Raw genomic sequence first — 72,089 nt, forward strand, 5'->3', positions numbered from 1 at the left:
GTAGTGATTCTGCCAACGGTCTGAAAAACACACGTGTACGTACTATACCCACAACTTGATGCAGCGGTTATTGTACAGGGGCGTATCCAGGGGGGGCGCAACAGGCGCGCGCCCCCCCCTATTGGCCGTCACCAAAAAAAAAAAGTTTAGCAAAAAAAAAAAAAAAAAAAATTGATGACGACCTTTATGTGAGATGTCGGTGATCGCTCAACCCCCCCCCCCCCCTCCCGTATGCTTTATTTTTTGTTTGCCAAAAAAAGCTTCTGGCGAAGTTCGGCGGCATAATAGTTTTAGAAACATAGGTGGTAATTGTGTTTGTATTATCACTATAAACACTAAATGACATGCCAGCCATACTAAATTGTGCATTTTATGTCCATATTTACTGGAAATGTTGGTTATTATTAAGGTCGAAAAATGGATCACATATGGCCATGGGCGGCGATCCTGGGTGGAGGGGGGATATATCCCTCCATGAAAATGGGTGGAGGGGATGTAATGCACCATATCCCCCCCCCCCCACCAAATGCCAGGGATAAGAATATTTTCATGCCTACATTTATGCATCTTCGTTAATGTACGGCTCTTTTTTAGCTTCATTTCTCGCCTACCATAAACGCAGTGCGATTTTTTCAAATAAAGCGTCTTTATAAAGCAAAAATAGTTGACTGTAGGCTTCATTGGCCCTATAACAACAAAATGTATTATTGCGCCCACGGTATTGATATAGTACATATATGCACCCTCATAGTAATCATATAGACCCTATAGTAGGCCTACACACGTACATGTTCCCTCGAACAGCTGAGAATCTCATGTAACCAGGGTAATGCTTAATACACGTTTCACCTGGATGCCCTAGCAATCGGTACCTAGGAATGTAACTATGTGTAATTGTGTATTGCATGTGTATAGGCCTATAATAGCCTGCATGAGGCCATTTTCTTCATCGAATAATATAACAGAGCTCTCGAACATTCTTACGTTGCGCCTGAAACAAGATTGACAGGGGCAATTTTCCCAAAATAACAACCGAAATTTAAAAAAAAAGTATTTTGGATCCTGATTATGAGATATTTCGGACATGACATCCCTATTTTAAAGTTGGGTATATGCCGCTTGGAAACCTCGGGAAGTGCCGTTTCCGGCCATCTAGAGGGTTTGTTAATCCCAAAATTTTCTTGTACGCTCGCGCCAACTCATGGTGGCGCTACGCTTAGATAGTCAACAAGGTCATATCCCCCTCCCCCCACTCGGAAGTACGGATCGCCGCCGATGCATATGACACCATTTTGCATTTCAGCCCTTCTTTGAAAGCAAAAATTGTACACCCCTCCCCTTAGACCCATCCCCCAGGACGGCGATCATTCATGCCTGGCGCCCCCCCCCCCCCTATTGGAAAATCCTGGATACGCCCCTGTTGTATAACTTAACCGGAAATCTCGGGTCACCATCCAGTCCGCGACCGCTCACATTACATTTATCAAGAATGCAAGCGGTATTGAATAAACCCCAGAAAGGAGGATTATTCTTAAGACTGCACGCAGACTTTAATTATGAGCAGGGAGTTGTTATGACAACTCCCTGGTATGAGAACGGGGTGTTCACATTAAGGGAATTAATCGCCCTGGCGGACTTGGAAGTACGGGTGCGTTGTTAGGTGTGAACAAGGCCAAGTTGCTGTTAAAAAGGTGTTTAGACAGGAGTGTGAGCCCATCATTTTATGTAGTTTTAGACAATTGTTAACCTAACTCTTCACTGACACTTGTATAGACTGTGGTTAGATCATGTGAATGATGGTTTTTTGCTCAGAATATAAGACTGAATGTCCTCTACAAATTTGTAAAGAGTTACAGGAATGTGACAGTAAGTTTCACTGCCAAAAGAGTAGCCAACATAAATGATACTGTAACTAGCCGTCAAAATGGCTAATGACTACACAATGTTAATCATTTTTTTTGGTAAAATATTTATGCAGATAGCCAAAACAGTGTGAATTTAACCAAATGATATTGAGTGGATACAGTATTGTCTCCAAGTTATCATAAATGGCAGCAAAAGCAGCCATGGTTCCAATATCATGAATGTTATTAAAATATTATCAACATATCCTACTAATGTTTTCCATACTTTCCAAGGTAAGTTCTATGTGTTTTAGAATGAATCAAGCCTTCTGGTTGTGTAAACGTTAGCGTCACCTCCGAAACAAAAGAGACTGGATGTATACAATATGTTTTATGTGAGATAATCCTTTTAAATATGAGTGCTACAGTAAGAGAATTCAACCCAATGTTTACAACAATTGCTTTTTTAAATGCCAAAATTTGATTTACCTGATATTTACCTATCTTTTATAACATAAAACTATCGGATTCTGTATTGTGTATTCAGTCACTTGTTTCACTAGTTGTATGGGTCGTTGACGTACATTCTCTGCTACTTGGCATAAATGTTTTTATTTAGATCAGTGTTTGATTACAGATGTTATGAAAATATATTGAGTTTAAATGTTTACTTCTTTGTTATTAGCAAAACAACTTGTTAATATTTTTGTCACCTCCGATATACACGTAAAATGTTAACGTAACCTCCGAAACGCGTTAGTGGGAAAATTCAAACGTTTGCAAAAATGCATGGAATTTTGGGCAACTCGCACTGGATATTAACCCTCTTATTTAGGGTGTTTCACGTGACCTATTCTTTGTTTTAAATAGATGATATTTAGAAATAAGACAAAAATGCTTGATTTTCCAATAAATTGTTAATTAACATTTAACAATTGACAGTATTAACAACTTTTTGCAAAACCATTTTCATTTTTAAGTTACATATAATCATAGTTTACTTGAAACAGTACTGTTTTAAATTGTGTAAATATGGTTGCTTGAGAAAGACATCTTTTTGTTTAAATTCCTAGAATGCTACAGTCACCGAAAAATAACACCCATAAACGTACATGTTTAAGCTCTGAAAATATTAAAATTAGAAAAATGTTAACCCTTTTACATGTGATATTACTAAACATTTCAATATATATGGTTTTTGAAATTTTGGCCCTCAGTGTGCAAAAGTTACAGCACTGATTTTGAAAATGACCATATACATATAAACATGTGAAACATCCCAATATTGACTATACACCACTTTGCTTGACAGGTTTGTTTATCGACCTATACATTCACAAGTTCCTCCTTAAACTTATTTTGCAGGGTAAGTCTCAATGATCTTATATGATCATCATATTATGTGATATTCAAGAAATTACTATAAATGACCAAAATGATATAAAGCCAATAAATATCACTTGATACTATATACACCCCTGGAAGTTGCTGCTTCTTAAAAACCCGGTAAGATGGTCTCCAATAGGACAGAAGAAAGGTCTAAAATGTCCACCCTTGGTATGTTGGTAAGTCTATTCAGATCATTAAGAACCTGTCGGAGAAAATGGAGATTTGTAATATGATAAATGCATATTTTCAAAACGGTCGGTGTGTGGACAAGTTTTACAAGTAGTCTTTTTAAGCTACAATGGATATGATGTGGATATATTATTACACTACCATTCTATTTCAGGACACTCCATTTCCTAATACTAGTATCCAACTGAATGATTAGCGCTGCCGTGGATTCATTAAGTTGGAAAAGTGAGAGGCAGAGCCCCACACCAATGACCACCAACCAAAAAGTTGTTTCAATATGGAAGGCATGATCAGTCATTCCTAATTCCAGAGTTCTCTCAGTATAACAGAACCGTATTTGATGCATCTATGGTACCTTACTTCGCACAGAGCAATACCAGTGGAACTTTGGTGAGAGGCTTGAGAAATTATTTGATTACGAAAGGCATTTTAAATATAGTCTCAGAATTATTACACAAGCGAAGAGCAACGTTCTGTGATTTCGTTTTAGTACCGCTATTGAATTAGAGGATGTTTTCTCTTCATTCAAGGAGTAACACATTGGAATCCGCGAAGCAGAACTGTAAGATTCCGTCATAATCGGCACAGGTATCATCTTATTACAAACAGTTAATATCAAAAATGGAATTGGGCAGAGAGGTCTGTGCTCCCCTATCCCCATCCGGACAATAGTGGAAATGTGAAAGGAAATCTGGAAAGAAAACAGACTACTTCTCCAATGGTCTATCTCGACCACCGTAGCACCAACAATACCCCCACATTCGACCGGTATTCTACCTCTCCCCTTCCACCACGTTTTGACGCTCTTCCTTGACCACTGTCAACTTTGTTAAGTAACATATACTGTTAAAAAATAACTAATCGACCGTTTGTATGGAATAATTAAAATAAACACAACTACTTTGTTTCCTCGAAACATAATAAGTACCGGATGGGTTTGAAACAGGAGATACATCTTATAGCTCTTATATGTGTGTCTGCATTCAAGCAGGGCTCTTATTGCTAAATTTGCTCCTCCAACCCATGGAAACGGATCGACACATTTTATTCACTTCATGAGGGGACAGACAACCCACTCTCACTTGTTTTTGTTTATGGCGTTTTTAAAGCACCAGAGATCAATTATTGATCGATCAGATATACTGTTGACGGCAGTCCTGACGGTTCATCGAGAATTTACGAAATATATTAATTCTCTGTATGCGCATAACTGTTGACAGTAGTACTGGATTTACAGGCCTATAATGAACTGATCAAAAGAACGGAACGCCATATACTTCACAATATTAAAAGACAATATCAGTATATCATGTTAAATATCATCATGTTACAAGTTAATATCAGCATGCCAATATTAATCCAATATTTTATGTTTCAATATCAATAAATCCGAATAAATACCAACATTTTGTATGAACATGTCAAGAATAATGTTACTATTTTTGTCAACCTGCATGATGAGAAACGATTGAATTTTGGTTTGACCCTATCGGCGTTTATGAGCGGTGCCATTCGTTTCACAATTTCAGAACCTATGAACATGTTACGAAGAAATTTCAGGGTTTTACAATTAACCAGAGTCACTTGACTTAGTGACTTCTTGCCAATATGAGAAGAAACTTTAGATACAAGATTTTCTAATGAGCGGAATTGCTGAGCAGAAATGGCGAGTCTTACTGAATTGAGTAATGCGTACCTATGCAAAGGGGGTCGAAGGTCCAACAAACTTCACTTCTGCATAATTAGACTTATTCTGACTGTAACCAACAATTGACATTCAACGACCTTCGACCTCTATGAAAAACAATAGGGATCATTTGCTCACCAATGGATATCGACATACCAAGTTCAAAGTTCAAGCAACTTCTACTTCTTGAGATATCGTGTTTACATGGTTTCAGCCTTTGACCTCTGGTGACCCCAATGACCTTTGAACTCCATGAGAAACAATAGAGATCATCCGCTCAACCAGGTCTATCCAAGTGTTTCGACCGATTATATGATAATCGGTTATTGCCGATTACCGATTAGTTCATATGACAATCGGGCCGATGCCGACTACTTCGTTTTCGTGGAACTGGCCTGATATATGATTAAGTGTTATGCATGATTACCAACTTTTAGGGCAATACAATAAAAAATGTAAATGAACGACTTAACCTTTTACACTAAATCAAATAAAGAACACTGCAATACATACATGGGGCGCTGTACGTTTCTAACGATGAGTCGCAATATTGCAATCCTACTACAGCACAATAAATGACAATGCTGTACAGACTACAGAAGGGGAAATAGTAGCCAGCTTAAACATCTGGTATTATAACCATTATCAAGGGGGGCGGAAGCACTTTTAATCTGGGGGGGGCACCGACATCAAAGGGCACTTTGAAGAAATTCGATTGGACTGATGTAGCCTTATATTTAGTACCCTTTATAACTCTTATTGTACTATCTTATTTGAGTATACACATCGCTCCATCAGCGCTCCCACCCCCCCCCCCCCTTCAAGGTAAATATGCATAGGCCTACTAGCACTGCAATATCCAATGTGCAAATTGGGAAACAAAGAACAAGTTTTCTTTTGAGACAAAATGAGGTGAAATCATGCTAGTTGCTAATGTAGGAATCTTCCGAATTAGAGTTTATTTCTTGTTAATAACTTTAAAAAAAAATCCATTCGAAATAGCTTTGAGTTTAACCCACAGAAATTCATTAAAAGTCAGGGGGGTAGCCAGGATTTGAAAAGTTGTATGCACGAGTATCTGAGCGGAGCGCCACCATCGGTTGGCGCAGAGCGTACAAGAAAATTTTTGGTTTTACAAACCCCAGATGGCCGGAAACGGCCCTCCCCGAGTGTTCATTCTGGTTCCCTAGCCTCTTGCTAACTTGAGACACCTCAATTTTTATGTAGAAAATGGGCACATTTTTAACCTGAGAAAAGGTGGGGGGCACGTGCCCCCTGAGCCCCCCCCCGGTCCCGCCGCCCTTGACCATTATCAACTCCAACGTAAACAAACTGAAAAGTAGACCGAATGGAAATAAAATATCCGTTATTTTTTAATCTGATATCGGAATGTATAATCTGATATGAAAAATAAAACAATCCCGGACATTTGCTTCAAGTTTTCAATTATTACCATCTGCTGAGGGAAAACTTCCGATCGAACGTTGTTTCACTTGAAATGATTATACACAGTAAGTCAATGGAGCTTCTCTATTGACTTGACTACATGTGAGAGAAATCACACAGACTTTGTAGCGCGTGACGCTGGAAATCAGACTTGCTTTAGTCGGTTGCGGTCGTTCAGTTACTGAAAGGGTTATTTTAGCACGTATGGTACATACGGTCAGGGGAAAAAAATTGCTACGTGTTTTTCACACAAATATGCGTAAGTATGTTTCCCTGATCACAAAATAGTGTAATGCAGTAGAACTACTGAGGACTGTCGCCAAACATTTTTAGGGAATATCAGGAGTATATGGTGCTTTGATTTCATCATTTTATCGCAGTTGTAAAATCCTGAGCGCATTTGCAAACTGAACAGATGAGGCTCAACTGTTCTCTCGCCAGACTAGCCTAATGTACGTAGAACTCACAATGTTCATCATTCACAATGTTTTCATTTTTACTTTCCAGTTTTCACGTACGGTGAAACGGTCAAAGTGGCTAAAAAGTATATTGTTTCGGTTAATATTTAGTCAAGACAAAAAATCTTTCTTATAAATCGTTAACCATGGATAACAGGTTTTTTAGATGCAAGAAGCGAAATTGCGTTGTCCCCCTAAGCTTATCGCGGGTATATATACTGTATGATCTTAACTGCCAAAGCTGGATAGCATATCGACGAACATTAGTACAATCTCGCATGACAGACTTGCGATACTGTTACACTGTAGATTACCGCACCTTCACCGGCTTTGAATAGCGTTGAATCGAACGATCTATATGTTCCCCGTTGTCGTGAATCAGATGCGCTGACAAATACAATCCTTTACGTGGAACGTAATAACCGGTTCCGCATAATCGGTATCGCGATGGATCTTGCCGATGCTGATTATTTACCGATTGTCTGATAATCGGCCCGATGTCTAACCAATTATGGGTCGAACACTAGCGCCGGTCACTCTATCCACAGTTCAAGTTTAAAGTTCAAGCATATTTTACTACGTGAGATACCGTGTTTACAAGGTTCTCTGCCTATGACCTCTGGTGATCTCTCAGATGACCCTTGAACTCCACGAAAAAGAATAGAGATCATCTTCTCACTAAGGGGTACCCACTAGGCGCGGCGGAACGGAAAAATTATTGGGGGGGCTATTGTGTGGAGACTATCTAAGCGGAGCGCCACCATCGGTTGGCGCGGAGCGTACAAGAAAATTTTGGGTTTTTTCAAACCCCCAGATGGCCGGAAACGGCACTTCCCGAGTGTTTTATGCTGCGAATACCTAGCCCTAAAATATGGGTCTCAAGCCTGTAATTTCTCAGATTGCACGTAAAAGTCTGTAAAAACATTGTAATTTGTATATTCGATGGTGTTTTAAGAGAGTAGCTATTACCGGTACTCGTTGTGTACTCGCAAAGACGTTTTTGAGTGTAGTAAGGGCAGTGGCGGAGCTAGGGGTATTGGTCAGGGGGGGCAAGAATGGTCTGTAGGGGCGCTTTCGACACTATCTAAGCGGAGCGCCACCACAGGTTGGCGCGGAGCGTACAGAAAATTTTTGAGTAAAGATACTCCCTAGATTGCAGGAAATGACCCTTTCCGGGCCTTGCTAATTTGCAGATAAATGGAGAATAAATAGGTGTCGTCGCCATTTTGTCGGAAAATTACACCAACAGAATATGACAAATGTCAATAGGTATATGAGAGCGCAATAAAATAGTCAATAATTGCGAATAAGTAAAAAGTAGTGAAAAGCTGAAAAGGGCGCCAGCAGTCCATTTGAGTCCGTCAGGGGGGGGGGGCATCCGCCCCTGACTGCATATGGACGCTCCGCCACTAAGTAAAGGGATGTTGGAGAACTAGCTGAAATGAGGCAAGTCATTGGCCTAAGACGAAGTTGTGTTACGCTTACCGGTACTCACACTCACTGCTTCCACTTTTCACGGGGCGTGAAGACTCGGTTGGGGTGACAATGTGGTCTATAGCCAGGGGACGGGCCGAGGGTCCCCCAGCAATTACTAAAATTATTACACCTATATAGTATACGTGTGCATCGGACAGATCGACAAGTATGCATTGAAAAATGGGCAGATGCACGTATCGGAGCCTTGGTAAATATTGGGGGGGCTTATCATGCATTTGCCCCCTCAACTTTTTCATTGGGGGGCTGAGCCCCCCAAGCCCCCCCCCCCCGGTTCCGCCGCCACTGGTACCCACACACCAACTAAGGGGGATGACACATAAAAAGAACATTTATTTTGATGTATTCGGACATAAAGCTCTAATTCGATTATTCTTACGCGATAAAGGTAGGACGAAGCCAGTCAGTCTCCAAAGAGCGAGTTTATGAGCTCAGAGAGCAGTTTGCTTTAGCCCCGACACCAACATTTGGCCAGACGTATGAAATTTCGCGAAACTGCTTGAGACCTATACCACCGCTCTGGTTAAAAATGTTTGAATAATCCCGTGAACTTGATTTCGTTACAGAAGAAAAATGCACATTTTTGGTAAAATTGGCTAGTTAGGCTATGCTCTTTTCATTGATACCAAATTCGCCATTGTAAATGCACTAGTCTTGTCAATGATCAACGAATTAACCTACGGCTTCTCGGCCTTTTCGCTAAGATCATGTGTAGTATCTGTTCCCTTTCGATGGGAATGGTGATGCACACCTGACGATGATCACACAGTCAGTCTCGATGCAAAAAAACCCTAAAAGATATGGCATTGCTTGCATGTATTGTTATGTGTGGATGAACTAAATCGATGTATTGGCAGTGAGTATTTTATGATCTCCAGGCGTCCTATTTCACTAATCACTGCAGCCATGAATAGTTCCTCTAATTATCATTTGATGTAAGCATGGAGTTCCATGATATATCGGTACCGGTAAGCAATTCGATTCCATTAACTTTTATCACACATACTGTATATATTGTAGCATTTCGCGCAATGCGTATCAACGTGAAACGGGTCAGTCACCACTTTACTTGTATCCTGTATTCGTAAACCTGTATTCGTGTGCATATTTATTTGCCGTGAACTTGACTTCGTTACAAGATGATTTGAAGAAAAATGGGACACTAATTCGTGGAGTTTTTTCCGCCAATATACTATAGTTTTCAAAATTGGAAATGATGATATTCATGCCCCTCCCCCCAAAAAAAAATTCTAAACAGTTTGAGAGTGGTTTCATTTACGTTTGGAAAATACGGCCGAAATGACCTTTCCACATGTTTTTTGTGTATTTTGTCAAAAAAGATTGGATTAAACACCTATCTTTCATCAAATTCAGTTATTACCATTTCAATTGGTTAATGACTTAGAAATTGACCTTCGAAAAGGATAATACATGCCAGGGTCTTCAATGTCGCCCTTATTACCTCTCTGGGAACATTTCATATATAGTTTTGATTTCTCTTATACTTAATTGAGCAGAACACTGGTACCATTCGTTGCTATAACAAATTTACGTAAGCATGAAACAATTACGGAAGCGTAAAAGGGACATCACATTGGCAACTTACACATTGCAACACGGTACATATATGAAAATTACCACCTTGCATACTCACTAGTTTCTCTTCAAGACGTCAAAAAATCGTAGTGTGCAAAACACATGTTTTATATTAGTTTCAATCGATAAGTATATCTAGTAAAGACGGTAGTTTTCAAATGTTTGACATTTACTAAGATTGTTTCAAGTGATGATATCAAAACTATCGGCTAAAGAATGGTTCTTACTATACTGTCGGAGCGAGAAATCAACATCGTGACAATTAGAAATATTCGTATAATACTGTTCAATGTCCATTTGGTGCAGCGGCTAGTGTAATCATATTGCAGTATCGGGCAGGGAACAGAGGAGATGGTGGGGGGGGGGGGTGAAGGTAAGCTCACTGACAACCGTATACTTTCACAGTCTGTCAGAGAAAAATCACATAGTTAGCACGGTTACATTATGAGCTACGTTTCTGGATTCCGTAAATGAATGGCTGGTCGTATTGCCATTGGGTTTCTGTATCGTAGTAGCGGATATCTATTAACTTGTTATTACGATTAACTAAGCTTCTCGGCCAATGTAAATTAGCCACATGTAATGTTCCCAACTTCCATAATCATTTACAATTAATATGATGCCTGATGATACACCGTGCAAATCCTAAGAGCTTAAAGTGGATTTTTCGGTGTGTGGAACGTTGAGACTGTTCCTTGAATGCGCTTCCTCCTGCGGTCTCGTATAAAGGTAGACATCACACATATACGATTTACTAGGCACCCATCACCTATTTATTGCCAATGTCTTCTTCTTTGTTATGTGCAATGTGAAAAAATTGGTTGCGTAAATTGTCCGCGTCAAGTATAATAAATTGTCATATAAAACCTACGTTAGATTTATTTCAAGAACAGAACTAATAAGAACATAGACATGTGTTTTCAATTGACCCTATATCAAGCACATGCTTAAATTACAGGTTCAAAGAATTTCGCGTAGGGTGTGCCGCACTTTGCCTGACGAAACTTCAGTTTATGAGGTATGCAGCCTGAAGGAGTTAACTTTCAGACATCGGTTTTCCACTGCTTACCTGAGAGCATGCAGGAATAAGGATAGTCCAAAAGCGCGAAAATCGCAAAAGAGATCTGATAAAGAAATGCAATAGCATTATAGACGAAGTAAGTTGGTTGAGGGGAGGTACTGTATATCCAAGAGAAATACAATAGCATAAAATACGAACGTACGAACTAACTTGGTGGAGGGGAGGTATATACAAGAGAAATACAATAGCATACTATACGAACGAACGAACTAACTTGGTGGAGGGGAGGTATATCCAAAAGAAATACAATAGCATAATATACGAACGTACGAACTAACTTGGTGGAGGGGAGTTATATCAAAGAGAAATACAATAGCATACATATACGAACGTACGAACTAACTTGGTGGAGGGGAGGTGTATCCAAGAGTAATACAATAGCATAATATACGAACGTACGAACTAACTTGGTGGAGGGGAGGTATATACAAGAGTAATACAATAGCATAATATACGAACGTACGAACTATCTTGGTGGAGGGGAGGTATATACAAGAGTTATACAATAACATACTATACGAATGAACGAACTAACTTGATGGAGGGGAGGTATATACAAGAGTAATACAATAGCATACTATACGAACGTACGAACTAACTTGGTGGAGGGGAGGTGTATCCAAGAGTAATACAATAGCATAATATACGAACGTGCGAACTAACTTGGTGGAGGGGAGGTATATACAAGACTAATACAATAGCATAATATACGAACGTACGAACTAACTTGGTGGAGGGGAGGTATATTCAAGAGTAATACAATAGCATACTATACGAACGTACGAACTAACTTGGTGGAGGGGAGGTATATACAAGAGTAATACAATAGCATAATATACGAACGTACGAACTAACTTGGTGGAGGGGAGGTGTATCCAAGAGAAATACAATAGCATAAAATACGAACGTGCGAACTAACTTGGTGGAGGGGAGGTATATACAAGAGTAATACAATAGCATACTATACGAACGTACGAACTAACTTGGTGGAGGGGAGGTATATTCAAGAGTAATACAATAGCATACTATACGAACGTACGAACTAACTTGGTGGAGGGGAGGTATATACAAGAGTAATACAATAGCATAATATACGAACGTGCGAACTAACTTGGTGGAGGGGAGGTGTATCCAAGAGAAATACAATAGCATGTACTATACGAACGTACGAACTAACTTGGTGGAGGGCAGGTATATCCAAGAGTAATACAATAGCATAATATACGAACGTGCGAACTAACTTGGTGGAGGGGAGGTGTATACAAGAGAAATGCAATAGCATACTATACGAATGAACGAACTAACTTGGTGGAGGGGAGGTATATACAAGAGTTATACAATAACATACTATACGAACGTACGAACTAACTTGGTGGAGGGGAGGTATATACAAGAGTAATACAATAGCATAAAATACGAACGTACGAACTAACTTGGTGGAGAGGAGGTATATACAAGAGTTATACAATAACATACTATACGAACGTACGAACTAACTTGGTGGAGGGGAGGTATATACAAGAGTAATACAATAGCATACTATACGAACTTACGAACTAACTTGGTGGAGGGGAGGTGTATACAAGAGAAATGCAATAGCATACTATACGAATGAACGAACTAACTTGGTGGAGGGGAGGTGTATCCAAGAGAAATACAATAGCATAATATACGAACTTACAAACTAACTTGGTGGAGGGGAGGTGTATCCAAGAGAAATACAATAGCGTACTATACGAACTAACTTGGTGGAGGGGAGGTGTATCCAAGTGAAATGCAATAGCAAAGGAATATTTTCAATTCATTACATTAGGAAAATTATCATTTTTGTCCCGAGTAACAGAAACATTGCACAGAAGGTTTTCGTGCTACATTGGTAGACATTTAAAGTGCTTCTGAGCCGTGAACATCTTTTGACTGTTTGTTACGCTATATTATCGGTATGATCAATTATTTTAACTGTTGCGCGTGGTAAATCTGTCCTGTTTAGTCAGGGTGTCAATCATGGTGGGGGGGGGGGGGACACGTCACCCACTTTCTGCAGGATGGTTGACACAAAATCAACCCCACCCCCTCCCCAGGTTTATAGGATTCACTCGTGTAGGAGCTAGCCTATTAAGGTCATAATAACTCGTGTATCTCATAAAAAGGAGCTCAAACATTGTGCTATGAGATTAGTAGTTTTATTCTCACGTGCTAAACCCCCACCCCCCCCCCCTCCGATGAAGAGTTACGCATTTCATTTAAAGCGTAAGTTAAATAAAGAACAGCCCCAATACACCGCCGATGCTATATGCTTAGCCTAACTCCTTTCTAGTTTATTATTTTGTATATTTTATAGTATATTGTATCATCATGTACAAACAATATAACACTACATGTAAATTATTATGTGCATTGCTTGGTTAGCATGCCACTCATAGTTGTAAGTGGAGGGGGGATAATGACATATTTCATGGGAATTTTGAGACAGATACATATATGGTTAACCATGTGATTCATTTAACCTCAAGTTCTGGTTAGTAGTTATGTACATACTTCACAAAATATTAATTTGTGATGCCAATTACAGGGGTGTGCATTGGGGAGCTATCCAAATGAAATTTCCACGTCTTAAATGAAAGAAGGCCTACGATAATGCTATTGTCAGTTAGTATTAGCGAAATGATCATATCGTTTCTGCTGATTTCATTAGTCAGTGTGCTCACTCAAGGTTCTAAGCATACATTGTAGGAATGGCGTTCAAAAGAACACACAATTTACTTTTAAGAGGGGATGAAGTGGTGGGTTTTCATGTCTTAGAATGGTTTATCTACATTACTACAACACCATCCATTCACTACTTCCCGTAAATGCAGATGCAAAAGCCAGAAATTCGCTGTCAAAGTATTCCCTAGCGACCTCCCGAGCAGACTCTCGTGGAAAAAACTCAAAGCTTCCCACCGCAGTTCATATGACGTCAGTAAAGGGACCATTTCAGCCAAAGCCGACTCCATGATTTTTACTGTTACGGCGTCATTCAGTTTACTACGTACAGGTAACTACAACACACTCTCATCATCAACTGAAAGTTTTCTCCCGAGTCTACCAATTCCGAGGAAATGGGCCTGCACCTTTAAGAACATTCGTAAGCTTTGACGAAATTATTTTCTTGAGGAAGAAGAGGAGGAAATAATTTTCGAGGGTGATGAAGATAATATCGGTGTTTTTCCCTATCAATTGGGCCCCTTGCAGAAGAATTGTAAAACGATCCCGACGCATCGCCGCCGATCGAAGTCCCCGAGCAGAACGGTTGGACGATCCTGAACCGAGAATAAACAAAATAAAACCACCGTTATTAAGACCATAATATGATTTACATTATCTCGAATGTCGATGATCCTACAACCTAAGTTCGTAGCGAAGCTTCTAGAATTTTGTTACTTACAGTGCAAGCTAACGGAAAATGTGACATTCTGTGCAAGTGCAACCCTATAATACTAGTAGTGGTAACATGGGGTCTAGACTTAACTAATAGACGTTGTATAACAGGCTAGCCCGTGTAATTGTAACATCCAACTGTTACGTAAAATCATAACAAAACTCCAGTTTAACCATAATAGAACAATTGCAGATCTAGTATTGATTGTTCTAAAACCAACTGGGTTTAAGTTTTGTGCGAAATATTAGGTAACCAATAAATAAAAATTGTCATTTGGTGCATCTAGGCTGTGGTCTTAACAAGTAATTTGGCAATAGTATGGGCCACAGGCACTCGTAAAGTTGTGATGGGGTCGTGTTTGAATGAGTCGTGTCCAAATTCTTCGATTTCTATCACCTTTTGGAAAAGCGGGCATGCATGTGAAATCCGTCTTTACTTGTATTGGAGCAACCTGCAACCACACATCGGCTCGAGGATGCAAGCTTCGAAGCTAATTGGGTATCATTGGAAAGCTACGAGTGTATAGAAAACGATGATTCATATAAATTTTTCCGTTTCACCCCCTCTTTAACCATTCATTCCGTATATGCACGATCGCGGATGCGATTACTGAAAAAAAAATAACGTAGAGAGCTCCTAAGTTAGCATGCATTAACAGTATACAGTCTAATGTGAAACATACGATTCATAAATATATTTATTACGACTAGCCTATAGGCCTACAGAGAGTAGTATATGTGTCCGGTTTGCAATGAAATTATTTTCATACGGACAGAATATTATACAGAAATTCGGACAATAATGACAGCATCGTAAATACGATCTAACTTTGACAGTACTGTACTCCTTAAATCCCACGGTGGCCTAGGTGGTTACCGTAACTGGGTAACTTGGGGTTTACTCAAAAAAAAAAGTTTTGTACATGCTACGGCGGCCCAGATAAAACATTGGAAATTCTGTCCATTTATTCTTCACAATTGTAGTTTTCTCTCATATTTGGACCATCTTTTCACAATCTGGACATCTCTTGTGGGAAATCTCAAGAAGCAAAGAAATTGATCACCGTCTGGAAATTTTGTAGCTTACATCGAAACTTTAACGTAGGTGTATGCCTCAAAATTTTGACTATTCCATCTCAATATCTTAACTTCTTTTTACATAACGCTTTTCTTTTTCGATAAAAAAAGTCAAAATTGCCAGGGATTACTCCTCGAAATTGCGACGTTTTGTATTGAAGTTCTCCGAGAACTGCAACTTTTGTATCTCAAAATATCCACTTCACATGCTGATGAGTAAAGGGTAAACTTAGAGGTGTATTAACATGGTTAACGCTCAACCAACATTGAACCTGCTCTATTGGTCGTTCAATGCCCTCTTGCTTGCCCATAGCTTAGTAAAGTTAAACACAAGCTGTACTACAGTAGTAAATAGCGGCATACACTGGGTTCAAATGGGATAAAAACGCTCATTGGTCTTTCGTGATCGGATCTCGGGCGTGTCAACTGCAGAGTATGACTCGTGATATCATGTCATTTGCATCGGAAAACGAGACGGGTGTTAGAAACACAGGAAATTCCATTGCGAACTCTTACCAACTTTGTCACATAGAGGTAAGTGCACCTCAGGAAAACATGGTTATAAGAGAACCTTACCGATTTGCTCAACCTTTCCAGCAAAGGATTATCGTTAACGTGTTAATGCATGACTTAATTAAATAATATATATATGGTCTCTTGTTCTCTCCACTAACTCTCTAACTGGTGAAGATTTTTGTCAAATATTAGAGTTTATAATGGGCAAATAATCATAAGACCTAGTATTATGAGTAGCCTAGATCAATGTAGTACTAGCCACCGAAATTGATAGGGCCTATGCTCCGTTTTCCTGCAGGGAATTTGCCGATTCAGATGGCGCTCTTCTTGTTAGCGCTTCAACTCGAATCCTTGATATCACTAACTCGCAGGAAGCCACTAAATACTAACCCGCGTAGCGGTTCGGTTCATCGGTAAGGATCCCGAGCGAGAATGATCTCACCTGACGTCACAGTCTTGCATAACTACGTAGATGAACATGTTGTACATTTCACGTGTATAGTGCGGGTACGAGCTCGTGTAACACGTACGAATTGCCGGGCCAAGTCCCGCTCGCGATTAAGTAAAAGAGGGGAAAATAGGAGACACTTGAATACACAAATATCCAAACGTTTCACGGTTTATTCTTGACATTTTAAGCTAACAAATGTATATAAGAAAGCTGCAATAAAGTACTGTTGTATTTATCTTTATATCTCAAGTATAGCAGGTCTCACAAGTTATTACATAGAGTTAACTAACCTCCAAGACCTGGTTGTGTACATATATCATTTAAAAAACTGTGAGTACCGTTTCAAACCCATATATCTATCTTCATTTCAAATAACAGGTCTCACAGGTTATTACATAGAGTCAACTAACCTCCTACACCTGGTTGTGTACAAATATCAAATTTAAAAGCTGCAAAATTCACTTCAAACGTTTAGATCTATCTTCATTTCAAATAACAGGTCTCACAGGTTATTACATAGAGTCAACTAACCTCCTACACCTGGTTGTGTACAAATATCAAATTTAAAAGCTGCAAAATTCACTTCAAACGTTTAGATCTATCTTCATTTCAAATAACAGGTCTCACAAGTTATTACATAGAGTCAACTAACCTCCAAGACCTGGTTGTGTACATGTATCATTTTAAAAACTGCAAGTACCGTTTCAAACCGCTATTATATCTATCTTTATCTCTTAACAGGCCTCATAAGTTATTACATAGAGTCAACTAACCTCCAAGACCTGGTTGTGTGCATCATTTTTAAAACTGCAAGTACCGTTTAAAGCCGCTATTATATCTATCTTTATCTCTTAGCAGGCCTCACAAGTTATTACATAGAGTCAACTAACCCCCAAGACCTGGTTATTTACAAATATCATTTAAAAACTACAAGTACCGTTTCAAACCGCTATTATATCTATCTCTATCTCGAGTAGCAGGTCTCACAAGATATTACATAGAGTCAACTAACTTCCGAGACCTGGGCAAAATAACGTAATTCGGGAACCGAGAGCGCCGAGCACAGTTGCACCCGAAACCGAGTTCCGAGGGCACTCGAAATGGTCCGACCCGCTGTAGGGGTTAGTATTTAGTGGCTTCCTAACTTCGCATTCTTGATATCTCGAATTCAATTTAGGATACTTTGTATTCCCGATATCTCGAATTCAATTTTGGATATCTCTAATTCGAATTCTTGATATCTCTAATTCGAATTCTTGATATCTCGAAATAAATTTTGGATATCTCTAATCCAATTTCTAAATACATCGAATTCAAGTTTGGATATCTATAACTGTAATCCCGATATCTCTAATTCAATTTGGATATCTCTAATTCGAATACTTGATGTCTCTAATTCGAATTCTTGATATCTTGAAATATAATTCTAAAATATCTCGAATTCAATTTTGGATTTCTTTAATTGTATTCCCGATAACCAGAATTCAAGTTTTGATACCTTTAGCTCGAAATATTGATATCTCGAACTCAATTTTGGATATCTCAAAGTCGAACCCAGTGGCGGAGCGTCCATACAGTCAGGGGCGGATCCCCCCCCCCCACCCCTGACGGACTCAAATGGACATCTGGCGCCCTTTTCAGCTATTCACCACTTTTTACTTATTCGCGATTATTTACTTTTTTATTGCGCTCTCATCTACCTAATTATTGACATTTGTCACATTGTTGGCGATGACACCTATACCTAATGGTTATTTCCGGCGATATAGGGAGTATCTTTACTCAGACAATTTCTGTACGCTCTGCGCCAACCTGTGGTGGCGCTCCGCTTAGATAAAGTCGAAAGCGCCCATACAGACCATTCTCGCCCCCTCTGACCAATACCCCTAGCTCTGCCACTGTCTCCCAATCATTCTTCCCCGTCAATCCGTCTAGTACCCCCACCCCCTCTCTAACCGAACCTCGTTTGTTAAAAGAATATCTAATGATTAGAGACACTTATTCTCATGTTAAATCAGCAAAGAGCAGCAATAATGATTTTATCACTAAGATTTGTTTTTAATTCCTTAGTTACACCGTCATTTAACTTCCCACTCAATCCTACACTCCCTGATACTCTTCTATCCCAATGTCAGGGACGTAGCCAGGGGGGAGCAGGGGGAGCGACCGCTCCCCCCCCCTTCAGTGTCGATTTTTTTTTTTAATAAACTGTCGTTTTTTAGCATGGTATTTTGTCAGTGCTCTTTTGATCTTGAATACTCGTCAGCTCCGTTAACTCAATTATAATCGTAGTAACATTCACGCCTACTGATTCAACTACTTACTTAGTTTGGCATATGCAATAAGCTAAATTTAGCCTATAGCCTATTAGAAGCCTACAGTTGGCCACTGCGTAATAAGATACATATTGCCTACCTAACCGCACTCTATGGAATGTCACGAACCGTATGCACAACAACGTCGACAACGTTCGTTCTCATCCTTTCTATGATTCGTCTTAAGTTGTTGCACGAACAGCATGTTATGAGGCTAAGCTAGCAATCGTATGTGATACGCACTTCCTATAAATAATTATTACACTGCTAATACACTGCGATAACGATATTTGTTTTTAGGCCACTGCATATCTGGCTATATTACAAAATATGAAAGTTTATATTGTCCATCAGTTAAGTTCGTCAAATGTATTAAAGTCCAGACATTGGACAACAAACAAGAATCATATTACTGGAAAAATTGAAATAGAGCACTGTGTTTGTCTTCTGATATATATGTAAAAGAACATGTGAAAGAGTTCAAACAGGAAAAAAAATCTGCTGATAATATCATATCATATGATCAGGGGCGTAGCCAGTATGTAGCACTGTAGGCCCGGGCCTACACTTTTTTGGGCCAAGTTATCTTTTTTTTAAAACACCCATAATTCAAATCGATAAGCTTGCTGGACGAGTTTAAGAGTCTATATAGACAGGAAAAACTATTGAAATGAACGTAGCAAGAATATGGCTAAATTAGGTGACCTATTCTTCTGTCATCTAGGCTGTCATTTCTATTGCCGTTTCATTCAACACTCTACCCGACGAAAAAGTCTAGAATCCGATCTTGTCAGTTTTTTAACATCTAGTTAAGAACCCGTTAACGCAGATAATATTTCAGTTGAGAAAACAGTTGAGAAATTTGCATCAGATGGCAATCGTCGGATAGCTCTAGACTTCTCTTATAAGGCTAACTTAAACATTTACTAGCTACAGTTGTATCAAGGATAATTACTGGCTACAGTTGTATCAAATATATACATTTCTGGCCTATCTTTGTATTTACAAGTATCAGAAGTTGAAAAGTAAGACTACTCTGTACATGTACCTTGCTAATTTTAAATACATTACGTGGTATTGAATTACGTACTATTTTAACTCGTTTGTTTTTGGGGTTTAAAAGTGATACTGAATGAGGTGTCTCAAGTTAGCAAGAGGCCAGGGAACCAGAATGAACACTCGGGAAGGGCCGTTTCCGGCCATCTGGGGGGTTTGTAAAACCAAAATTTTCTTGTACGCTCCGCGCCAACCGATGGTGGCGCTCCGCTCAGATAGTCGTGCCTACAACTTTGAAAATCCATATCAATCGCAAAAAGTGCACCCCCCTTTCAAATTCCTGGCTACGTCGCTGCCCAATGTAGGCAACTTCATCGTTACACGCAGCACGCAACGATCTTTGTTCTACTTAATTGATCCTTACTGAGTCTTTCAACTCAAAAGCATATTTTTTTCCAAATAGATTAGTGAAAGTTACACAGTTTTAAGTAATAAATTAGAAGCATCTCTTTGTTAAAGCATTGTATTATCGGCCTATAGTCTACCGATAAGCGTAACTTAGGGTTGAAAGAAATCGGTGAGAGCAGGCAGTAATGATATTAACTAACATATATATATATTTTCAAATCTCTTATTGAACGAATTATCAGCGCCCTCGGTTACATCGTCATTTACCCCTCCCCATCCTGCCCTACCCTACTTCACCTCACACACTCCACTCTATAGGGTTAAAAGAAATCAGCGAGAGCAGGCAGTAATGATATTTACTTACATTAATGAATTTTTTAAATCTCATTTAGGACAAATTATTAGGTCCCCTTGGTAACATCTTTTACCCTCCCCCCCCCTTCTTCCCTACACTACAATCACCGCTTCTCTTACACCTAATATATGTGATATCCTCGTAAAGCGTGATGATCTAGGTCCCTCATTTATCTAATGCATGGGAGGAACTCGAAACTTTCTACCTTATCCGCATATTCCAAGCTTTCTCCAAGAAAACAGTTACAGTACCTATTACCCAGATGTTTAAAAATAGCCTCCCTCCTCATAAAACGTGATGATCTATGTCTCTCATTAATCTAAAGCATGGATGAACTCTCAACTTTAAGCATATTACAAAGTTTTCCACAAAAGAGCTACAGAACCTACTACACACTATACAAATTATGTAAATGTCACTAAACGGCATCCGTAGGGACATCGTTTTTTGGTCCACATTTGAGTTTCCATCATAATCTTTAATCTGCTTTTCATACATATCTTTTATTGTGATTGTTATAATGACCACATCTAAGGTCTTTTGAGTCGTATTTCTGTATCGAGTGGAATTGTCTCGCTGAGACATAAAAGGATGAATTTTCCGTACGTTTTCACGGTAGGCCCCTCTGTTCAAGGTCAATGCACGACTATAACATTAGGTCCACTAAGTGCGGATATTGGTCTCCATTTGCCACTATTGCAGTTAACCCAACCGAGCAACGTTATTCTACGGTGTGTCTTAAAAGACAATATTATTAACAAATTCGAAAAGAATTTTTAGTCTCTTTGGTTTCATTTTAAAAGTATTTCTGATCAAGGGCGGCGGAACCGGGGGGCACAGGGGGCACGTGCCCCCCCCCACTTTTCCTCAGGTTAAAAATGTGCCCTTTTTCTACATAAAAATTGAGGTGTCTCAAGTTTGCAAGAGGCCAGGGAACCAGAATGAACACTCGGGAAGGGCCGTTTCCGGCCATCTGAGGGGTTTGTAAAACCAAAAATTTTCTTGTACGCTCCGCGCCAACCGATGGTGGCGTTCCGCTCAGATAGTCGTGCATAAAAATTGGCAAATCCTGGCTACGCCCCTGACTTTTAGTGAATTTCTGTGGGTCAAACTCAAAGCTATTTCGAATGGAAAAATTTTGTTAAGATATTAACAAGAAATAAACTCTAATTCGGAAGATTCCTACATTAGCAACTAGCATGATTTCACCTCATTTTGTCTCAAAAGAAAACTTGTTCCTTGTTTCCCAATTTGCATATTGCAGTGCTGGTATGAGTATTTTCCTTGAGGGGGGGGCGGAGGACGTTGATGGAGTGATGTGTATACGCAAATAAGATAATACAATAAGAGTTATAAAGGGTACTAAATATAAGGCTGCATCAGTCCAATCGAATTTCTGCAAAGTGCCCTTTGATGTCGGTGCCCCCCCAGATTGAAAGTGCTTCCGCCGCCCTTGTTTCTGATAACATTACGTACAGAATATTTTTCTATGAGAAAGGTACATATGAGAAACATGACAATGACCGTGATAAAACCAATATCAAGATTACTAGTGATCAATTCGCTCAATTTGTTTCAAAGAATGATTGAAAAGTGATATGAATTCCTCCTCATTCATTCATTTTATTTGAGCATGTTGAACGCTTGCGGTAACATGTCATTACGAATCATTGCAGACGCTCACCCAAACTGTTAAAAAAATACTGCCCCTCTCCCCCCTTCTCTTCCTACACTGCGCTCCCAACAGTGGCGGAGCATCAATACAGTCAGGGGCGGATGCCCCTCCCCCCCTAACGGACTCAAATGGACTGCTGGCGCCCTTTTCAGCTATTTATCACTTTTTTACTTATTCGCGATTACTGACTTTTTTTATGGCGCTCTCATCTACCTATTGACATTTGTCACATTTTGTTGTCGATGACACCTATTTATTCTTCGTTTATCTGCATATTAGCAAGGCCCGGAAAGGGTCATTTCCAGCGATATAGGGAGTATCTTTACTCAAAAAATTTATGTATGCTCTGCGCCAACCTGTGGTGGCGTTCCGCTTAGATAAAGTTGAAAGCGCCCATACAGACCATTCTCGCCCCCTCTGACCAATACCCCTAGCCTCGCCACTGGTCGAACCCTTGATATCTCTAATTCAAGTTTGGATATCCCTAATTGTAAACCGGATATCTCTAATACAATTTTGGATATATCTCTAATTCAATTTTGGATATCTCTAATTCGAATTCTTGATATCTCGAATTCAATTTCTGATGTCTCATATCTGTTTAAGTTATTGATATCTGGAAATGAATTAGATATATCTGGAAATGAATTAGATATATCTGGAAATGAATTAGAGATATCTGAAATTGAAATAGAAATCTCCAAAAATGAATTAGATATATTATAATTGAATAAATATTAAAAAGGCTTGCCATAGAGCAGCGTGTAGGGATATTTCTAATTTGAATTCTTTATATCTCTAATTCAATTTTGAATATCTATAATTACATTCCCGATATCCCTAGCTCAATTTTGGATATCTCTAATTTGAATATTGGATATCTCTTATTCGACTTTTGATATCTCTTATTCGAATTCTTGATATCTCTTATTCAAATTCTTGATATCTTTAATGTTTCCATTTTTGAACACTTTAATACATTTTATTTTAAAGCATTTAAAGTTATTGAAAATGCAATTTCTGATATCTCTAATTGAATTGGAGATATCTGAAATAATAAGAGATATCTTCAATTTAATTGCAGATATCTCCAATTCAATTGAAGATGTCTCTAATAATGGAATAAATGTTAAACTTGGTGTCCATACGGCTCACTCGTTCTTCAATCTGCTTGACTGACTATATGATCGATGGTGGTTTTCTGTACTGCAGGTTACTTTACGTTTTCCGCACTTGGGGAACGTAGCCAAATCTATCCTGCGCCTGCACAATGACCCCTTTATAAATAGGTGTTTCCCCAGATGTTTACGTCATAACTTGACTGGTGCGGCGCTAGTAGGTGTGTACCGCCAAGGTCATTGCTGCGCTAGTAGGTGTTCACTGCCAAGGTCAAAATGACGCTAGTTAGTGTGCACGCTCTGCCAAGGCCATAGAGGCGCGCCAAATGCGCTCCTCCAAGGACACGCATTCAGACATTGTTAATATTGTACACACTTGTTAACACAGACAACCTGTTCTGGTATTTAGTGTTCCAGCTTCCATCAATAGCCTATCCCTGTCCCTATCTCCGACCAAGAGGAACATGCCATGATCCTCCGGCCTTTATCCTTCTCTGATAGCGAACGCATCAAATGGCATCAACAACACACAAGGAGGAAGGCAGCGTTACGCTTTAAAGAAACTCTCCCTTGGTCGGTTGCTTTCAAATTAGTATGCAAATGTTACCTTAAATGGCCATAGCAGTAATCACACTTTTCTACCCTGACGTGTACAATATAGTTACAAGTATTCACTTACTATTACTCAGAGCAATCTGTCTGTCGAGTACTGGGCATCATTCACTGACACAAAAGTTACTTGTGAGAGACCGGGATGTGATGTCAATTAAAGATGGCCTAGTTTAAGTTAGGTACCAATTTCAACGATAAAGCAATATATAGTGCAAGAGTGAAAACTAACGGAAATGTTTTAGCAAGCACTAAGTAAAACTAAAATCTAGCTCCTTCCAATTCAGTAGCCAACCAGGAGGATATATTTGGCGCTGCCAGATATAAACAATTGTCCTTGTTACCACTGAGTCAACGTCTCCGCTCAGTTATCTTGTTACAATTATAATTTGACCGTTACTTACTTGCATGTGTTTTTCTTTGTTTGAAATGTACGTTGCTGTTTCAATCACACCAGTTGATAAAAGTAGATCGTCGTTTTCAACCATAACGAACTTTGATCTCTCTTTTAGTCCAGTGATGTTCTCAACTGTTGATTCAAATAGCCTGTCAAAAATGTCGTACCTTCGCAGGCATACTAAATCAAGTATCTTCAAGCAAACATTATGTAGTGTCTTGATTGAAAAATCATAATTCTGGTTCGAACCTGAGGAAAGGATAAAAACCAATATTGAATACTGAAAATCTGTGTATATGTACTGTTTACAATTAAGCTACTGGTACAGATCGTCCAGTAATCGTTATCAACTTATAAGTGCTCGGTACACATCATATGCCTACCAATTACTTGCAAACACAAAAGATACAAAGTTTCAAACCTGGTAGGATTTAAAATCAATAGCCAAAAGCAAAGTTACAATTACAGTTACCAAAACAAACAAACTCCAAAACAATCCATACTCTTGGTGATTCCTTGCTACATTCTTCTTCTACCATTATAAGAATTCAATTCTTGCAGGCAATGCGGACATACAATACAATATGAAGATTATACAAGCTTTACGTTTGGATGTATCGTATATGTTTTCAGGCTTATATCTCTGTTGACCTAACTTAAATGATCTTTAATCTCCAAATAAGCCATCAGGATTATATAACTTACCATGCTGAGCTAACATTGACACACAAAGCACTTGTCATCCAAACTTCACTTTTGAGAATATCGTGTTCACAAGGTTACCAGACATCGATCCCTGTTTACTGACCATTTGACATCCACATAAAATAACAGGTTTATGTATTCATGATGAGGGATCAACATATAGAGTCTAACATATTAACTTAATCCAAATTTCTCTTCTAGAGTTATTGTGTTTAAGATTTCAGCTTTTTACACAAAAGCAATGGAGCTCTTGGTGGATGTACACACCAAGTATGAATTCATTATAGCGGCATACTTCTATAAGAGTCTATATCAATCCGCCCAATTGTTCTCCTATATCAGAAAAAGTGCCAAACAGCAGCCGGAGCACATCTTTTTTTGATATGCTATCATAAGGATCTGGTTTTTTTGTGGCTAGCATGTTGAGCAGTCTGAAAGAATGTTGTTTTCTTCATATATATCCTCATGAAGAAGGCGTTGTTCTCCAATGTTAGCAAAAGATTCATACAATCCTGATTTAATGAAAAATTTAGCATGTGTGTCCTTTTTGCAAGGTAGTATTGTGTTTTTACCTGCGTTTACCTTAACCATAAACCCCGCCAATTTTCAAGAGGCATCTTTTACACATAAAGGGAGATCGATGTACCAGGGGTGTTAAGGTTTACCAAGCGGCACTTCTCGGATTATCGTGTTTAAGAAGTTTCCGGACATTACTTCATCAATTTCAATAGGGTTCTAGTATACCAAATATGAAGTTTAATCAATAGGCACTTATTGAAATTTTGTTGTTTACTAGGGGAGTCACATACTCATACACACATCATCATACATTCATTATGCATACAGCATCTCATACATTCATTTTACATACGACAAAAATTTTAACACAAACTAATGCAGTTCTTGCACTTGGATTGAAGGCAATCTATGAATATTCATTCCGAAGGCACATTATCATACATACACCAAATTTGCAGCACATTCGCCCTACAAGTTGGGTGTATGCTGCAGCACATCTTTTTGAACCTTTGAAGTTTGTCGACCTCATGGCCTTTAATACTTTGTGTTACATAACACTCCCTCCAAACATATAATGTTATTATCTAATATTTGAGTATGGCACTTCCATACTTTTTTTAAAATTATTTTGGCATGTGCACAATAACTCAAAGAACATTTTTATTATATTAGAGACCTTTGACCTATATGTCCAACACTCAGAAGGGCTCAACAGCAGACAGTCACATACCAAGTCTGAAATTGATTAGGATAAGGGTTCAGAGAAGTTAGCAACACATTTTCTCAAAGTTTTGAAACCCCTTCCGCCTTTCCCATGTGACCTTTGACATTTTTCATTAAATAATTCCAAATGGACTGAGTTAGATATCCTACGTAGACTTAGGAGATTTGACATTTTGTCATTTTAGTGTGCTTGTAATGACCTAAATGCTGTTTCCCTTGTTCTTTCCACTGTCCTTTGAGTCTGTGACTTCAAGACATGGAGTAAGGCCCACGCAGGCACACAACCAAGTTTGAATTCCATTGACCTAATGGTTTAAGAATTATTGACACATATTTGGTTAATTTTGGCCTTGGACCCTATTGATTATATGGCTTTTGGCGTTTACATTAATTAAAGCTATATAAACTGAGATAGATATCCCATGTGGGCTTGGGGTATCCCTCACATGAGGCATTTGTTGTGTGCCTTATACCCTGAATGTTTTGTCCTTTTTTCTTTGACAAATGATTGCACACAATTATTGCTCACAAGTGGTACTTTTTTTACAAAACATCAAATTGGCAACTTTTATATTTCACGTTTGTAGAATATGAAAATATTGTGTACAAAGACAACTTTATGAGTTTTCTCCGTATTTACATGATTCGTAGACCTTTTGTCAAAAGAGTATAGTTCACCCTCTCCATTTTCTGAATTTGCCGATATTACATATAGTTTCATCTGGATTATGTACTTTATGACGTTAAAATGGAACATTGCAAAGATTACTTGAGTGAATCTGGTTAGAGTATGATTATGTAATAACAAGCCAGACGAAACGTAGTGACACTCAAGACCATGCACGTTCAATAGAAACAAAGACACACATAAGGTACACTGTTTGTCAGTTGCAAATCCCAATATAGTCAGGGTAGCCCATACATTTAAACATTTTTGTTGTTGATAAAGGTTGCTCATTGCTCACCCAGCATTCCAAGCAAAGTCTCAGTGAAGGTGAGAATAGTGGTAAAAGGCAGCTCATAGTTGACACTTTGCAGCACATCAAGCTCACAAAGTGCAATATTGTTGACAGTGGACGTAGAAGTGATTCCTTGCATGAGCTGAACGTTCTGTTTATTTGATACTGTCTGTAACAACAAATCATAAATTAACCAAGGTATCATGACAAAAGTAGATGAATAATTTCACAGAGACAATAACTTAGTCCACACCATCCCCCCCCCCAACCACCTTATCTCTTAAGTCTCCCACCCATAAGTCTAGTGCACTGTTCCCACCTCTTTTGAGGTGGTTATAAATGAGGTGAGTGAGAAAGAGAAGGGGTACAGACGGTGTGGCATGACTTAATCTCAAAGCCCATTCTCCCTTACCTCATTTACCCACCTCGAAAGGTGCTACCTATGACAGTGGCTTTTTTACAGTGTTCATCAGTAAGGCATCAAATCTGTGTTTGCATGTGCATTTGAGCACATGTATGAAAGCTAAATATAGAGATATTAAAATCAAACTATGAGATATGAGCCCAGCCATCATCTGATTGATTCAATGATTACCTGTTGATGACAGCATATCTTGAACGCAATCTGACAACAAGCTATTATGTAGAGAAAGGCTTGTTCCTTGAGAGACTCCATGAAGTTTCTCCACTGCAAGAATTTGTCCTTTTTACGTTGGGTTGATGCAGACAATTCGCCAAACAAGATTGCACATTTGGCAGATAAGAATCTAGAACCAAGACAAACAGAAACTGCTGTGGTTCATACTTTCTTACAGACCTAAAACCATTGCTAGACCTTACAGGCATCAGAAAAAAATACAGAAGAATATTTGTCACTGAGAATGAAATTCTACGTAGATTGTGGAATGTCACTGTGCGTACCGTTACAGTGTACACTACCTGGATAAACACAATGGTTTCAAATAAAATTGAATGTGTTGCAAATCATCTGAAAACGGTTGTTACAGTCATTAGGCCTACTAACTTAAGAAGTCATTGGGATGAACTTACCTCTCAACTAGTACAATGGCTATATATCTTGCCTCTTGACGTTGCTGGAAGTAGTCACACATTAAAAGCACACCCTCTGGAGGGAAACAAATTGTCATGTATAAATGGTATTTGCCAGAACCTGTCACGATTCTACACTAAAATCGACCAATAAATCAAATATGTTACAAAATACCTGTCACTTTGTAGTAACCCAACAACTTTGCATGATCCATCAATTTCCTAACATATAGTGAATCAATACTAACAAATTTAATTCCTGTTGGCTGTTCTTGACCACTCCAGTTTGTTTCTACGAACAAACGTTGCTGAAAACTGAGAGATGTATTCGTACATACTGTATCCTTATACCATAAACTACATTAATTTTCTCTCAGCTAAACTACACTTGAAATATAGTTACCAACTATCTTGCCATGACTAAAGCATCTTGGTTTTCGTCTACATTCGATGTTAGCTTGGTTCTTTTGTACCAATATGGAGTACACATCTTGTATCAAGTTTTCCTTTAGACTGTGGCCTTGCTTACTAAATAGAGGTTCTTGTGAGTCGTCCAAATTCCTGTTGTTGTCCATTTGCCTATTGTATGCAAATTGGAGAGATAAAGGCTTTGTAGTAAGATCAATCCAAAAATTAACAAGGCTGTCAACACAACCCAGAAGTTCATGAATTCCTCTTGGGTAAACCACACTCCAAAGCATTGCTATATATGACATTTGAGTCATTTTCCGTTCATGTAATTAATAAAGTTCCCTTACACTGTTATGATGCCTCTACTGCTTTGTTTTTCACTATAAGCATGTGTAAATTCCAAAAGGCTAACATGTAGAACAACTATGGCTGGTCATCAGTCTCAAATCGTGGGGTATTGACATATGCCGATTTAAATCAACACATATACCAAGTTCCTAGCAGCTTAACTTGACTTCTGTCAATTTAAATTGATATCTCATCAATTTAAACTGGTAGATGACGATTAATTCAACATATACCAATTTAAATCGACATATACCAATTTAAATTGACGATATGTAAAATAAATAAATTCAAATAAGCACATGTGGCTTGTTGATGTCATACTTGTGCTTGATCAAGTCTTCAGACTTGATTGTGAACTGTGAAGAAATATTAAGTCTCCAAACTAAACTAAGATTTTTCTTAGCTGTTTGGGAAAGTTGCTGATGGCAATTATCTATATCCTTAAGACTGAACATGATGGTTGGGTTTGTGTTTCCTTTAAATACAGCAACTGGACCACAGTGTCTCAGTACAGCTCCCGCATATTTACCCAGTACGCTACTCAAACTTAGCATGAGGGGGAATTCTTCACCTTTCTCCCAGTCTGCAGTTTCAATATTTGAAAACAATATGATTTTGTTTTTGGTTATCAAATTTTAGGAAATATTAATGGTCAGTCACACACCGCAGGGCAAAATAAATGCTCTGAATGATCATTGATGTAGTATTTATAAGATTTTCTGGAGATTAAAAGAGCCTTCAGTTTGAATGTAGCATTTTATCACATAATAAGCAAAATTCAAATTCAAATCAAGTGCTAACAACCTTGTAAACTGTAGATAAAAGTTTCACTTTGATGATGATTAGGCTAAACAAATTGTACTTAAGTAGTGTATGGAGAAGGTGTCGTTAATAAAATAAACCCTTGTAGGATATATACTAATCTTCCTGCTACCAAGAGCACCCAGTGTGGTAGAAAAAAGAAAGCATCCTTACTTAAAGTTGCCCTTTCACTATCAGAATGTTTGTTGGCTTAGTTAGTGAAACCTGTTATTTCAAAGGGTTCTGCTAGGTTGCTTTTACACTAGATCCGGATCAGATCCACTGATAATGTTTGCACTTGTTATCTCTCCAGGGTATAACAAAGCCTTGATCCAGAGAGTCCTACTCAGATCCTCTCATGTATCTTACCAGACGTTGTCAGCATTATGGGACTGGGAGTGTCTTTTGAGCAAGTGCGGATAGCAAAATAAAGCAGTGACATTGCCATAGTTGCTGTTAGTTGTGCATGTGCTACAGTACTGTATTGTACATGTACATATAATGAAAGACTGTATACCCCTATCTGACATTGACTCAACAGTGAAATACCTTTGCTAGGCTAGGCCTACAGCTGGGTATTGGCTGAGTAATGTACGTTGGAAGCGAAGAAGGTAGATCGGCGAAGCGAACAAATACCGATGGCATTCATGCACCACCCAAGTCTTCCCAATAGACAAACAAACGATGCGCTTATCATTTATCTGCATTTACACTATACTATATTTTCAGGAACTTGAGGTTGTCCAAAGGAAAACTTGGAAATCCTTCCAAATTTTCCACCAAGTCTGGACATGAACACAAATAATACAAAACATTTTGGTGCTTAATCTGTTTGTGTCAACCAAAGCTTCATTAGTTTACCATATAACCATGTTATTGTGTACTGTTTACAAATAGAGTTTACACAGGGTTTCCGAGTACCCGCCCGACGCGATACTACACGGTTCCTTATTTATTACCCGAATCCTACGCAGTGGGATTGTTTTAATTTTTTTATCTTGAAAAAAGATGGTTAGGCAAGATTTTCCCATTGTGTTTCAAAAAAAGCTACCATGTGGTCGCAGATAACAGCAATAACAAAAGTATTCCATGGATACCCTATAACTGCATCACAAATTCTGCGGTATAGGCTAGATTTCCCCCATTGACTTTGTGCTGTTAGGCAACTATGTGGTCGAAGATAACAGCAATAATGAAAGTATTCCATGGATATCTTATAACTGCGTCACAAATTCAGCGGTATAGGCTAGATTTCCCCCATTGTCCAGCAATGCATTTTCACACGGCCTATAGACTGTCAGTGTCTGATCGGCTGTTGCTACAATACCGTTCAAAATGCATTGCACTGACATTTAGCCACGAGTCTCATTTTGTTTTCTGGGTACATTATTAGAAACTAACGTTAGGCGACTTCATTAGTGTACAGATTTACGATGTTGTAAAGTTAAGATATCACAAATGTTTTTAATTAATTTATGTACGGTTTGGGTGTTATTCAGAAACTATATAATTGAATTGACTTTCGTTTTTAATGAAATATAATTAGGCTCAATAATTCTTCAAAGCTTTCATATTTTTGGTTGTCCAAAGGACTACCAAGCACAACATTTTGAAAGATTTGGTAGTCGGACGTAATTTCTAGTCGTTTCCGACGACCATGAAAATCCTACACTGGACTATAGTGGTTGATTTCTACATTCATGGGCGCAGATTAGTCTTGGATAATGGTGGGGACGCGTGTCTGTTCTCTGTTGATGCTAGCTTAGGGGATGAGACCATGGGTTCACGCTAGTGTACAAGAAATTTTTGGCAAATATACCTCCCAGATCGCCGGAAATAACACTTCCCAGACCCAATGATGGTCCCAAACCTCCTTAAGTTTTAGATCTCACGGCTTAGAAATTTAGTTTGGGGAAATACATGGGCGTCTGGAGAAAAAAAATCAGGTGAAAAATAATCTGAGTAGACTTTTGTATACGATGGGTCTGATATCCTCTCTTAGAAAACAGTTATAGATTGCCGCAAATGCGATTTCTGTCCTATATTTAACAACTGTGGATAAATATAATAAAATAAAAGCTGGACTTGAAGCTAGCTCAAATTGGCAACACACAGTGTGAGTTGTTAACGATTGTTCTGTTCAGTCCGTTTTGCTGACCACAATTTACGAGTCTCGTGTATAGATTATGTTTCACACGATTGAATGTGTTAATACTTCAGCGGAGCTAGAAGTCACGCCTAACAGTGTCAATAGTAATAATTTTTGTCTTTTACAGCATGTCATTTGCACAATGAAACTACCCCAAAGTTCAAAACAAGGGGAATTTGAAATGCAATGTTGGTCAAGACAAATTGATGGGGACACGGTATATCATGTCCCCACCACTGAAAAAGTTGGTGGGGATGCGTCCCGCTGTCCTCGCCAGGATCTGCACCCATGTCGACATCCAGAACAGATCCAGCCAGCATCAAATTGGAGGATCTGAATTGTATTATAGTTACACTTGTCTTGATATCGACTTTGAGATCAGATCGGGTTCTATAGGCCTAGTGTAAAAGCACTAGCTAGTCTTCTATATACTAAGGCTAATCTTTTATAGGCTAAGTAGTGTGGTTTTGTTACATTCCTTTTCCAGCTAACCCAAACACTATAGACAACTACTAACTAGCTTAGGCCTAAATACAAACAATAATATTGGGCTACCTGGTAGTGGTAATATTATACTAGCCTAGGTTAGCCTACTGCACATGGCGGTTCCAATAAAGGCTAAGTTTTTTGTGTGTGGCTATCGTTAGGAGTGCCTTAAGCCTGCACCTTATCCTAAAATAGACTGTGTATGCATGCTGGACCCGGGCTGTAAATATCATTTCTGCTACATGTAGTTTTTAACAAGCTTACGCAGTAAGTTTATGGTCGAGCACTACAGCAGTAGATAGACTAGGCCTGGCGTTACGCTAACTTACATAGGCTACCCACTTTTCAATTGGTAGGTCGGCTTGCCTAGCGTTAGACTACGTGCGCTCATTGAAATATGTATACGTCGCTGTTTAACTTTAGACCTTTAATTAAGGTTTGGCGTTGACCATTAAGCCCTATTTAGGGCAACACCGTTAGGCTAGTTATACCTGCTTAGGCAAGACATAAAACTTCCAATGCTTAAGCAATAGTGGACTCGTCTAGATGATAATGTTACACAACAATCAACATTATAATATAACTATGTTTAAAACTGGCAACAATTCGAATAAAGGCCTACATTTGATAAGACTTTCCGTATTTAGCCCGTCGTGCGTCGATGCTTCAAATCATACCTATGGACAGAACGTTCGAAAACCTGAATCCATGGAAGTAAGTATAAAGAACACGTCGCATCCCGCCGCGCTGTAGTGTAAGGAACCATAGCCTAGGCCTAAACAAATGTTTTGTATAGCTTTTTGGCAATTGATATATGCTACGGATGGTCACGTGACTTTTGCTTGTTGCTAACATCGAGGTAAATGAATCGTTGATGTGATGTGTTCCGGGGTGGTACTAATATATTACTCTCCTCATTATATTACTCTCCTCAAGTCGGTACTCTTAACTGTCGTGGGATTTCCAAAGAAGAAAAACAACTTGAATTAATTAATTGAAGACATCACAAGATACAATCTTGACATCATCGCTGTGCAAGAAACAAAGATTAGAGGTCCAGAAGAGGTCAAACTACCAAGGTCGGATCAATCCAATTCATATACATTTTTTAAAGCAGCTTGTAGCAATTCATATCACGGTGTAGGTATCTTTGTTAAGAGAGGAATTGATTGTGTTTTTAAAACCACTTCTGATCGCCTTGCTCTGTTGACCATTTGTATAACTTATAATAATAAAGTCCACCCACTACATATTATTAATGCTTATGCCCCTACATCAGCAATAACTTATAAGAATCCTGTAGAAACCGAACAATTTTACCAAAATCTTGAAGAATTACTAAATACTGTCAATAAAAAAGAAGTGATTATATGTGGTGATTTCAATGCAAAAGTTGGCTCATCAAATCCTTTCTTTCCTAAACATATTGGAAAATACACCACTGGCAATACTAGTACTAATGGTGATTTCTTAACAGACCTAATTGTACGTAACGATCTATACTTATGTAATACTTTCTACAAACACAAACTTGAGCATATCAACACTTATACAAGTAATTTTATACCCAATAATCACAGAAACCCAATCAGGAGCCAAATTGACTATATCATAGCCCCATTAAACTTCAAAAATATTAATATTGATGCTCGAGCTTATAATGGCCTTCATATTAACACTGATCACAAAATCATTATAAGTAGTTTCACCCTGAATAGCTCAACAAGAAGACAAATTTATCCAGTCAATAAGACTGTTGAAAGTAGTAATTCCTGCCATCTTAAATCAAACAAAATTGACTCTAATGAAAACGTATTAAACACATTAAACGAAACCAATTTTTCCCAATCACCAGCTACGTATTGGAAGGAACTGTCAACAGTTTGTTTCAACAATGCCCGAAACTTAAATCCACCAACAAAAAAAAGTACGTTTTAATAATACTAAAATAGCAAGCTTATCCAAGAAACAAAAAAGGCCTAAGACTACAGATTGACAACTGTAAAGATATTGATCAAAAGTGAAATTTAAAAACTAAAAGGAACAAAATAATTAAACAACAACATTTTCTAGTCAAAACTACCCATGAACAAAAATTAATTGACGAAATTTCCGAAATTGAAAATTGTAAGGATGACTCCCATCGTTTCTTTAAAGCAATAAGAGTAGTACAACAAAAGAGTAAGAGAGACCCTATTACAATTAAAATTGGCGATAAACATATAGGAGATACCGACGAAAAAATTAAAGAAATCAGCAAACATTTCGAAAAGACTTTTAACTGCAATATTCCAGATCCCAAACCAAACGTGTTTCCAGAGAAACTAAACATGCCCTTTGATGAAGATGAAATTAAACAAGCAGTCTCATCCTTAAAAAATAATAAAACCCCAGGTTGTGACAAGGTCACAGCCGAACATCTCAAATATGCCCCATGCACACACAAACACATAGCAAATATCTTAAATAGTATAGCCGAATCAGGAGATTTCCCAATTGACATTAAACAAGGAATCCTAACTCCTATCCAAAAACCGGGAAATACTAAAGGTCCACCAGAAAACTTAAGACCAGTAATTTTATTATCAACCCTGAGGAAAATTCTTGCGGTTTGTGTGGCCAGGAGGATTCATCCGTCAATTGATGAGCATATCCTCCCCATTACCCAAACTGCCTACACTTCAGGACGTTACACAGCTGAACTTGTCTTCGCTTTTAAAGTGCTAAATGTTGTGACGTTCTATTATGTAGTACGAAATGTAGATGACGAAATTTAGATGATTTCAGAACAGTTAGCAATCATTGAGGTAAATGAATCTGGAGGATTCATGTCAATTGGGTGCGCGTACCATGCATGGAGGGTCATGTGATGTGTTCCAGGGTGGTACCAAACTGATATTTCTCTGTAGCAGTTCGAGAACAGTGTTAGTGACTTCGTGAAAGATTTGCACCAAGACGGATCGGACATGGGAACTAACGGCGTAAGAAGGTACTGGTACTTCAGGCCTACGAAATAGTGTTAATATGCTAACGTTCAACCTTATTCTCTTGAATGAAGGCAGGCTTTCTACATAATAGATCTTATTTATTAATACAGCTCTAGGGGCAAGCTTTGTCTCATTTAGTAGTAGTAAGTTGAGTCTCGTCTGTCCGACATGCTCAGTGATTAACCTCCGCCACGTATCACGATCTTGCGCAAGGTTTATTGCTTCTTCGAAATTGTTAATATTAATGTCCTTGAATTGCGATTTTATTTTTCCAAGCAATGTAGTCACGGGCCTTCCAACTGGTTTAGCAGTATGTCTCAGTGCTTCTCTTAAAGCAACCTTTGCTGGAGCGTCCTCTTGAAGTCTTACTACATGACCGAAAAATCTCAATCTTCTATGTGCGACTATCGATGACCAAGGTGTTTGGTTGGTTTTGTTGTAGAGCTCATCATTTGATAACCAATTATTATTGGTCCATCTAATGTTGAGAATATTTCGAAGTAGTCTCCTTTGAAAAGTGTCCATTTTGCGATCAAGATCCTTCATTGTGCCCCACAGTTCGCAATTGTACAAAAAAAATACTCTTTAATAAAGTCTCAAAGATCCTAAGCTTAATTTTCCGGCTTATGTTTTTGCTTTTAAAAATGCTTGACAGTGTGTTGAAAGCACCGTTGGTTATACCAATTCTTCTTTTAATTTCTTCTTCGGTCCCCAGCAAGTTTCCAACATATTTACATTTCTTCCAACTGTCATTTCCTTTTCTTGTGATTGTAAATTTCTCAGTTTTTGTGCAATTGATATTCAGATTTCTTACTGCCAGTTTGTCAGAGACTCGTTTTTCGATGTCTTGCAGTATATGCTGACCAGTTGATGCCCAAGAGATATCATCAGCGTATTGTTGGTCTACTGTGAAAAAAGAATTAGTGGTTATTATTCGATTGATGGGTATCGCATATTCCATTCATCGTTTCCGCACATTCGATTGATCGGTATCGAACATTTGATTGATCGGAACGGCACATTCGAATGATCGGAAACGCACATACGTTTGATCGAGACCGAATGATCAATTTCGCACAATTTTCGCGATTAATGGGCACAGCACGTTCGATTTATCGGTACCGCACATTCGATTGATCGGTAACGCCCATTCGATTGATCGGTTCCGCAGATTCAAATGATCGGTACCGCACATTCGATTTATAGCCTAGGCAACGCACATTCGATTTATCGGTACCGCACATTCGATTGATAAGTACCGCACTTTCGATTGATCGGTACTGCACATTAGATTGATCGGTACCGCACATTCGAAAGTTCGGTACCGCACATTCGAATGTTCGGTACCGCACATTCGATTGATCGGTACCGAACATTCGATTCATAGGTATCGCACATTCGATTGGTCGGTACCGCACATTCGATTGAACGCTACCGCACATACGCTTGATCGAGACCGAATATTCGATACCGCACGTGCGATAAATCGTATCCGCACTTTCGATTGATCGGTACCGCACATTAAATTGATCGTTTCCGCTCATTCGATCGATCGGTACCGCACATTTGATTGGTCGGAACCGCACATTCGATTGCTAGGTACTGCACCTTCGATTGATCGGTACCGCACATTCGATTGAACGGTAACACACATTCGATTGATAAGTACCGCACATTTAATTCATCGGTACCGCACATTTGATTGATCCGTACCACACATTCGATTGATCGATACCGCACATTCGATTGATCGGTACCGCACATTCGAATGATCGATAAAACACATACGTTTGATCAAGACCGAATGATCGATAACGCACATTCGATTGATCGGTACAGCAGAATCGATTAATTAGTACCGCACATTCGATTGATTGGTACAGCACATTCCATTGATCGGTACCGCACATTCGGTTGATCGGCAACGCACATTCGATTTATCGGTACCGCACATTCGATTGATCGGAACGGTACAGTCGATTGATGTGTACCGCCCATTCGATTGATCGGTACCGCACATTCGATTGATCGATACCGCACATTCGATTGATCGACATCGGACACATTCGATTAATCGGAACGGTACAGTCGATTGATGGGTACCGCACATTCGATTGATCGGTACCGCACATTCGAATAATCGGTACCCCACCTTCGATTGTTCGGTACCGAATATTCGATTGATCGGTATCGAACATTCGAATGATCGGTACCGCACTTTCGATTGATCGGTCCCGCCCGTTCGATTCATCGGTGTCTCATATTCGATTGATCGGTACCGCACATTCGATTGATCGGTACCGCACATTCGAATGATCGATAACGCACATACGTTTGATCGAGACCGAATGATCGATACCGCACATTCGATTAATCGTTTCCGCACATTCGATTGATAGGTACTGCACATTCGATTGATCGGTACCGCACATTTGATTTATCGGTACCGCACATTCGATTTAAATGTACCGAACATTCGATTTATCGGTACCGCAAATTCGATTGATCGGTAGGTCACATTCGATTTATCGCCAACGCACATTCGATTTATCGCCAACGCACATTCGATTTAACGGTACCTTACATTCGATTGATCGTTACGTTCCGCACATTCGACTTTTCGGCAACGCACAATCGATTGGTCGGTACCGCACACTCGATTGGTCGGTACGCATAATCTATTTATCGGCAACGCACATTCGATTTATTGGTACCGCACATATTACGATTGATCGGTACAGCACATTCGATTGATCGGTACAGCAGAATCGATTAATTAGTACCGCATATTCGATTGATTGGTACAGCACATTCCATTGATCGGTACCGCACATTCGGTTGATCGGCAACGCACATTCGATTTATCGGTACCGCACATTCGATTGATCGGAACGGTACAGTCGATTGATGTGTACCGCCCATTCGATTGATCGGTACCGCACATTCGATTTATCGGCAACGCACATTCGATTTATCGGAACCGCACAGTCGATTGATCGATACCGCACATTCGATTGATCGACATCGGACACATTCGATTAATCGGAACGGTAGAGTCGATTGATCGGTACCGCACATTCGATTGATCGGTACCGCACATTCGATTTATCGGCAACGCACATTCGATTTATCGGAACCGCACATTCGATTGATCGGTACCGCAGATTCGATTGATCGACATCGGACACATTCGATTAAACGGAACGGTTCAGTCGATTGATCGGTACCGCACATTCGATTGATCGGTACCGCACATTCGATTTATCGGCAACGCACATTCCATTTATCGGAACCGCACATTCGATTGATCGGTAACGCACATTCGATTGATCGGTTCCGCACATTCGATTGATCGGTACCACACATTCGATTTATTGGAACCGCCCATTCGATTGATCGGTACCGCATATTCGATTGATCGGTACCGCACATTCGAATGATCGGTACCGCACATTCGATTTATAGGCAACGCACATTCGATTTATCGGTACCGCATACCCGATTGATCGGCAACGCACATTCGATTGATCGATACCACACATTCGATTGATCGGCACCGCATATTCGATTGATCGGTACCGCACATTCGATTTATTGGAACCGCACATTCGATTTATCGGTACCGCACAATCGATTGATCGATACCGCACATTCGATTTATCGGTACCGCACAATCGATTGATCGATACCGCACATTTGATTGATCGGTACCGCACATTCTATTTATCGGCAACGTACAATCGTTTGATCGGTACCGCACACTCGATTAATCGGTACCGCACATTTGACTTATCGGTACCGCAAATTCTATTTAAATGTACCGCACATTTGATTGATCGGTACCACACATTCGATTGATCGGTACCGCACATTAGATTGATCGGTACCGCACATTCGATTTATCGGCAACGCACGTTCGATTTATCGGTACCGCACATTCGATTGATCGATACCGCAAATTCGATTGATCGGTTTCGCATATTCGATTGATCGGTTCCGAACATTCGATTTATCGGGAACGCACATTCGATTGATCGGTACCGCACATTCGATTTATCGGGAACGCACATTCGATTGATCGGTACCGCACATTCGATTGATCGACACCGCATACTCTATTAATCGGCAACGCACATTCGATTTATCGGTACCGCACATTCGATTGATCGATACCGCAAATTCGATTTATCGGTTTCGCATATTCGATTGATCGGTTCCGAACATTTGATTGATCGATACCACACATTCGATTGATCGGTACCGCACATTGGATTGATCGGTACCGCACATTCGATTTATTGGAACCGCACATTCGATTTATCGGTACCGCACAATCGATTGATCGATACCGCACATTCGATTGATCGGCAACGCACATTCGATTGATCGATACCACACATTCGATTGATCGGTACCGCACATTCGTTTGATCGGTACCGCACATTCGATTTATTGGAACCGCACATTCGATTTATCGGAACCGCACATTCGATTGATCGGTACCGCACATTCGATTGATCGACATCGGACACATTCGATTAAACGGAACGTTACAGTCGATTGATCGGTACCGCACATTCGATTGATCGGTACCGCACATTCGATTTATCGGCAAAGCACATTCGATTTATCGATACCACACATTCGATTGATCGGTACCGCACATTCGATTGATCGGTACCGCACATTTGACTGATCGGTAACGCCCATTCGATTGATCGGTTCCGCAGATTCAAATGATCGGTACCGCACATTCGATTTATAGCCTAGGCAACGCACATTCGATTTATCGGTACCGCACATCCGATTGATCGGCAAAGCACATTCGATTGATCGATACCACACATTCGATTGATCGGTACCGCAAATTCGATTGATCGGTACCGCACATTCGATTTATTGGAACCGCACATTCGATTTATCGGTACCGCACAATCGATTGATCGATACCGCACATTCGATTGATCGATACCGCACATTCGATTTATCGGCAACGCACAATCGATTGATCGGTACCGCAAACTCGATTGATCGGCACCGCATAATCTATTAATCGGCAACGCACATTCGATTTCTCGGTACCGCACATACGAGTGATCGGTACCGCACATTCGATTGATTGGTACCGCAGAATCGATTAATTGGTACCGCACATTCGATTGATCGGTACCGCACAATCGATTGATTGGTACAGCACAATCGATTAATTGGTACCGCACATTCGTTTGATCGGTACCGCACATTCAATTGATCGGTTCCGCACCTTCGGTTGATCGACATCGGACTTATTCGATTAATCGGCACCGCACAATCTATTTATCGGTACCGCTCATTCAATTGATCGTTACCGCACATTCGATTGATCGGTACCGCACATTTGATTTATCGGTACCGAACATTCTATTTAAATGTACCGCACATTCGATTTATCTGTACCGCACATTCTATTGATCGGTACCGCACATTCGATTGATCGGTACCGCACATTCGATTGATCGACATGGGAAACATTCGATTAATGGGCACAGCACAATCGATTTATCGGTACCGCACATTCGTTTGATCGGCACCGCACATTCAATTGATCGGTACCGCACCTTCGGTTGATCGACATCGGACTGATTCGATTAATCGGCACCGCACAATCTATTTATCGGTACCGCTCATTCATATGATCGTTACCGCACATTCGATTGATCGGTACCGCACATTTGATTTATCGGTACCGAACATTCTATTTAAATGTACCGCACATTCGATTTATCGGTACCGCACATTCTATTGATCGGTACCGCATATTCGATTGATCGGTACCGCACATTCGATTGATCGACATGGGAAACATTTGATTAATGGGCACAGCACAATCGATTTATCGGTACCGCACATTCGTTTGATCGGCACCGCACATTCAATTGATCGGTACCGCACCTTCGGTTGATCGACATCGGACTGATTCGATTAATCGGCACCGCACAATCTATTTATCGGTACCGCTCATTCAATTGATCGTTACCGCACATTCGATTGATCGGTACCGCACATTTGATTTATCGGTACCGAACATTCTATTTAAATGTACCGCACATTCGATTTATCGGTACCGCACATTCTATTGATCGGTACCGCATATTCGATTGATCGGTACCGCACATTCGATTGATCGACATGGGAAACATTTGATTAATGGGCACAGCACAATCGATTTATCGGTACCGCACATTCGTTTGATCGGCACCGCACATTCAATTGATCGGTACCGCACCTTCGGTTGATCGACATCGGACTGATTCGATTAATGGGCACAGCACGTTCGATTTATCGGTACCGCACATTCGATTGATCGGTAACGCCCATTCGATTGATCGGTTCCGCAGATCCAAATGATCGGTACCGCACATTCGATTTATAGCCTAGGCAACGCACATTCGATTTATCGGTACCGCACATCCGATTGATCGGCAAAGCACATTCGATTGATCGATACCACACATTCGATTGATCGGTACCGCAAATTCGATTGATCGGTACAGCACATTCGATTCATCGGAACCGAAAATTCGATTCATCGGTACCGATCATTCGAATGATCCGGTACTGAACATTCGATTGATCTTTACCGCACATTCTATTCATAGGTACCGCATATTCGATTGTTCGGTACCAAACATTTAATTAGTCGGTAACAAACATTCGATTGATCGGTCCCTCAGATTCCATTTATCGGTAACGCGAATTCGATTAATCGGTACTGCACATTCGAATGATCGGTATCGAACATTCTATTGATCGGAACGGAACAATGGATTGATCGGTACCTAACATTCGATTGATCGGTACCGCACATTCGATTGATGGGTAACGAACATTCGATTGATCGGTACCGCGGTATTGAACATTCTATTGATCGGAACGGAACAATGGATTGATCGGTATACCTCACATTCGATTGAACGGTACCGCACATTCGATTGATGGGTAACGAACATTCCATTCATCGGTAACGCACATTCGATTGATCGGAATCGAACATTCGATTGATCGGTACCACACATTCGATTGATCGGTAGCGCAGTTTCGAGTGATCGGTACCGCACATTCGATTGATCGTAACTGCACATTTGATTGATCGGTACCGCACATTCGATTGGTCGGTGCCGCACATTCGATTGAACGGTACCGAACACTGGATTGATCGGCAACGCACATTCGATTGATCGGTAACGCACTCTCGATTGATCGGTACCGCACATTCGATTGATCGTTTCCGCACATTCGATTGATCGGTACTGCACATTCGATTGATCGGTACCGCACATTCGATCGATACCGCACATTCGATTGATCGGTCGCGCAGTTTCGATTGATCGGTATCGCACATTCGATTGATCGGTCCCGCCCATTCGATTCATCGGTGTAGCATAATCGATTGATCGGTATTTTGATTAATCGGCATCGCACATTCGATTAATCGGTACTGCACATTCGATTGATCGGAACCGAAAATTCGATTCATCGGTTACGAATTTTCGAATGATCCAGTACTGGACATTCGATTGATCTTTACCGCACATTCGATTGATCGGTCCCGCCGATTCGATTCATCGGTGTAGCATAATCGATTGATCGGTATTTTGATTAATCGGCATCGCACATTCGATTAATCGGTATACTGCACATTCGAATGATCGGTACAGCACATTCGATTGATCGGAACCGAAAATTCGATTCATCGGTTACGAATTTTCGAATGATCCAGTACTGGACATTCGATTGATCTTTACCGCACATTCTATTCATAGGTACCACATATTCGATTGATCGGTAGCGCACATTCCATTTATCGGTGACGCACAATCGATTGGGCGATACCACACATTCGATTTATCGGTACCGCACAATCGATTGATCGACACCGCATAATCTATTAATCGGCAACTCACATTCGATTTATCGGTACCGCACATTCGATCGATCGGTACCGCACATTTGATTGATCGGTACCGCAGAATCGATTGATCGGCAACGCACATTCGATTTTTCGGTACCGCACATTCCATTTATTGGAACCGCACATTCGATTGATCGGTACAGCACTTTCGATTGATCGGTACCGCACATTCGATTGATCGGTACCGCACATTCGATTGATCGGTAACGCACATTCGATTGATCGGCAACGCACATTATGTTTAAAGGCACCGCACAATCGATTTATCGGTACCGCTCATTCGATTGATCGATACCGAACATTCGATTGATCGGTACCGCACATTTGAGGTATCGGTACCGCACATTCTATATAAATGTACCGCACATTCGATTTATCGGTACCGCACATTCGATTGATCGGTAAAGCATAATCGATTTATAGGCAACGCACATTCGATTTAACGGTAGCGCACATTCGATTCATCGGTACCGCACAATGGATATATCGACAACGCACATTCGATTTATCGATAGCGCACATTCGATTGATCGGTACCGCACATTCGATTGATCGGTAACGCACATTCGATTTATCGGCATAGCACATTCGATTGATCGGTACCGCACATTCGATTGATCGGTACCACACATTCGATTTATCGGCAACGCACATTCGATTTATCGGTACCGCACATTCGATTTATCGGCAACGCACATTCGATTTATCGGTACCGCACATTCGATTTATTGGAACCGCACATTCGATCGATCTGTACCACAAATTCGATTGATCGGTACCGCACATTCGATGGATCGATACCGCACAATCGATTGATCGGTACCGCACATTCGATTTATTGGAACCGCACATTCGATCGATCTGTACCGCATTTTCGATTGATCGGTACCGCACATTCGATGGATCGATACCGCACAATCGATTGATCGATACCGTACATTCGATTTATCGGTACCGCACATTCGAACGATCGGGACCGCACATTCGATTGATCGGTACCGCAGAATCGATTGATCGGCAACGCACATTCGATTGATCGGTACCGCACATTCGATTGATCGGTACCGCACATTCGATTTATTGGAACCGCACATTCGATTGATCGGTACAGCACTTTCGATTGATCGGTACCGCACATTCCATTGATCGGTACCGCACATTCGATTGATCGGTAACGCACATTCGATTGATCGGCAACGCACATTATTTTTAAAGGCACCGCACAATCGATTTATCGGTACCGCTCATTCGATTGATCGATACCGAACATTCGATTGATCGGTACCGCACATTTGAGGTATCGGTACCGCACATTCTATATAAATGTACCGCACATTCGATTTATCGGTACCGCACATTCGATTGATCGGTAAAGCATAATCGATTTATAGGCAACGCACATTCGATTTAACGGTAGCGCACATTCGATTCATCGGTACCGCACAATGGATATATCGACAACGCACATTCGATTTATCGATAGCGCACATTCGATTGATCGGTACCGCACATTCGATTGATCGGTAACGCATATTCGATTTATCGGCATAGCACATTCGATTAATCGGCAACGAACATTCGATTTAACGGTACCGCGGATTCGATTTATCTGCAACGCACATTCGATTTATCGGTACCGCACCTTCTATTGCTCGGGAACGCACATTCGATTTATCGGTACCGCACAATCGATTGATCGATTCCGCACATTCGATTGATCGGTACCGCACATTCGATTTATCGGCACCGCACAATCGATTGATCGGTACCGCACACTCGATTGATCGACACCGCATAATCTATTAATCGGCAACGCACACTGGATTTATCGGTACCGCACATTCGATCGATCGGTACCGCACATTTGATTGATCGATACCGCAGAATCGATTGATCGGTACAGCACAATCGATTGATCGATACCGCACAATCGATTCATTGGTACCGCACATTCGATTGATCGGTACCGCACATTCGATTGATCATTACCGTACATTCGATTTATCGGCAACGCACATTCGATTTATCGGTACCGCTCATTCGATTGATCGGTACCGCACATTCGATTGATCGGTACCGCACATTCGATTTATTGGAACCGCACATTCGATTTATTGGAACCGCACATTCGATCGATCTGTACCACAAATTCGATTGATCGGTACCGCACATTCGATTGATCGGCAACGCACATTAGGTTAACGGCACAGCACAATCGATTTATCGGTACCGCTCATTCGATTGATCGATACCGCACATTCGATTGATCGATACCGAACATTTGATTTATCGGTACCGCACATTCTATATAAATGTACCGTACATTCGATTTATCGGTACTGCACATTCGATTGATCGGTAACGCACATTCGATTTATTGGTAACGCACATTCGATTGATCGGGAACGCACATTCGATTGATCGGTACCGCACATTCGATCTTTCGGTACCGCATATTCTATTGAAATGAACCGCACATTCGATTTATCGGTAATGCACATTCGATTGATCGGTAACGCACATTCCATTTATCGGCATAGCACATTCGACTGATCGGCACCGCACATTCGATTGATCGGTACCGCACATTCGATTTCTCGGTACCGCACATCCAATTGATCGACAACGCACATTCGATTGATCGGTACCACAAATTCGATTGATCGGTACCGCACATTCCATTGATCGGTACCGCACATTCGATTTATCGGTACCGCACCTTCTATTGATCGGGAACGCACATTCGATTTATCGGGAACGCACATTCGATTTATCGGTGACGCACAATCGATTGGGCGATACCACACATTCGATTTATCGGTACCGCACAATCGATTGATCGACACCGCATAATCTATTAATCGGCAACTCACATTCGATTTATCGGTACCGCACATTCGATCGATCGGTACCGCACATTCGATTGATCGGTACCGCAGAATCGATTGATCGGCAACGCACATTCGATTTTTCGGTACCGCACATTCCATTTATTGGAACCGCACATTCGATTGATCGGTACAGCACTTTCGATTGATCGGTACCGCACATTCGATTGATCGGTACCGCACATTCGATTGATCGGCAACGCACATTATGTTTAAAGGCACCGCACAATCGATTTATCGGTACCGCTCATTCGATTGATCGATACCGAACATTCGATTGATCGGTACCGCACATTTGAGTTATCGATACCGCACATTCTATATAAATGTACCGCACATTCGATTTATCGGTACCGCACATTCGATTGATCGGTAAAGCATAATCGATTTATAGGCAACGCACATTCGATTTAACGGTAGCGCACATTCGATTCATCGGTACCGCACAATGGATATATCGACAACGCACATTCGATTTATCGATAGCGCACATTCGATTGATCGGTACCGCACATTCGATTGATCGGTAACGCACATTCGATTTATCGGCATAGCACATTCGATTGATCGGTACCGCACATTCGATTGATCGGTACCACACATTCGATTTATCGGCAACGCACATTCGATTTATCGGTACCGCACATTCGATTTATCGGCAACGCACATTCGATTCGATTGATCGGTACCGCACATTCGATTGATCGGTACCGCACATTCGATTTATTGGAACCGCACATTCGATCGATCTGTACCGCATTTTCGATTGATCGGTACCGCACATTCGATGGATCGATACCGCACAATCGATTGATCGATACCGTACATTCGATTTATCGGTACCGCACATTCGAACGATCGGGACCGCACATTCGATTGATCGGTACCGCAGAATCGATTGATCGGCAACGCACATTCGATTGATCGGTACCGCACATTCGATTGATCGGTACCGCACATTCGATTTATTGGAACCGCACATTCGATTGATCGGTACAGCACTTTCGATTGATCGGTACCGCACATTCCATTGATCGGTACCGCACATTCGATTGATCGGTAACGCACATTCGATTGATCGGTACCGCACATTCGATTAATCGGCAACGAACATTCGATTTAACGGTACCGCGGATTCGATTTATCTGCAACGCACATTAGATTTATCGGTACCGCACCTTCTATTGATCGGGAACGCACATTCGATTTATCGGTACCGCACAATCGATTGATCGATTCCGCACATTCGATTGATCGGTACCGCACATTCGATTTATCGGCACCGCACAATCGATTGATCGGTACCGCACACTCGATTGATCGACACCGCATAATCTATTAATCGGCAACGCACATTGGATTTATCGGTACCGCACATTCGATCGATCGGTACCGCACATTTGATTGATCGATACCGCATAATCGATTGATCGGTACAGTACAATCGATTGATCGATATCGCACAATCGATTCATTGGTACCGCACATTCGATTGATCGGTACCGCACATTCGATTGATCATTACCGTACATTCGATTTATCGGCAACGCACATTCGATTTATCGGTACCGCTCATTCGATTGATCGGTACCGCACATTCGATTGATCGGTACCGCACATTCGATTTATTGGAACCGCACATTCGATTTATTGGAACCGCACATTCGATCGATCTGTACCACAAATTCGATTGATCGGTACCGCACATTCGATCGATCGGTACCGCACATTCGATTTATTGGAACCGCACATTCGATCGATCTGTACCGCATTTTCGATTGATCGGTACCGCACATTCGATGGATCGATACCGCACAATCGATTGATCGATACCGTACATTCGATTGATCGGTACCGCACATTCGATTTATCGGCACCGCACAATCGATTGATCGGTACCGCACACTCGATTGATCGACACCGCATAATCTATTAATCGGCAACGCACATTGGATTTATCGGTACCGCACATTCGATCGATCGGTACCGCACATTTGATTGATCGATACCGCAGAATCGATTGATCGGTACCGCACAATCGATTGATGGATACCGCACAATCGATTCATTGGTACCGCACATTCGATTGATCGGTACCGCACATTCGATTGATCATTACCGTACATTCGATTTATCGGCAACGCACATTCGATTTATCGGTACCGCTCATTCGATTGATCGGTACCGCACATTCGATTGATCGGTACCGCACATTCGATTTATTGGAACCGCACATTCGATTTATTGGAACCGCACATTCGATCGATCTGTACCACAAATTCGATTGATCGGTACCGCACATTCGATTGATCGGCAACGCACATTAGGTTAACGGCACAGCACAATCGATTTATCGGTACCGCTCATTCGATTGATCGATACCGCACATTCGATTGATCGATACCGAACATTTGATTTATCGGTACCGCACATTCTATATAAATGTACCGTACATTCGATTTATCGGTACTGCACATTCGATTGATCGGTAACGCACATTCGATTTATTGGTAACGCACATTCGATTGATCGGGAACGCACATTCGATTGATCGGTACCGCACATTCGATCTTTCGGTACCGCATATTCTATTTAAATGAACCGCACATTCGATTTATCGGTAATGCACATTCGATTGATCGGTAACGCACATTCCATTTATCGGCATAGCACATTCGACTGATCGGCACCGCACATTCGATTGATCGGTACCGCACATTCGATTTCTCGGTACCGCACATCCAATTGATCGACAACGCACATTCGATTGATCGGTACCACAAATTCGATTGATCGGTACCGCACATTCGATTGATCGGTACCGCACATTCGATTTATCGGTATCGCACCTTCTATTGATCGGGAACGCACATTCGATTTATCGGGAACGCACATTCGATTTATCGGTGACGCACAATCGATTGGGCGATACCACACATTCGATTGATCGGTACCGCACAATCGATTGATCGACACCGCATAATCTATTAATCGGCAACTCACATTCGATTTATCGGTACCGCACATTCGATCGATCGGTACCGCACATTCGATTGATCGGTACCGCAGAATCGATTGATCGGCAACGCACATTCGATTTTTCGGTACCGCACATTCCATTTATTGGAACCGCACATTCGATTGATCGGTACAGCACTTTCGATTGATCGGTACCGCACATTCGATTGATCGGTACCGCACATTCGATTGATCGGTAACGCACATTCGATTGATCGGCAACGCACATTATGTTTAAAGGCACCGCACAATCGATTTATCGGTAGCGCTCATTCGATTGATCGATACCGAACATTCGATTGATCGGTACCGCACATTTGAGTTATCGGTACCGCACATTCTATATAAATGTACCGCACATTCGATTTATCGGTACCGCACATTCGATTGATCGGTAAAGCATAATCGATTTATAGGCAACGCACATTCGATTTAACGGTAGCGCACATTCGATTCATCGGTACCGCACAATGGATATATCGACAACGCACATTCGATTTATCGATAGCGCACATTCGATTGATCGGTACCGCACATTCGATTGATCGGTAACGCACATTCGATTTATCGGCATAGCACATTCGATTGATCGGTACCGCACATTCGATTGATCGGTACCACACATTCGATTTATCGGCAACGCACATTCGATTTATCGGTACCGCACATTCGATTTATCGGCAACGCACATTCGATTTATCGATACCGCACATTCGATTGATCGGTACCGCACATTCGATTGATCGGTACCGCACATTCGATTTATTGGAACCGCACATTCGATCGATCTGTACCGCATTTTCGATTGATCGGTACCGCACATTCGATGGATCGATACCGCACAATCGATTGATCGATACCGTACATTCGATTTATCGGTACCGCACATTCGAACGATCGGGACCGCACATTCGATTGATCGGTACCGCAGAATCGATTGATCGGCAACGCACATTCGATTGATCGGTACCGCACATTCGATTGATCGGTACCGCACATTCGATTTATTGGAACCGCACATTCGATTGATCGGTACAGCACTTTCGATTGATCGGTACCGCACATTCCATTGATCGGTACCGCACATTCGATTGATCGGTAACGCACATTCGATTGATCGGTACCGCACATTCGATTAATCGGCAACGAACATTCGATTTAACGGTACCGCGGATTCGATTTATCTGCAACGCACATTAGATTTATCGGTACCGCACCTTCTATTGATCGGGAACGCACATTCGATTTATCGGTACCGCACAATCGATTGATCGGTACCGCACATTCGATTTATTGGAACCGCACATTCGATTGATCGGTACATCACTTTCGATTGATCGGTACCGCACATTCCATTGATCGGTACCGCACATTCGATTGATCGGTACCGCACATTCGATTTATTGGAACCGCACATTCGATTGATCGGTACAGCACTTTCGATTGATCGGTACCGCACATTCCATTGATCGGTACCGCACATTCGATTGATCGGTACCGCACATTCGATGGATCGATACTGCACAATCGATTGATCGATACCGTACATTCGATTTATCGGTACCGCACATTCGATCGATCGGGACCGCACATTCGATTGATCGGTACCGCAGAATCGATTGATCGGCAACGCACATTCGATTGATCGGTACCGCACAATCGATTGATCGGTACCGCACATTCGATTTATTGGAACCGCACATTCGATTGATCGGTACATCACTTTCGATTGATCGGTACCGCACATTCCATTGATCGGTACCGCACATTCGATTGATCGGTAACGCACATTCGATTCATCGGTACCGCACATTCGATTAATCGGCAACGAACATTCGATTTAACGGTACCGCAGAATCGATTTATTGGTACCGCACATTCGATTGATCTGTACCGCATTTTCGATTGATCGGTACCGCACATTCGATTGATCGGTACCGCACTTTCGATTTATCTGCAACGCATATTCGATTTATCGGTACCGCACCTTCTATTGATCGGGAACGCACATTCGATTTATCGGTACCGCACAATCGATTGATCGATTCCGCACATTCGATTGATCGGTACCGCACATTCGATTTATCGGCACCGCACAATCGATTTATCGGTACCGCACACTCGATTGATCGACACCGCATAATCTATTAATCGGCAACGCACATTGGATTTATCGGTACCGCACATTCGATCGATTCGTACCGCACATTTGATTGATCGATACCGCAGAATCGATTGATCGGTACAGCACCATCGATTGATCGGTACCGCACAATCGATTCATTGGTACCGCACATTCGATTGATCGGTACAGCACATTCGATTGATCATTACCGTACATTCGATTTATCGGCAACGCACATTCGATTGATCGGTACCGCTCATTCGATTGATCGGTACCGCACATTCGATTGATCGGTACCGCACATTCGATTTATCGGCAACGCACATTCGATTTATCGGTACCGCTCATTCGATTGATCGGTACCGCACATTCGATTGATCGGTACCGCACATTCGATTTATTGGAACCGCACATTCGATCGATCTGTACCACAAATTCGATTGATCGGTACCGTACATTCGATTCATCGGTACCGCACATTCGATTTATTGGAACCGCTCATTCGATCGATCTGTACCGCATTTTCGATTGATCGGTACCGCACATTCGATTGATCGGTACCGCACATTCGATTTCTCGGTACCGCACATCCAATTGATCGACAACGCACATTCGATTTCTCGGTACCACAAATTCGATTGATCGGTACCGCACATTCGATTGATCGGTACCGCACATTCGATTTATCGGTACCGCACATTCGATTTATCGGTACCGCACCTTCTATTGATCGGGAACGCACATTCGATTTATCGGTGACGCACAATCGATTGGGCGATACCACACATTCGATTTATCGGTACCGCACAATCGATTGATCGACACCGCATAATCTATTAATCGGCAACTCACATTCGATTTATCGGTACCGCACATTCGATCGATCGGTACCGCACATTCGATTGATCGGTACCGCAGAATCGATTGATCGGCAACGCACATTCGATTTTTCGGTACCGCACATTCCATTTATTGGAACCGCACATTCGATTGATCGGTACAGCACTTTCGATTGATCGGTACCGCACATTCGATTGATCGGTACCGCACATTCGATTGATCGGTAACGCACATTCGATTGATCGGCAACGCACATTATGTTTAAAGGCACCGCACAATCGATTTATCGGTACCGCTCATTCGATTGATCGATACCGAACATTCGATTGATCGGTACCGCACATTTGAGTTATCGGTACCGCACATTCTATATAAATGTACCGCACATTCGATTTATCGGTACCGCACATTCGATTGATCGGTAAAGCATAATCGATTTATAGGCAACGCACATTCGATTTAACGGTAGCGCACATTCGATTCATCGGTACCGCACAATGGATATATCGACAACGCACATTCGATTTATCGATAGCGCACATTCGATTGATCGGTACCGCACATTCGATTGATCGGTAACGCACATTCGATTTATCGGCATAGCACATTCGATTGATCGGTACCGCACATTCGATTGATCGGTACCACACATTCGATTTATCGGCAACGCACATTCGATTTATCGGTACCGCACATTCGATTTATCGGCAACGCACATTCGATTTATCGATACCGCACATTCGATTGATCGGTACCGCACATTCGATTGATCGGTACCGCACATTCGATTTATTGGAACCGCACATTCGATCGATCTGTACCGCATTTTCGATTGATCGGTACCGCACATTCGATGGATCGATACCGCACAATCGATTGATCGATACCGTACATTCGATTTATCGGTACCGCACATTCGAACGATCGGGACCGCACATTCGATTGATCGGTACCGCAGAATCGATTGATCGGCAACGCACATTCGATTGATCGGTACCGCACATTCGATTGATCGGTACCGCACATTCGATTTATTGGAACCGCACATTCGATTGATCGGTACAGCACTTTCGATTGATCGGTACCGCACATTCCATTGATCGGTACCGCACATTCGATTGATCGGTAACGCACATTCGATTGATCGGTACCGCACATTCGATTAATCGGCAACGAACATTCGATTTAACGGTACCGCGGATTCGATTTATCTGCAACGCACATTAGATTTATCGGTACCGCACCTTCTATTGATCGGGAACGCACATTCGATTTATCGGTACCGCACAATCGATTGATCGGTACCGCACATTCGATTTATTGGAACCGCACATTCGATTGATCGGTACATCACTTTCGATTGATCGGTACCGCACATTCCATTAATCGGTACCGCACATTCGATTGATCGGTACCGCACATTCGATTTATTGGAACCGCACATTCGATTGATCGGTACAGCACTTTCGATTGATCGGTACCGCACATTCCATTGATCGGTACCGCACATTCGATTGATCGGTACCGCACATTCGATAGATCGATACCGCACAATCGATTGATCGATACCGTACATTCGATTTATCGGTACCGCACATTCGATCGATCGGGACCGCACATTCGATTGATCGGTACCGCAGAATCGATTGATCGGCAACGCACATTCGATTGATCGGTACCGCACAATCGATTGATCGGTACCGCACATTCGATTTATTGGAACCGCACATTCGATTGATCGGTACATCACTTTCGATTGATCGGTACCGCACATTCCATTGATCGGTACCGCACATTCGATTGATCGGTAACGCACATTCGATTCATCGGTACCGCACATTCGATTAATCGGCAACGAACATTCGATTTAACGGTACCGCAGAATCGATTTATTGGTACCGCACATTCGATTGATCTGTACCGCATTTTCGATTGATCGGTACCGCACATTCGATTGATCGGTACCGCACTTTCGATTTATCTGCAACGCATATTCGATTTATCGGTACCGCACCTTCTATTGATCGGGAACGCACATTCGATTTATCGGTACCGCACAATCGATTGATCGATTCCGCACATTCGATTGATCGGTACCGCACATTCGATTTATCGGCACCGCACAATCGATTTATCGGTACCGCACACTCGATTGATCGACACCGCATAATCTATTAATCGGCAACGCACATTGGATTTATCGGTACCGCACATTCGATCGATCGGTACCGCACATTTGATTGATCGATACCGCAGAATCGATTGATCGGTACAGCACCATCGATTGATCGGTACCGCACAATCGATTCATTGGTACCGCACATTCGATTGATCGGTACAGCACATTCGATTGATCATTACCGTACATTCGATTTATCGGCAACGCACATTCGATTGATCGGTACCGCTCATTCGATTGATCGGTACCGCACATTCGATTGATCGGTACCGCACATTCGATTTATCGGCAACGCACATTCGATTTATCGGTACCGCTCATTCGATTGATCGGTACCGCACATTCGATTGATCGGTACCGCACATTCGATTTATTGGAACCGCACATTCGATCGATCTGTACCACAAATTCGATTGATCGGTACCGTACATTCGATTCATCGGTACCGCACATTCGATTTATTGGAACCGCTCATTCGATCGATCTGTACCGCATTTTCGATTGATCGGTACCGCACATTCGATTGATCGGTACCGCACATTCGATTTCTCGGTACCGCACATCCAATTGATCGACAACGCACATTCGATTTCTCGGTACCACAAATTCGATTGATCGGTACCGCACATTCGATTGATCGGTACCGCACATTCGATTTATCGGTACCGCACATTCGATTTATCGGTACCGCACCTTCTATTGATCGGGAACGCACATTCGATTTATCGGTGACGCACAATCGATTGGGCGATACCACACATTCGATTTATCGGTACCGCACAATCGATTGATCGACACCGCATAATCTATTAATCGGCAACTCACATTCGATTTATCGGTACCGCACATTCGATCGATCGGTACCGCACATTCGATTGATCGGTACCGCAGAATCGATTGATCGGCAACGCACATTCGCTTTTTCGGTACCGCACATTCCATTTATTGGAACCGCACATTCGATTGATCGGTACAGCACTTTCGATTGATCGGTACCGCACATTCGATTGATCGGTACCGCACATTCGATTGATCGGTAACGCACATTCGATTGATCGGCAACGCACATTATGTTTAAAGGCACCGCACAATCGATTTATCGGTACCGCTCATTCGATTGATCGATACCGAACATTCGATTGATCGGTACCGCACATTTGAGTTATCGGTACCGCACATTCTATATAAATGTACCGCACATTCGATTTATCGGTACCGCACATTCGATTGATCGGTAAAGCATAATCGATTTATAGGCAACGCACATTCGATTTAACGGTAGCGCACATTCGATTCATCGGTACCGCACAATGGATATATCGACAACGCACATTCGATTTATCGATAGCGCACATTCGATTGATCGGTACCGCACATTCGATTGATCGGTAACGCACATTCGATTTATCGGCATAGCACATTCGATTGATCGGTACCGCACATTCGATTTATCGGCAACGCACATTCGATTTATCGGCAACGCACATTCGATTTATCGGTAACGCACATTCGATTGATCGGTACCGCACATTCGATTTATCGGTACCTCACATCCTATTTATCGACAACGCACATTCGATTGATCGGTACAAAAAATTCGATTGATCGGTACCGCACATTCGATTGATCGGTACCGCCCATTCGATTTATTGGAACAACACATTCGATTGATCTGTACCGCATTTTCGATTGATCGGTACCGCACATTCGATTTATCGGCACCGCAAACTCGATTGATAGACATCGCATAATCTATTAATCTGCAACGCACATTCGATTTATCGATACCGCACATTCGATCGATCGGTACCGCACATTCGATTGATCGGTACCGCATTATCGATTGATCGGTACAGCACAATCGATTCATTGGTACCGCACATTCGATTGATCAGTACCGCACATACGATTGATCAGTACCGCACATTCAATTGATCGGTTCCGCACATTTGATTTATCGGCAACGAACATTCTATTTATCGGTACCGCACATTCGATTTATCGGTACCGCACTTTCTATTGATCGGTTTTCGCTCATTCTATTTATCGGTAACGAACATTCGATTTAACGGTACCGCACATTCGATTGATCGATACCGCACATTCGATTGATCGGTAAAGCATAGTCGATTAATCGGCAACGAACATCCGATTTAACGGTACCGCACATTCGATTGATCGATACCGCACATTCGATTGATCGGTACAGCACAATCGATTAATTGGTACCGCACATTCGATTGATCGGTACCGCACATTCGATCGATCGGTACCGCACATTCGATTGAACGGTACCGCAGAATCGATTTATCGGTACAGCACAATCGATTCATTGGTACCGCACATTCGATTGATCGATACCGCACATTCGATTTATCGGCAACGAACATTCGATTTAATGGTACCGCACATTCGATTGGTCGATACCGAACATTCGATTAAATCGGTACAGCACAATCGATTAATTGGTATCATACATTCGATTGATCGGTAAAGCATAGTCGATTAATCGGCAACGAACATTCGATTTAACGGTACCGCACATTCGATTGATCGATACCGCACATTCGATTGATCGGTACAGCACATTTAATTTATAGGCAACGCACATTCGATTGATCGGTACCGCAAACTCGATTGATCGACACCGCATAATCTATTAATCGGCAACGCACATTCGATTAATCGGTACCGCACATTCGATCGATCGGTACCGCACATTCGATTGATTGGTACCGCACATTCGATTGATCGGTACCGCACATTCGATTGATCGGCAACGCACATTAGGTTAACGGCACAGCACAATCGATTTAACGGTACCGCACATTCGATTAATTGGAACCGCACATTCGATTGATCGGTACAGCAGAATCGATTCATTGGTACCGCACATTCGATTGATCGGTACCGCACATTCGATTGATCATTACCGTTCATTCGATTTATCGGCAACGCACATTCGATTTATCGGTACCGCTAGTTCGATTGATCGGTACCGCACATTCGAATGATCGGTACCGCACATTTAAGTTTTCGGCAACGCACATTCTATTTAACGGTACCGCACAATCGATTGATCGGTACATCCCGATCGATTAATTGGTACCGCACATTCGATTGATCGATACCGCATATTCGATTTATCGGCACCGAACATTTCGATTTAACGGCACCGCACAATCGATTTATCGGTACCGCTCATTCGATTGTTCGATACCGCACATTCGATTGATCGGTACCGCACATTTGATTTATCGGTACCGCACATTCTATTTAAATGTGCCGCACATTCTATTTATCGGTACCGCGCATTAGATTGATCGGTACCGCATATTCGATTGATCGGGAACGCCCATTCGATTTATCGTTACCGCACAATCGATTGATCGATACCGCACATTCGATTTATCGGTATCGCACAATCGATCAATCGGTACCGCACATTTGATTTATCGGTACCGTAGAATCGATTTATCGGTACAGCACAATCGATTGATTGGTACCGCAAAATCGATTCATCGGTACCGCACATTCGATTTAACGGCAACGCACATTCGATTTATCGGTACCGCACATTCGATTGATCGGTACCGCACATTTTATTTATCGGTACCGCACATTCTATTTAAAAGTGCCGCACATTCTATTTATCGGTACCGCCCATTCGATTTATCGTTACCGTACAATCGATTGATCGATACCGCACATTCGATTTATCGGTACCGCACATTCGATTGATCGGTACCGCACCTTCTATTGATCGGGAACGCCCATTCGATTTATCGGTACCGCACAATTGATCAATCGGTACCGCACATTCGATTGATCGGTACCGCAAAATCGATTCATCGGTACCGCACATTCGATTTAACGGCAACGCACATTCGATTTATCGGTACCGCACATTCGATTGATCGGTACCGCACATTTTATTGATCGGTAGCGCACATTCGATTAATAGGCAACGAACATTCGATTTAACGGTACCGCACATTTAAGTTTCGGCAACGCACATTCTATTTAACGGTACCGCACAATCGATTGATCGGTACATCACGATGGATTAATTGGTACCGCACATTCGATTGATCGATACCGCATATTCGATTTATCGGCACCGCACATTCGATTTAACGGCACCGCACAATCGATTTATCGGTACCGCTCATTCGATTTATCGATACCGCACATTCGATTGATCGGTACCGCACATTTGATTTATCGGTACCGCACAATCTAATTAAATGTGCCGCACATTCTATTTATCGGTACCGCACATTCGATTGATCGGTACCTCACATTTCATTGATCTGTACCGCACATTCGATTGATCGGTACCGCACATTCGATTAATCGGCAACGAACATTCGATTTAACGGTACCGCAGATTCGATTTATTGGAACCGCACATTCGATTGATCTGTACCGCATTTTCGATTAATTGGTACCGCACATTCGGTTGATCGATACCGCATATTCGATTTATCGGCACCGCACATTCGATTTAGCGGCACCGCACAATCGATTGATCGGTACCGCATATTCGATTGATCGGGAACGCCCATTCGATTTATCGTTACCGCACAATCGATTGATCGATACCGTACATTCGATTTATCGGTACCGCACATTCGATTGATCGGTACCGCACCTTCTATTGATCGGGAACGCCCATTCGATTTATCGGTACCGCACAATCGATCAATCGGTACCACACATTCGATTGATCGGTACAGTAGAATCGATTTATCGGTACAGCACAATCGATTCATTGGTACCGCACATTCGATTGATCGATACCGCACATTCGATTTATCGGCAACGCACATTCGATTTATCGGTACCTCACATTCGATTGATCTGTACCGCACATTCGATTGATCGGTACCGCACATTCGAATAATCGGCAACGAACATTCGATTTAACGGTACCGCAGATTCGATTTATTGGAACCGCACATTCGATTGATCTGTACCGCATTTTCGATTGATCGGTACCGCACATTCGATTGATCGGTACCGCACTTTCGATTTATCTGCAACGCACATTCGATTGATCGGTACCGCACCTTCTATTGATCGGGAACGCACATTCGATTTATCGGTACCGCACAATCGATTGATCGATTCCGCACATTCGATTGATCGGTACCGCACATTCGATTTATCGGCACCGCACAATCGATTGATCGGTACCGCACACTCGATTGATCGACACCGCATAATCTATTAATCGGCAACGCACATTGGATTTATCGGTACCGCACATTCGATCGATCGGTACCGCACATTTGATTGATCGATACCGCAGAATCGATTGATCGGTACAGCACAATCGATTGATCGATACCGCACAATCGATTCATTGGTACCGCACATTCGATTGATCGGTACCGCACATTCGATTGATCATTACCGTACATTCGATTTATCGGCAACGCACATTCGATTTATCGGTACCGCTCATTCGATTGATCGGTACCGCACATTCGATTGATCGGTACCGCACATTCGATTTATTGGAACCGCACATTCGATCGATCTGTACCACAAATTCGATTGATCGGTACCGCACATTCGATTGATCGGTACCGCACATTCGATTTATTGGAACCGCACATTCGATCGATCTGTACCGCATTTTCGATTGATCGGTAACGAACATTCGATTTAATGGTACCGCACATTCGATTGATCGATACCGAACATTCGATTGATCGGTACAGCACAATGGCTTAATTGGTGCCGCACATTCGATTGATCGGTAAAGCATAGTCGATTAATCAGCAACGAACATTCGATTTAACGGTACCGCACATGCGATTGATCGATACCGCACATTCGATTGATCGGTACCGCACATTCGATTTATTGGAACCGCACATTCGATCGATCTGTACCGCATTTTCGATTGATCGGTACCGCAGAATCGATTGATCGGCAACGCACATTCGATTGATCGGTACCGCACATTCGATTGATCGGTACCGCACATTCGATTTATTGGAACCGCACATTCGATTGATCGGTACATCACTTTCGATTGATCGGTACCGCACATTCCATTGATCGGTACCGCACATTCGATTGATCGGTAACGCACATTCGATTGATCGGTACCGCACATTCGATTAATCGGCAACGAACATTCGATTTAACGGTACCGCAGAATCGATTTATTGGTACCGCACATTCGATTGATCTGTACCGCATTTTCGATTGATCGGTACCGCTCATTCGATTGATCGGTACCGCACTTTCGATTTATCTGCAACGCATATTCGATTTATCGGTACCGCACCTTCTATTGATCGGGAACGCACATTCGATTGATCGGTACCGCACATTCGATTTATCGGCACCGCACAATCGATTGATCGGTACCGCACACTCGATTGATCGACACCGCATAATCTATTAATCGGCAACGCACATTGGATTTATCGGTACCGCACATTCGATCGATCGGTACCGCACATTTGATTGATCGATACCGCAGAATCGATTGATCGGTACAGCACCATCGATTGATCGGTACCGCACATTCGATTGATCATTACCGTACATTCGATTTATCGGCAACGCACATTCGATTGATCGGTACCGCTCATTCGATTGATCGGTACCGCACATTCGATTGATCGGTACCGCACATTCGATTTATCGGCAACGCACATTCGATTTATCGGTACCGCTCATTCGATTGATCGGTACCGCACATTCGATTGATCGGTACCGCACATTCGATTTATTGGAACCGCACATTCGATCGATCTGTACCACAAATTCGATTGATCGGTACCGTACATTCGATTGATCGGTACCGCACATTCGATTTATTGGAACCGCTCATTCGATCGATCTGTACCGCATTTTCGATTGATCGGTACCGCACATTCGATGGATCGATACCGCACAATCGATTGATCGATACCGTACATTCGATTTATCGGTACCGCACATTCGATCGATCGGTACCGCACATTCGATTGATCGGTACCGCAGAATCGATTGATCGGCAAGCACATTCGATTGATCGGTACCGCACATTCGATTGATCGGTACCGCACATTCGATTTATTGGAACCGCACATTCGATTGATCGGTACAGCACTTTCGATTGATCGGTACCGCACATTCCATTGATCGGTACCGCACATTCGATTGATCGGTACCGCACATTCGATTGATCGGCAACGCACATTAGGTTTAACGGCACCGCACAATCGATTTATCGGTACCGCACATTTGATTTATCGGTACCGCACATTCTATTTAAATGTACCGCACATTCGATTCATCGGTACCGCACATTCGATTCATCGGTAAAGCATAATCTATTAATAGGCAACGCACATTCGATTTAAAGGTAGCGCACATTCGATTCAACGGTACCGCACAATGGATATATCGACAACGCACATTCGATTTATCGGTACCGCACATTCGATTGATCGGGAACGCACATTCGATATATCGGTACCGCACATTCGATTGATCTGGAACGCACATTCGATCAATCGGTAACGCACATTCGATTAATCGGCAACGCACATTCGATTGATCGGTAACGCACATTCGATTTATCGGTACCGCATATTCGATTAATCGGCAACGCACATTCGATTTATTGACAACGCACATTCGATTGATCGGTACCGCAGAATCGATTGATCGGCAACGCACATTCTATTTAAATGTACCGCACATTCGATTCATCGGTACCGCACATTCGATTCATCGGTAAAGCATAATCGATTAATAGGCAACGCACATTCGATTTAAAGGTAGCGCACATTCGATTCAACGGTACCGCACAATGGATATATCGACAACGCACATTCGATTTATCGGTACCGCACATTCGATTGATCGGGAACGCACATTCAATATATCGGTACCGCACATTCGATTTATCGATACCGCACATTCGATCGATCGGTACCGCACTTTCGATTGATCGGTCCCGCAGAATCGATTGATGGGTACAGCACAATCGATTCATTGGTACCGCACATTCGATTGATCAGTACCGCACTTACGATTGATCAGTACCGCACATTCGATTGATCGATTCCGCACATTCGATTGATTGGTACCGCACATTCGATTTATCGGCACAGCACAATCGATTGATCGGTACCGCACACTCGATTGATCGACACCGCATAATCTATTAATCGGCAACGCACATTCGATTGATCGGTAACGAACATTCGATTTAATGGTACCGCACATTCGATTGATCGATACCGAACATTCGATTGATCGGTACAGCACAATGGCTTAATTGGTGCCGCACATTCGATTGATCGGTAAAGCATAGTCGATTAATCAGCAACGAACATTCGATTTAACGGTACCGCACATGCGATTGATCGGTACCGCACATTCGATTCATCGGTAAAGCATAATCGATTAATAGGCAACGCACATTCGATTTAAAGGTAGCGCACATTCGATTCAACGGTACCGCACAATGGATATATCGACAACGCACATTCGATTTATCGGTACCGCACATTCGATTGATCGGGAACGCACATTCGATATATCGGTACCGCACATTCGATTGATCTGGAACGCACATTCGATCAATCGGTAACGCACATTCGATTTATCGGCATAGCACATTCGATTGATCGGTACCGCACATTCGATTAATCGGCAACGCACATTCGATTGATCGGTAACGCACATTCGATTTATCGGTACCGCATATTCGATTAATCGGCAACGCACATTCGATTTATTGACAACGCACATTCGATTGATCGGTACCGCACATTCGATTTATCGGTACCGCACATTCGATTTATCGATACCGCACATTCGATCGATCGGTACCGCACTTTCGATTGATCGGTCCCGCAGAATCGATTGATCGGTACAGCACAATCGATTCATTGGTACCGCACATTCGATTGATCAGTACCGCACATACGATTGATCAGTACCGCACATTCGATTGATCGATTCCGCACATTCGATTGATTGGTACCGCACATTCGATTTATCGGCACAGCACAATCGATTGATCGGTACCGCACACTCGATTGATCGACACCGCATAATCTATTAATCGGCAACGCACATTCGATTGATCGGTAACGAACATTCGATTTAATGGTACCGCACATTCGATTGATCGATACCGAACATTCGATTGATCGGTACAGCACAATGGCTTAATTGGTGCCGCACATTCGATTGATCGGTAAAGCATAGTCGATTAATCAGCAACGAACATTCGATTTAACGGTACCGCACATGCGATTGATCGATACCGCACATTCGATTGATCGGTACCGCACATTCGATTTATTGGAACCGCACATTCGATCGATCTGTACCACAAATTCCATTGATCGGTACCGCACATTCGATTGATCGGTACCGCACATTCGATTTATTGGAACCGCACAATCGATCGATCTGTACCGCATTTTCGATTGATCGGTACCGCAGAATCGATTGATCGGCAACGCACATTCGATTGATCGGTACCGCACATTCGATTGATCGGTACCGCACATTCGATTCATCGGTAAAGCATAATCGATTAATAGGCAACGCACATTCGATTTAAAGGTAGCGCACATTCGATTCAACGGTACCGCACAATGGATATATCGACAACGCACATTCGATTTATCGGTACCGCACATTCGATTGATCGGGAACGCACATTCGATATATCGGTACCGCACATTCGATTGATCTGGAACGCACATTCGATCAATCGGTAACGCACATTCGATTTATCGGCATAGCACATTCGATCGATCGGTACCGCACTTTCGATTGATCGGTCCCGCAGAATCGATTGATCGGTACAGCACAATCGATTCATTGGTACCGCACATTCGATTGATCAGTACCGCACATACGATTGATCAGTACCGCACATTCGATTGATCGATTCCGCACATTCGATTGATTGGTACCGCACATTCGATTTATCGGCACAGCACAATCGATTGATCGGTACCGCACACTCGATTGATCGACACCGCATAATCTATTAATCGGCAACGCACATTCGATTGATCGGTAACGAACATTCGATTTAATGGTACCGCACATTCGATTGATCGATACCGAACATTCGATTGATCGGTACAGCACAATGGCTTAATTGGTGCCGCACATTCGATTGATCGGTAAAGCATAGTCGATTAATCAGCAACGAACATTCGATTTAACGGTACCGCACATGCGATTGATCGATACCGCACATTCGATTGATCGGTACCGCACATTCGATTTATTGGAACCGCACATTCGATCGATCTGTACCACAAATTCCATTGATCGGTACCGCACATTCGATTGATCGGTACCGCACATTCGATTTATTGGAACCGCACATTCGATCGATCTGTACCGCATTTTCGATTGATCGGTACCGCAGAATCGATTGATCGGCAACGCACATTCGATTGATCGGTACCGCACATTCGATTGATCGGTACCGCACATTCGATTCATCGGTAAAGCATAATCGATTAATAGACAACGCACATTCGATTTAAAGGTAGCGCACATTCGATTCAACGGTACCGCACAATGGATATATCGACAACGCACATTCGATTTATCGGTACCGCACATTCGATTGATCGGGAACGCACATTCGATATATCGGTACCGCACATTCGATTGATCTGGAACGCACATTCGATCAATCGGTAACGCACATTCGATTTATCGGCATAGCACATTCGATTGATCGGTACCGCACATTCGATTAATCGGCAACGCACATTCGATTGATCGGTAACGCACATTCGATTTATCGGTACCGCATATTCGATTAATCGGCAACGCACATTCGATTTATTGACAACGCACATTCGATTGATCGGTACCGCACATTCGATTTATCGGTACCGCACATTCGATTTATCGATACCGCACATTCGATCGATCGGTACCGCACTTTCGATTGATCGGTCCCGCAGAATCGATTGATCGGTACAGCACAATCGATTCATTGGTACCGCACATTCGATTGATCAGTACCGCACATACGATTGATCAGTACCGCACATTCGATTGATCGATTCCGCACATTCGATTGATTGGTACCGCACATTCGATTTATCGGCACAGCACAATCGATTGATCGGTACCGCACACTCGATTGATCGACACCGCATAATCTATTAATCGGCAACGCACAATCGATTGATCGATACCGTACATTCGATTTATCGGTACCGCACATTCGATCGATCGGTACCGCACATTCGATTGATCGGTACCGCAGAATCGATTGATCGGCAACGCACATTCGATTGATCGGTACCGCACATTCGATTGATCGGTACCGCACATTCGATTTATTGGAACCGCACATTCGATTGATCGGTACAGCACTTTCGATTGATCGGTACCGCACATTCCATTGATTAATACCGCACATTCGATTTATCGGCACCGCACAATCGATTGATCGGTACCGCACACTCGATTGATCGACACCGCATAATCTATTAATCGGCAACGCACATTCGATTGATCGGTAACGAACATTCGATTTAATGGTACCGCACATTCGATTGATCGATACCGAACATTCGATTGATCGGTACAGCACAATGGCATAATTGGTGACGCACATTCGATTGATCGGTAAAGCATAGTCGATTAATCGGCAACGAACATTCGATTTAACGGTACCGCACATGCGATTTATCGATACCGCACATTCGATTGATCGGTACCGCACATTCGATTTATTGGAACCGCACATTCGATTGATCGGTACCGCACATTCGATGGATCGATACCGCACAATCGATTGATCGATACCGTACATTCGATTTATCGGTACCGCACATTCGATCGATCGGTACCGCACATTCGATTGATCGGTACCGCAGAATCGATTGATCGGTACCGCACATTCGATTGATCGGTACCGCACATTCAATTGATCGGTACCGCACATTCGATTTATTGGTACCGCACATTCGATTGATCGGTACAGCACTTTCGATTGATCGGTACCGCACATTCCATTGATTAATACCGCACATTCGATTGATCGGTAACGCACATTCGATTGATCGGTACCGCACATTCGATTAATCGGCAACGAACATTCGATTTAACGGTACCGCGGATTCGATTTATCTGTAACGCACATTCGATTTATCGGTACCGCACCTTCTATTGATCGGGAACGCACATTCGATTTATCGGTACCGCACAATCGATTGATCGATTCCGCACAATCGATTGATCGGTACCGCACACTCGATTGATCGACACCGCATAATCTATTAATCGGCAACGCACATTGGATTTATCGGTACCGCACATTCGATCGATCGGTACCGCACATTTGATTGATCGATACCGCAGAATCGATTGATCGGTACAGCACAATCGATTGATCGGTACCGCACAATCGATTCATTGGTACCGCACATTCGATTGATCGGTACCGCACATTCGATTGATCATTACCGTATATTCGATTTATCGGCAACGCACATTCGATTGATCGGTACCGCTCATTCGATTGATCGGTACCGCACATTCGATTGATCGGTACCGCACATTCGATTTATCGGCAACGCACATTCGATTTATCGGTACCGCTCATTCGATTGATCGGTACCGCACATTCGATTGATCGGTACCGCACATTCGATTTATTGGAACCGCACATTCGATCGATCTGTACCACAAATTCGATTGATCGGTACCGTACATTCGATTGATCGGTACCGCACATTCGATTTATTGGAACCGCACATTCGATCGATCGGTACCGCACATTCGATTGATCGGTACCGCAGAATCGATTGATCGGCAACGCACATTCGATTGATCGGTACCGCACATTCTATTGATCGGTACCGCACATTCGATTTATTGGAACCGCACATTCGATTGATCGGTACAGCACTTTCGATTGATCGATACCGAACATTTGATTTATCGGTACCGCACATTCTATATAAATGTACCGTACATTCGATTTATCGGTACTGCACATTCGATTGATCGGTAACGCACATTCGATTCATTGGTAACGCACATTCGATTGATCGGGAACGCACATTCGATTGATCGGTACCGCACATTCGATCTTTCGGTACCGCATATTCTATTTAAATGAACCGCACATTCGATTAATCGGCAACGCACATTCGATTGATCGGTAACGCACATTCGATTTATCGGTACCGCATATTCGATTAATCGGCAACGCACATTCGATTTATTGACAACGCACATTCGATTGATCGGTACCGCACATTCGATTTATCGGTACCGCACATTCGATTTATCGATACCGCACATTCGATCGATCGGTACCGCACTTTCGATTGATCGGTCCCGCAGAATCGATTGATCGGTCAGCACAATCGATTCATTGGTACCGCACATTCGATTGATCAGTACCGCACATACGATTGATCAGTACCGCACATTCGATTGATCGATTCCGCACATTCGATTGATTGGTACCGCACATTCGATTTATCGGCACAGCACAATCGATTGATCGGTACCGCACACTCGATTGATCGACACCGCATAATCTATTAATCGGCAACGCACATTCGATTGATCGGTAACGAACATTCGATTTAATGGTACCGCACATTCGATTGATCGATACCGAACATTCGATTGATCGGTACAGCACAATGGCTTAATTGGCGCCGCACATTCGATTGATCGGTAAAGCATAGTCGATTAATCAGCAACGAACATTCGATTTAACGGTACCGCACATGCGATTGATCGATACCGCACATTCGATTGATCGGTACCGCACATTCGATTTATTGGAACCGCACATTCGATCGATCTGTACCACAAATTCCATTGATCGGTACCGCACATTCGATTGATCGGTACCGCACATTCGATTGATCGGTACCGCACATTCGATCGATCGATACCGCACAATCGATCGATCGATACCGTACATTCGATTTATCGGTACCGCACATTCGATCGATCGGTACCGCACATTCGATTGATCGGTACCGCAGAATCGATTGATCGGCAACGCACATTCGATTGATCGGTACCGCACATTCGATTGATCGGTACCGCACATTCGATTTATTGGAACCGCACATTCGATTGATCGGTACAGCACTTTCGATTGATCGGTACCGCACATTCCATTGATTAATACCGCACATTCGATTTATCGGCACCGCACAATCGATTGATCGGTACCGCACACTCGATTGATCGACACCGCATAATCTATTAATCGGCAACGCACATTCGATTGATCGGTAACGAACATTCGATTTAATGGTACCGCACATTCGATTGATCGATACCGAACATTCGATTGATCGGTACAGCACAATGGCATAATTGGTGACGCACATTCGATTGATCGGTAAAGCATAGTCGATTAATCGGCAACGAACATTCGATTTAACGGTACCGCACATGCGATTTATCGATACCGCACATTCGATTGATCGGTACCGCACATTCGATTTATTGGAACCGCACATTCGATTGATCGGTACCGCACATTCGATGGATCGATACCGCACAATCGATTGATCGATACCGTACATTCGATTTATCGGTACCGCACATTCGATCGATCGGTACCGCACATTCGATTGATCGGTACCGCAGAATCGATTGATCGGTACCGCACATTCGATTGATCGGTACCGCACATTCAATTGATCGGTACCGCACATTCGATTTATTGGTACCGCACATTCGATTGATCGGTACAGCACTTTCGATTGATCGGTACCGCACATTCCATTGATTAATACCGCACATTCGATTGATCGGTAACGCACATTCGATTGATCGGTACCGCACATTCGATTAATCGGCAACGAACATTCGATTTAACGGTACCGCGGATTCGATTTATCTGTAACGCACATTCGATTTATCGGTACCGCACCTTCTATTGATCGGGAACGCACATTCGATTTATCGGTACCGCACAATCGATTGATCGATTCCGCACAATCGATTGATCGGTACCGCACACTCGATTGATCGACACCGCATAATCTATTAATCGGCAACGGACATTGGATTTATCGGTACCGCACATTCGATCGATCGGTACCGCACATTTGATTGATCGATACCGCAGAATCGATTGATCGGTACAGCACAATCGATTGATCGGTACCGCACAATCGATTCATTGGTACCGCACATTCGATTGATCGGTACCGCACATTCGATTGATCATTACCGTATATTCGATTTATCGGCAACGCACATTCGATTGATCGGTACCGCTCATTCGATTGATCGGTACCGCACATTCGATTGATCGGTACCGCACATTCGATTTATCGGCAACGCACATTCGATTTATCGGTACCGCTCATTCGATTGATCGGTACCGCACATTCGATTGATCGGTACCGCACATTCGATTTATTGGAACCGCACATTCGATCGATCTGTACCACAAATTCGATTGATCGGTACCGTACATTCGATTGATCGGTACCGCACATTCGATTTATTGGAACCGCACATTCGATCGATCGGTACCGCACATTCGATTGATCGGTACCGCAGAATCGATTGATCGGCAACGCACATTCGATTGATCGGTACCGCACATTCTATTGATCGGTACCGCACATTCGATTTATTGGAACCGCACATTCGATTGATCGGTACAGCACTTTCGATTGATCGATACCGAACATTTGATTTATCGGTACCGCACATTCTGTATAAATGTACCGTACATTCGATTTATCGGTACTGCACATTCGATTGATCGGTAACGCACATTCGATTTATTGGTAACGCACATTCGATTGATCGGGAACGCACATTCGATTGATCGGTACCGCACATTCGATCTTTCGGTACCGCATATTCTATTTAAATGAACCGCACATTCGATTTATCGGTAATGCACATTCGATTGATCGGTAACGCACATTCCATTTATCGGCATAGCACATTCGACTGATCGGCACCGCACATTCGATTGATCGGTACCGCACATTCGATTTCTCGGTACCGCACATCCAATTGATCGACAACGCACATTCGATTGATCGGTACCACAAATTCGATTGATCGGTACCGCACATTCGATTGATCGGTACCGCACATTCGATTTATCGGTACCGCACAATCGATTGATCGACACCGCATAATCTATTAATCGGCAACTCACATTCGATTTATCGGTACCGCACATTCGATCGATCGGTACCGCACATTCGATTGATCGGTACCGCAGAATCGATTGATCGGCAACGCACATTCGATTTTTCGGTACCGCACATTCCATTTATTGGAACCGCACATTCGATTGATCGGTACAGCACTTTCGATTGATCGGTACCGCACATTCGATTGATCGGTACCGCACATTCGATTGATCGGTAACGCACATTCGATTGATCGGCAACGCACATTATGTTTAAAGGCACCGCACAATCGATTTATCGGTACCGCTCATTCGATTGATCGATACCGAACATTCGATTGATCGGTACCGCACATTTGAGTTATCGGTACCGCACATTCTATATAAATGTACCGCACATTCGATTTATCGGTACCGCACATTCGATTGATCGGTACCGCACATCTAATTGATCGACAACGCACATTCGATTGATCGGTACCACAAATTCGATTGATCGGTACCGCACATTCGATTGATCGGTACCGCACATTCGATTTATCGGTACCGCACAATCGATTGATCGACACCGCATAATCTATTAATCGGCAACTCACATTCGATTTATCGGTACCGCACATTCGATCGATCGGTACCGCACATTCGATTGATCGGTACCGCAGAATCGATTGATCGGCAACGCACATTCGATTTTTCGGTACCGCACATTCCATTTATTGGAACCGCACATTCGATTGATCGGTACAGCACTTTCGATTGATCGGTACCGCACATTCGATTGATCGGTACCGCACATTCGATTGATCGGTAACGCACATTCGATTGATCGGCAACGCACATTATGTTTAAAGGCACCGCACAATCGATTTATCGGTACCGCTCATTCGATTGATCGATACCGAACATTCGATTGATCGGTACCGCACATTTGAGTTATCGGTACCGCACATTCTATATAAATGTACCGCACATTCGATTTATCGGTACCGCACATTCGATTGATAGGTAAAGCATAATCGATTTATAGGCAACGCACATTCGATTTAACGGTAGCGCACATTCGATTGATCGGTACCGCACAATGGATATATCGACAACGCACATTCGATTTATCGATAGCGCACATTCGATTGATCGGTACCGCACATTCGATTGATCGGTAACGCACATTCGATTTATCGGCATAGCACATTCGATTGATCGGTACCGCACATTCGATTTATCGGTACCGCACATTCGATTTATCGGTACCTCACATCCTATTTATCGACAA

At 42.0% G+C, this 72,089-nt stretch overlaps 1 protein-coding gene across 6 annotated transcripts; it reads right to left on the bottom strand.

The window, feature by feature from the left end:
- Window positions 1–2,741: 2,741 nt before the first annotated feature.
- LOC139964842 (cyclin N-terminal domain-containing protein 1-like) lies at window positions 2,742–33,535 on the bottom strand. Of its 6 annotated transcripts, XR_011792107.1 has the most exons (8): window positions 33,350–33,534; window positions 28,881–29,056; window positions 28,478–28,553; window positions 28,023–28,194; window positions 27,434–27,596; window positions 24,529–24,770; window positions 5,119–5,214; window positions 2,742–3,435 (listed from the first exon to the last, which is right to left on the bottom strand). XR_011792107.1 is itself a non-coding variant. In XM_071966859.1 (7 exons), exons 1-7 carry the CDS (start codon window positions 33,436–33,438, stop codon window positions 3,340–3,342), a joined length of 1,014 nt encoding a protein of 337 aa, XP_071822960.1. In that variant the 5' UTR covers window positions 33,439–33,530; the 3' UTR covers window positions 2,742–3,339. The 6 variants fall into 6 exon arrangements, 5 of the variants coding, with proteins under 5 accessions (XP_071822960.1, XP_071822963.1, XP_071822962.1 ...); XM_071966859.1 differs by lacking the exon at window positions 5,119–5,214 and having other exon boundaries at window positions 33,350–33,530; XM_071966862.1 differs by lacking the exon at window positions 5,119–5,214 and having other exon boundaries at window positions 33,295–33,528.
- Window positions 33,536–72,089: the final 38,554 nt, after the last annotated feature.

Source organism: Apostichopus japonicus, chromosome 23 (assembly GCF_037975245.1).
Source record: "Apostichopus japonicus isolate 1M-3 chromosome 23, ASM3797524v1, whole genome shotgun sequence".
Classification (NCBI taxonomy): Eukaryota; Metazoa; Echinodermata; class Holothuroidea; order Aspidochirotida; family Stichopodidae; genus Apostichopus; species Apostichopus japonicus.

Excerpts from the sequence above, each read along its gene's own strand:
- LOC139964842 (XM_071966859.1), bottom strand. The coding sequence starts at position 33,438 with ATGGTTCCTTACACTACAGCGCGGCGGGATGCGACGTGTTCTTTATAC. Across the intron at positions 28,195-28,477 it reads GCCATTGTACTAGTTGAGAG|ATTCTTATCTGCCAAATGTG; the intron begins GTAAGTTCATCC and ends TCTTGGTTCTAG. Across the intron at positions 3,436-24,528 it reads ACAAAGAAAAACACATGCAA|GTTCTTAATGATCTGAATAG; the intron begins GTAAGTAACGGT and ends TTTCTCCGACAG.